This window comes from Phasianus colchicus, chromosome 3 (genome assembly GCF_987193195.1).
Source record: "Phasianus colchicus chromosome 3, bPhaCol1.hap1.1, whole genome shotgun sequence".
Taxonomy (NCBI): Eukaryota; Metazoa; Chordata; class Aves; order Galliformes; family Phasianidae; genus Phasianus; species Phasianus colchicus.
Window position 1 is genome coordinate 45,928,011 of NC_143438.1, and position 72,089 is coordinate 46,000,099.

A 72,089-nucleotide genomic window follows, 5' to 3' on the forward strand; every position below is an offset into this window, starting at 1 on the left:
ACTGTCTCCAAAAGCATCCTGTTGTGCATGGCAGCACTGCTTGCAAAACAGATGGCAATTCTGGTATCGGGAAGCCTGCATATAAACTCTGAGAAGCTGTTGCCACATCTGAAAATTCCACTATGGTTTAAAATTGCACCCTGTGAAGGATCTCATTGTGGAGCAGAGAAGAGCCAGTAATAACTTTTGTCTATGAAGCCTTGCTTTGATCTCAGCTGAAATAATTTTGCTCTTTTCAAGCCATCCCTATCCCAGAAAGATATTGATGTATTGGGAGGGCAGGAGAGCAGCAGGAATTGTTAGGAAGCTGGAAAGATGGGCTAAAAGAAATGTTGCAAATAAATAAATAAATAAATAAATAAATAAATAAATAAATAAATAAATAAATAAATAAATAACAGGAGCCTACTTATGTTTGAAGGAGTTTAAAAAGATGAAATAGTAGATTCCCACCAGGAGCATCATATTGGATTTCTTTCTCAGGACACCCAAATCTACTCTTCCATTTGGCTCCAACCCAAACTTTACTTGTGCTAATAAACATTGCAGTAATAGTTTGTGTTTGTAGCTTAGTAAGGACCAAAACTGCTTCCACAGCAAAAGACATATTACTCCTGGCTCTACCTCACCCTGATTCCCGTACAGCAAACAAACAGAAAAATACTAACACTAAATGATCCCTGGAGTCAGTCAGCCAAATTATGCTCTGCCAAATGGTGTGTCAGCCCTTGCACACAGCCAACAGCTGATTTCATCTGCTGTGCAAGATACAGGCAAAGCAATAGTATTTGAACTTTATACCTCTTAATGAGGTTGTGTTTAATACACTGTGAATGTTCCCAGTCATCTTATTGTGGTAAGGTTATTGCAGAAAGGAAGTTGCAGCAGTGGGGGAATCAGAATTGTACAATGCAGAGATTTAAACATTTCAGTTCTTTTGACCATTCAGAAAAGTAGGACTGTACTGAAAGGAAAAAGGAGATTTAGAGAAGGATTGAGGTATATGAAGTCTCCCACCAATCTAAGTTTCAGCTTTCAACAATGTGTGGAAATCTTTAAAACAATGAATTGTTTCTTTAGAGCATAGTTAATAAATACAGCTGCAATCTGTTTGAAGACACTCACTGATGATGAATCTAGGATACAATACAATAGGATATTAAAGCTGTTAAAAAAACAGTGTTTACCAAAAATATTTTTCTACCCATAAGGCAGCAGCTTTTCCTTAGGAATTCAATATGCCACTTCTCAATTTAATCAGAGGGAACTCGGAAGAACAAAGGGGCTGAAATCGCAGCTATTTGGAGCTCTGGATTCCCAGAAATGAATGTTTCTGATCTTGGCTCTGCTGCCTCCCACTCTCACTCACCTCCTGAGTGCAGAAAACCAGAAACACAACGGATTTGTCACAGTCTCCTTTCCCTTCGTCTGACTGAAGGCTGAATAAATAAGCTGAAACCGTAGCCTGAATTCTGCAGCCATACACTGCATATCTCTAAAGACACTGAGATTTTAAACTTTGGTAATTGCAGGAAAGCTGTGCAGAAAGTGTGTGCTTTTTTTTATTATTATTATTTTTTATGTCTGAGCAGATTCTTTTAAAATATTAATTAATTATTTTTTTTTTCCAGTTTGCTTTTAATGGCTCTGATGAGGATGACTCCGCTGTTGTTACTATGGATTGCTTCTCTTTGTCAAGGCAGAAATTCTGATTCCCTTCAAGCTGCTATTGATTTTGGCACAGAGAGATTTCACCTCCCCTGTTTGCAATGTACTGTGCTCTTTAAATTGTGGTGTCAACAGCTGCCCATTAACTGCTGCTCATCTGGCAGGTTGCTGCACCGAGAGGGTAGAAAACCTCTTGCTACCTGCAGTGTGTCACACCACCATTTGTGCCCTTGCATAGGTTGTGTTGCGAAATTAATCCTTTCTGAAACATGAAAGAAGTCTCAAATGTACAAATCATTCCTGATTTTGGAAAAGATTAACAATTATAATCTTCTTTTGAGAGTTAAGTTTGAGACTTTTTAGCAGTCAATTTACCATGCAGAAAATACGATTCACGCTACAATAGGTATCTGTTCATGCAGTAGGTATGTAGAAGTAGAAAAAAAATCTTTCTTTTTAAGCAGGTCAGACTGATGTTGTGGCTGACACCAAAAACGCTCTGTAACAAAAAAAGAAAGCAGATAAACACATACAATGGTATTGCCAGTTATCCCTAGCATACTATACTCTTAAGAACTGAAAGGGTATAAAATATTTAACAGTTAAAGTGAGGAAAAGAAGGTCAAGTGCGGCAGAGAGAGAAACATGAAGATCAACGCAACGATTCACAAAAATATACATTCTTATACTAAGATCACCGTGCTCATATACTATTCAGAACAGTTGATTGCAGTATTTCAACAACACTTAATAGTCAGTGATCTTTTTTTATGCAAGTTGAAAATTCTGTCAGTTTTTCTTTTAAAGTTCTAAACTGCAAGATCTGTTATCCATATGAAAATAATGTTCAGTGCAGTATACGTAACTTTCTTTTTTCTCATTGTCATCATCATTGTGTCTTTATTTCCAAGGATTTCAAAAATGAAAGTGAAGTTGTGTCATTTTTTGTGTGAAAAACAGACTGAAATGAAAGGTGTACCCTGAGAGGAGATACTTGAGAAATATGTTATTATGATGGCTAGATTAGAATATAAGTATATTTCAAAAAACAGTAGTCCTGTCTCTAGGAAAACAATGAAAAGTGTATTTCTTATGCTAATATATCTTATAGACATCTCAAAAAATGACTTGTTATTCTGATTACTATGTTTAATGCATAAAATACTTGCACAAAACAGTCTCACTTGCTTTACAAATATGCCTATATTCTTCAGATTCATTAGAAATCATATTTTTCTTGAACATAAGAGGTCTGCCAATAACTTGTCTTACAGATACTTCACATGAAATTGTGTACTTTTTATATTACACCAATTACGGAGTTTTCACAAAAACATATGGATAAAAGGCAGTACATATATCTAACTGCTCTTCTGAGAGCAATTAAACACTTGAAACTAGAGCAGCACGTGTTGAGACCATGCAGATGTCCCCACAGAGTTCCATTAAATTCTGAGGGAATGCAAGGAAGAGGGAAAACTGGCAAGGGAAATAAGATATGTAAAAAAAAAAATCTTCCTGCCAAGGCAATTATGAAACAATCTTAGTTTTCAGTTATGAAGATTCCTATCTAGCAGTTACTTTTGTCCTATGATTTTTGAGTTAATAAACATGAGCCATTTTTAGCTGAAAGAGGTTTTCTTATTTAAGGAAGTTACTTGGATTAAACAGTTGAAAGCACGGGAGATACTGGTGAATATTCAATTATACTTTGATTCATAAATAAGTTATTCTTATTAGTCTGGGAAGGCTTCAGATAATTCATTCCATTTTGTTGTGTTGTATGCTATCTACATTTGATTGCTAATCCCTAACGAATATTTTCTGTATTTAAAAATTCCGGTTGTTGTAAAGAATGCTGACGTGTGCATAATTACTCATTGTCTTTTTTTTATTATTATTATTTGTATCACTGAAGTCAAAGCTGTTCATACCTTGTGACTTAATACTATAATTGGACAAGTTGATGTTGGCGAGTCTACTCCTTCCGTAAGGTATTTAGTGTGGAAAATGAAGCCAGAGGAAGAGCAGAGCCAAAGTTGGGCTGTGTCTGATGTTACAGGAACAAGTTCTGTTTTCCTCCTCTTTATTGAATTCTGCCTCAGTTAAAGGTCTCATGTAAATTACTGTGTGTCGTGAGAGTGATTTATTTGACAATCATTCTTAACATAACTTCCCATTTTTTGTCTGGACAATGAAGTGGCGTTTTGCTTTTTAATGCTGCTTTCCTCATACAAGCCTTATGAATGAGGTACTGTTACCATCTGACTTTAGCTGGAGGTATTCAATTCATATATGAACATTTTGAATTTGAAATAAAGATCCAAAGATTGTAATTGATATTTTTATATAGTTCTTTGGGGGGAGCTAAATAAAAATCAAAACATATTAGAACATCCATGGGCTTCTCATTGGTGTACAGCAAAATTACTTTTGCTGCTCAGGTTATGAGGACAGAATTTATTACTTTGGACATGGTTTACCACCCAAATATAATAGGAATCTGACACATAGCTATCTAAAGCTGAATAGGTTCCTATTTATTGCCTGGGGAAAAAACAAACACTTTGGGTTTGATTAATTTTGTTCAGTAAAGGATATCTTTAACAGTTCAAGAATCCTTGGCACAAAGGTTTGCAGCAAGTGAATGGAAAGAAAGGAGGTTCTTGGGTGGAAGTAAGAAGGAGCCAACAGATGGAAGGAAGCATTGCTGAAGCTAGACCAGCATGGACACCCCTACATCAGGTTTTAATAGAACTGTTTGCAAGTGGTCACTGTTTAACTGCTTTAACTGGCACAAAATTGTCTCTTACAGAATCAGCAATTGTTGAAAGAAGGACAAACCAAGGAAGTGGAAAAGTCTAATCTTCATTTAGAAATGCACATAATTACAGAATGCAGTAACATATTTTCTGTTTGCTACTCACTGCCTCAAAACAATTTAAACAGCCAAAAGAAATGAGAGAACAGGGAAAAATTACAGTATATGTTGATATTTGTGCTGCAGGCAAAGAGATATAACTAATTGGCTTTAGACAGTTTTGAAGGGAATCCTTTTGTAGAAGCATAGACACATCATATTTTTCTCACAGTGGTGAGCATGTGAGAAAGAGAAGGAAACATTTCAAGCATAATTGCATATGATCTTAATTAAAAAATGATAATGATCTTTCCTTTCCATAACTTTCTTTCCACTGAGTTTGTTAGGGAGGAAAGAAGTGGTAGACAACAAATGTCTGGTGACTATCTGCTTTCAGTTTATTGACATGAGTAGAACTCCATTTTAAAATCTAAATATTAGGACACAACAACTACCTGTTTGTTGTTATTTCTGTAATTTAAAATGTGGGAATATTAAATTACAGGAATCCTAAAACCTCTTAAACCAAGGGAAATTAATGCAAAATAACTACTTGGGTTGATTAAGGTGTTAATATACAAGTGTTTCACAAATATGAAGTTATGCATTCCTTTAATAATTTTATATTTAATGCTTTATAAAAGATTTAACATTTTTAATGCTTTCATGGAGCCCAATGCATTTGAAATGACATGTTAAAAAAATCACAAACTAGAAAAAAAAAGATTGTGTCAAGACCAAGTTATGAATGCAGAATTCCCCAGAACCCTGCCAACATTAACACTTTGGAGAGGACTGAAGGCTAATTTTCTTCTTATTTCTAGGCAAGCAGCTATTCTGTATCTACTCTTTCTTTCACATCCCACTAAGCATTATATTTCTATTAGCCTACTTCAGACAGGTCTTTGTCAAGCATATCTTGAGCAAACTTTTGCAGCCACAATCTCAATTATTTTCTTGATCCAAATGTGGTTAATCCTGAAGTACATTCATGGGTCACTTTTCAACTGGCTTATTTGAAGTTCTTTCAGGAATCTTCCCTGTGGAGAGAATAGAGAGTGAAGTATAGATAGCTTCCAGATTTGACTGAGATCTTGGTCCGAAAAAAAAAAAAAAATCATTAAAAACATAGCAACTTTTTTTTGCAAAAATGAAGTCATTGAATATGCATTGGCCTTCAAAAAACTGAAGTAACACCAAGGACAATGTGATTAATGCATGTAAATGAAGAATGCACACTGGGAGCATTTTCAAGGAAGAAGTTGCTCTCATGGCCAACACCTCCTTGGGTGCCTCAGCTATGTAAATAGCCCCTCATTGAAAGGCTCTTGAAGTCGTAATTGTTCTAACACTCTGCTAATGATGGATTTCACAGCTGGACAGCTTCTTTAGTAGAATTGCCGACATCTCAATTAGTAAATCCTAAGCAGGAATAACAACAATTAACCAAGGAATTTAAGCTTCTTAAACAAAGCTTCTGCAGCTTTTTACAGTTTTCCTGTGTTTTACAGCTTCCAAGTGTCTGGACCATCCCTTCATCCTGTGTTACATACAAACATCAAAGCTAGTATTATCTGAATCTGAAAACGGAGCTGTGAAGAGAGAAAGGATCTGTTATAACCTCAGTTGGATTAATTTTACTGTCCCTTCAGTCATAACAACACATGTTCAGAGCTGAGGAGCCCAACATGGTTTCTAAATCTTTTAACAGATTAGGGAAGTTTAGTCCAGCATTTCTCCTTAATGTTGAAAACTGCTTAATCACTGCAGATACCTCTTGACATAAGACTTTTTGGCTTGGTCCTAATTATATCGTAAACATTAATCTCCCCAGAAGACCAGTGGAGGAGAGGAAAGGTATTGAAAACTGAAGGAAGACCTTTACTAACATAGAAAAGTGTCTGAAGATGTGCTGTTGCTGTTTACCTGGCAGACAAACTTTAAAAGTATATCCTTTCATCAGAGGAATATCTTCAAGCTAAGCACATAACTCATTCAGTACTCATTCATAGAGTCACCAGCTTTACCTCCGTCAGTCTTTAGCTGAAGGCTTAGAAATGTACGGTGCAGTAGTTCATTGTAAATGGGAATGATGATGACTGATAGCTATGATCATGAAATGTGCATTTGAACCAAGAGCATTGAGTGAAAATGTAAGTTGTTAAGGTCTAAATTTCATTCAAGCTATTACAAAAGTTTATCTAGATTTACCTGGACCTGTAAAGTGGGATAAAATTATAAAGAATAGATGACATTAAAGTGGAATCTCCTATGTCAGCATGAAGATTTAAATATTAAATTTTGATGAGTAAACTAAACTTTGCTGTTAAATAAGAAGCTAAAAGGAAGATATTACATATATTTTCTAACTGTATGTAGAAAACATTTTTTAGGCTTAACTTTCTGATTAGTTTCTTGCGGTTTTCAAAACATCTCATCTACTGATAATTACATTCTCTTACGTTGAAAGAGAATATATCTTACAAATGAAAGAGATGATCATTACAGTTTAAACTAAAATTTAAAGCAACATCAAGAAGTGCAGTAATGCTCAAAACTTAAGGATGATTGTCAAATGGAAAGTCTTAAAGTAGATCAAGTAACTTCTACAGGGAGTTGAATTCGAACTGAGTGTGCCCTCTGTTTACCTCAGTCAACTCCCACTCTTGTGTGACACTGATAGTGCAAAGAATATGCCTCCCTACCAGATCCCTCTGTCCCTTTCAAGCAGACATCCTCCTAGTCCCAGTTACTGCCAAAGGACTGCAGATACCTGAAGGGATGAACCCAGGCTCACACTAGGTTTTGGATCAGCCTCCTCTTCTCATTGAATCACTATGAAGTTTTGATTCTTCTGCTTTAAAATTTCCTAGAGATCTCCAATATCACTGATGTTGAATCAGTATTTAGAGTCAGCACCAGAGAGCATTTACTTGGGAAGTTTTGTTGATATGTTAGGAAAATTCCTCTCTGTGGATAATTTATTGTTGTGAGGATACCATTACTTATCCTTACTTCTAATTGCTAACTGAATGTAATTCAGGCTTAATGAGCTGTGAAACATTTTGTGTATTTTTTAATCATGGGGGAAGATTCTTTTTCTATTGAATATTTTGAACTGTAAAGAAATCCAGAGTTTCAAAATGCCCATTCTTGGAGATGTGAAACTGATTAAAGGAAGACACTTTCTTAAAATGGGCTTTTTTTGTCAATCTACTCTTTCATTTCTGGCTTAGAGTCACAGCCATTGCAGCAAATGACCTGCATGGCTGGGGAGCTGGGGAAGTTAAAATGATTATTCAAGAGCTAAATAACCTAAATAATTTCCAAGTTCCTACAGCCATTTATTTTTCTTTTATCTTGATGTTAATGTAGTTAGCATTAATTGTAATGCATTACTGCAATGATTCTACAATCACAATTAATTCCCCTTTTTTCAAATTTGAGAAATTGGAGTTAATTTAGTATTTTGTTGAAGATTCCCTTGTTAGTCTATATGCACCTTCAGAAGAGGATTGCCCACTTGTACTGTTAATTCTGCACCCAGTTGGCTAACATGAAATGACACAAATGTGAAAAAAATCATCTTCACATTTTCTAACTTCATATGATTTGACTCAGCCATAAAATGGTACCTATGTGAGCTACGTGAATAAATCATCATCTGCTCAGGTGATGAAGTGTTGTCCAGTAGGAAGGAGATAATTCACCAGCATTTTGTGCAGCACTGTCAAGAACTGCCAGGAGGATGCTGTTAATTTCATAAATCTGTAATCATTTTGGTTCAGATGACAGAATGTTGGTCTGCAGTTATTTTCTTCTGTTGAAGCTGAAATGTCCTTAATTAATATGCTGATTTTAGTTCAATTAATATTTATGACGTTTTGCCCCATAATTCAGTTTATGCTAATTGTTCTAACTCTCAAATCATTTTTTTTGCTTTAGTGACATCATGTTTGCTTTCTCAGATAAATGATTTTGTTGTGGTAGGTACCTTAGCAAAACAAGAGCTTTCTAATCATTATCTAAATCAGTGATTGGATCAGTCATTTTAGTACCTTGCTACTATTTGATTTTATGCAATGTTGTACAAATAAGTATATTTGGTGGGCTTAACACAAGTCAATATTTAATAAATGGCTGCCCTATAGGAACTTCATCTAAACTGTGAAATAAATAATAAATGTTTTCAAATAGATGCTTTTCAGCATACGGCATTTTGAATCATTTATAACTTGGGCCCCTTTGGTAACTCTTTTCATATTTAATGCATTAACTTGGAGTATTTATTGCATTTCTGAAAAGAACAGAGAATGAGATTCAAGAGGAAAATCACTCAGGGTTTGGATGAAAGGAAAAACAAATATTTTAGGTCAAAAATACAACTAATTAGGGATAGACTGCACCCTTAGGTACAACCTGAAGTAAAATCCTATTCATCCCATCCACAGGCAAAGGCTTAAGTTCTAAATTCATATCTGAAACATCATTTGTACAGCATTCCCTTGCTATGCAAAGCAAACATTTGAATCAGCCCTTAAAATGCTGGGGGGTCTCTTTTCCTTTGCACAGACAGCAAAATGTCATTCCTGCCTTCCTGCTGTCTGTGTCCTCTTCTCCTCCAGCTCTGAGGAGGATCCAAGGTCCCAGTACATCCCTGGGTTTCTCTGCTGGGGCTGTGCAAGTAGTTTGCAAAATATTTAGTTCATACATCTCTTTATAAAGTATATTAGGTTTATGGACTATCTGGCCACTTATGATAAGTCTATATGAATTACCACACTAGAAAAGCAATGTTTTCTTTAATTGTTGCCTAATGGGAGACCTTCAGGGAAGCTTGACACACATTCTCAAATGAGGCTGCCTAGTAGAGAGTACATCTTTTTGGATGCTTAGCATGAAGATGGAGATACTTTTCCAGACTACTGCAGATTCCTCCCTCACCTCTTCCCTCTGCCTGTGCCTTTCCTTATTCCTGGTTAGTGTGAGGCACAAGTAAAAATTGATGTGATGTTTGCTGAGCACTTCATGGGGACAGGGTCACCATGAGAAGAGGTGACGGCTGTGCTACACCTAACAGATTGGAGGTAGTTACACCAGTAATAGCATTTATATTATTGAAATTTAAATATTTTCAAGAGCACAAAGGCAGCGGGAACCCCTTTTCATGGGGCAGCAATACAGCTAGCAGTTTGCACTAATAATTATGAATTAGTTTGTTTTTAAAAGCTAGAACATGTATAAGCAGTCATAAAAATAAGATCAAGTCACTAAAACAGATGTTAAATATTGTTTTCATTTGAACAAAAGTTATGGATCATTATGTTTTGGACCCTGTTGACAAATACGTTCTTTAAAAGCCAGGAGTATTTTTATTGCGGGTATTCACGATGACTTGACAGTACTAAATTTATTGGGTTTTTTTGTTTTGTTTTGTTTTTTTGTAAAGATTAATGTTGGTAATATGTATAAGATATTCTACATCTGTAAAAGACAAAATAGCATTTATTATTAAAAACACTCTGCATATTTATTTTGCTGCATTATTTTTGTCTGAAAAGTATGTTTATGCTATGATTATCACCAAGATTACGGTCTGTTCAAGTGGCCCAACCCTAGCTACACAAGGGAAATGAACAGCATGAAGTATATCTTTCACAGATACCTTGCAGATCCCACTGTGATACCAAGCACTGATATAATTTCAGCTTCTATTAATATGAACCAGCAGGTCTTAGTTGTGGATTAACAAGCTCCCTGCCTGCTTAGCAACGAATTATGAAGGAACTATTGGAAAAGCTCTACTTCCCATCCTCAGTCCTGAACTTGAAGTATTTCTTTATTACAAAATGGAGGAGCTCAGGACCAGAGAAGAGTTGAATATTCTGGATCTAAACAGAAGGAGGTGCTTCCCAGAGGGGCAGAATAAAGAGTATGGATGCTAATGGTATCTGAGATTTCACATATATGCAGTGTTTGATATCATTAGCCTTGCAAATCACCCTAGTCAATGTACCAGCACATTCTTATAAAGTTCATGTTCTCATACATGGAAATTCAAGTGCTGATTTAGACATCACATGTTCTGCCAAGCAGTGAGACAGATGGATTTGACTAAGGTGGTATTGGTAAGAAGATAGAAATACATGATTCATTTTCAACAGCTGAAACACAGTGATCATTCAGTAAATGTCTAGAAGTATAGAATTCCTCACATCAATAGACAGTTTATTTGTGATTAATTCATAAATAACAGTTTCCAAGTATTAATAATATTTGTCTGCAACCAAGTCACATAGATTTGTTTGATCTTTTGATTCAAACTTCAATAAGGTTTCCAAACATTTACTAATTCGTGTCAGCTGCAGTACAGATACTGTAGGTTTCCCTGCCATTGTCTAATAAACAGTAGTGCAGAAGAAATGCCTCTGAGAAGAATCTATTTTTTGCATTCCTAATCAGAGAATACTTGACATAAGAAAAGAAACTGTTTTCATTTCTATTCTAAAGAAAGCAAATATTCTAAAGTCATGGTTTGATAAGAAACTGAATACAAGATTGTGTATTTTTCTCTCTGTAACAGTCTGATATAATTTTTATGGCTCCACAACAGTTGTCTTTAATAGGAAATATATGGAGAAGAAAAAAAGGGAAGGAATTCCTCACCTCAGTTTCCCCCTCCTCCACAAAATGTTTAAAATTCTCTCACGGAGAAAATGTAGAAATCAACTTTTCCCTCCTACTCTTCAGACATTAGACCCACAAAATGTTGGTTTGGGGTTTTCTTGCTGAGAACATTTTAGGTAAGACCTCAACCCAAGAAAAAGTGGAAACAATTTGTTAGCAATGTATCTGAAGAAAATGCTTGCTTAAGACATTGCTTAAATAAACACTTTACTTAAAACACATAACAGTTTTATTTTCTGGAGATTTTATTCAATCAGGTTCAGCTGTTTCCACAGATTTAGAAGAAAAATCCACACTCCCCCACCAACAGCGATCCATTCACTGTTGTCAAGCTCTAATACAAATATATTTCTTCAGAATAGAAAATGCAACTATTCTATCCCAGTGTTTGGAAGCTGGATAGGCAAGGTTCACCCTGTTATCTTCTCCAAGGAATGTGATATAGATTTACACAAAATTATTTGTGAAGAAGTGCTAATTTCAAAATCCTTGTGTTGTCCCTCAAGCTCAGGGAAGAATATAGTCTAAAAGTTGGAGATAACATTAGTGAAGTGCAGCAAAGCCGATTACATAGAAAGTGAGAAGCCAATACCATCTTAGTAGTCATATTCTGATATGAAGGAAACTATCTTGTGTAAAACTCTATTTGATTTTCCTCAGAGCTATGAGAAATGAACCATCAAGGATTTAGCCATGCTGGATTAAGATGCTGCTGCTCCTGAGTGCTGGACCTACCGGACTGGCCCTATGTTAGAGAACACTGTTTCTTGAGAAAGAGGGAAATTGCTGTATTTTAGGAGGAAAATTGTCCATATTTCAAGTGGCAGCATGATAATTTGGTTGAAACCCATCCCACTGGCAGTTTAAGGCAGCATAACTTGTCCATGAGAGAGTTAAGAGGAAAAGAAAATGTACTTCCAACAGATGTCAACATTACTGCAGGTGCAAGAGACTAATGGTTTGTTCAGGGTTAATATTTCAAACTATTTAGGCAGGCATTTTAACCACAGCATCCCATTTAACCAGACTGATGCCTATTTTTCCCATTTGGTGTAGCACAGCCAGGCTGCAACTTGTTTGTATAAAAGGATTTTTCATTATGATGCTATCAAGCAATATAATGAGAGACACAAGGTAGAGAATATTTCCTCACAAGAATCTATAGACATTTGGTGAATTTGCTGAAAGATGCAAAAAACAAAGGCAGAGGTTGGGAAAAGCTAAATAAGATAAAATGGTTGCCATTTAAGAGCTTGAAAGAGGGGAAATAAAAGAATATTGAGTCAGTAATGAAGGTAGCATCTACTGTTATATATTTTTAAGCTACAAAAATGCTGAGGAGAAGATGGGGAGGAATAATTCAAAGAAATCAATCAGTAAAGAATTTACATGGAAATAAACAAAAAGGAGACAGAGAAAACTGCCAAGGCAAGTTGTTAAATTGCTGTCCTGGGAGATGTTAGTCTATTTAATCCAGGCAGATGCAAAGGGATGAAAAAGACAAGTCTCTGCCAAATCAATGGTTGTCTGCAGTATCAGTCCCATTACATTCTCTCATTTTTATTCCCTGGAGTGCAAACTGAATTTTTTCTGATAGACTACAATCAGATTATTTCCCCCCAAAAAAGGACAACCCTATTAGATTCACATAAACATCATTTCTTTTTTACTGTCATTTAGGACTTTTATTATTATTGTTATTACAGTAAATACCTGTGTTTTGGAGGTTGAATCACTTGCTGAAAAGCAACAGTTGTTCCTGTATTTTTCAACAGTGATAGCATTTTTCTTTCCCTTTTTAATTTTCATATGAGCTTTGTATAAGTATTGTCACATTCAGGATGTTTGACCTGACAAATATTATCTGGATATTGAGAAAAAAATAATCTTCTACTATGGCTGAAACCTGAGAAGTACTTGGTAGCTAAAGTTCTCTTTCATTTATTTGAAGGTCAAATCCTACTCAGAATAAATGGAAGTTTTGCTAGTTTCCCCAGTAGGGCCAGAACCTCTCAAGTAATCACTTCCAAGTCATTATCTTAAATTCAATAGCGAATGGTCCAAATCAATCAATAGAAAATAGTGTGTGATGCTGCAACAGATTTACAAAGGAGTAAGAAAAATTAATCCTAATTTAGCTAAAAATTATGCTACCAAATCCCTAAGGAAGAATTTGGAATTCTTACAGTGAAAGTTGCAGCAGAGCTTCAACTGAAAGTAAATGCAATAGACAAGCTGGTGACACTAATTACACATGAAATTTCTGAGACTGTCACGAACCACATTTCCCAGTACCTCTTTCTTGCCACCCAGTGGTGCCAAGGCAAGTCTTGGAGGTTTCCTGGCAAATTATTTCCATCCAGGAAAGCATGAGAACTGCCACCATAAGAGCTTCAGCTCAGGAAGCCATCAATAGCCTGCCAACTCCCTGGTACATTCCACTGTCTCATGGCTATCACTGCAAATTAGTTGTTTGGTGTAGGTTGCAATAGTTTCCACTCAACTGAGACTCATTGATTTTTAAAGACTCTGGATGACTTGCAAGAGTTCTGCTGAAAGCAGGAGGACATCTGCCTGTTTAGAGCAGTGTTGGAGAGATGTGGGACAAAACATCAGGGTGAGAAGGGAAAGAGGAAAACTTAAGCTTTTAAATCCTTCTGATTTTGGTTAACTGGAAAGTCTAGTGTTTATTTAAAAGGATTTTAGAGTAAAATAAATCTATTTTCACATCACCTTTTACAGCTTTTCTTCAGATTCCTTACCTGAAGGAAAGCAGAGAATGAAGCATTGTTGACATACATAAGGGTACAAATGAATCCTATGACATTTTTCAGTGTATATTGTAACAAAAGGTTAAATTCCATTTCTTATAAAACACAATCTTTAACTGCATTTATTCTGTCACAGACTTCCAAAATACGTAGACTTTCTGGGAACACACTGAAGTATACTGATTGTATTTATGCACACCTTTTAGATGAACAAACAGTATAAGAAAATTGACATCACAGATGGCACAAATATTAATCCTGTTAAAAGTATTAAAAACAGTGAATTGCATCTTATCTTAGTTTATTATAATGAAAATGCAGAACTGTCTGACATCATCTCCTGATAATTTCTTATGCCAGCAGGGGAAACGTTCCAGATTAAATTGATGTTTTGCAAAGGACAAATCCAGTTGGAAACACAATTTCAGAGTAGCAGTGATCACTGTCACAAGGGATAGAGGATACATGAAACAAAAATACCATCTGTCCAAGGTTTATTACTACTCAATATTAACAATGTGGAATATAAAAGAAGATGTCAATTAAATAAAATGGCACCTGGCTGTGAAAGTCTAAGGAACTGAAATAAAAACAAGCTTAACACATGGAAAATAGTGCCTTGAAAAGGTAAAATGCTGTTTAATGAAGATCAGTGAAAAGGTAAGATGCCTGCACAAATACACTTTGGGAAACCAACTGCTTTGGTAAGTGTTATGTAAATATGATTATACCTGATCTTACTGCAGCAATTTTCGATGGGAATTAGCAAAGTTACTGTGAGGTTAAAAGTATTCCAGTGTGAGCACCTTATTCAGCATCACTGACTGACATAGATACCTCTGCTTTGACAAATAGCAGATGTAGTGGACAATGTCCGGTAGAAGGGAGTGAGAATGCTTCCAGAGCCTGAAGCATCTCCTGCATGAGGAAAGGCTGAGTAACCTGGGTCTGTTCAGACTGGGGAAGACTGAGAGGGGATGAATATATAAATTTATTTAAATATTTAAATTTATAAATATCTAAAGGGAGGTAGGAGGCAAATGGATGAGGCCAGGCTCTTCTTGGTGGTGTGTAGCAATAGCACAAGGTGCAGTGGCCTAAAACTTGAACATAGGAAGTTCCATACAAACATGTGGAAGAACTTTACGGTTAAGGTGATGGAGCACTAGAACAGTTGAGTCTGCTTCTATGGAGATATTCAAGACCTGTCTGGATGCCTATCCTTGCAACCTGTTGCAGGGTACCTGCTTTAGCAGGGGTATTGGACTTGATGATCTCTTGAGGTCTTTCCAACCATTCTTGTACAGTTTGGAGGAAATAGCTGCTGATCTCTGAGCTGCAGAGGGAAAAGAAGGATTGGGTGCAGGGCAATTGAATGCTTGGTGCAACAGCACTTGCTGCTATGTGTTACATAGCTCTGCTTTCAGCACAGCCAGAGAAATGGGAAATGGGTTTAATTCCTCCTTAGCATAATGATGGTCACAGCAAATATCTCGAGATCTCTAATAGGACAGGAAATACAATGCCATATGCAGCAGGCTGTATATTGCACAATAACGATATATATCAGATATATATGTACCAGAGGTGTTCTAGCTGACTTATGAAAAAAGATCTTCTAAAATGAGCTCTTTTACTCAGAGAGAGATCTATATTCATAACCAGATATTACTCACCTTTTGTGAGTTAATTCTGGACAGTAATCCCATCTGTAGTACTATAGCTTCCTTTTTGCTATTTCAAATTTTATATTTCTCCATTAATTATTAACTTTTAACACAAAATCACCACAATAGGAGTGTGACATTCTTAGCACTGAGAAGAAAACACCAAATCTTTCTTAAGGTGCTAGTTCTCTTACGTCATTTCAATGCTTTAGCTTCTATCTCAAGCACGTCCAGCTTCCAGCAGTTTGAATAAAGTTTACTGAAAATTAGAAGATCTAAGCACTTATGCCTACATAATCAAATCAGCTCAGCTGCAGTGGAATAAACAGAAATAAAGACTTGTATGTTTTTTTTCAGTGGTATATACTATTGGAAAAGTGGTATATGAAAATAGTTTTCAGTTTCTTTTTCTATGGGTTTGTGGATTTAGATTTTTTTTTTAATTGAAGCACGAGAGTGTGGAATGAATCTTCTCCTTTGAGTTTTCTAGATGTTTGATATTCAGCAGCCTTCTGAGCACAAAATCCTGGGTGGTTGGAGGGACGTCAGAACCTGGGATAATGGACTACACAGGGAAGCCAGAGTTTTTGACAGTGGCAGTCAGAATGGAAGGAAAAAGAGGAATGAAAACAGGAAAGAACTGCTGTAATTCCTGCCATTGTCGGTGTTCGGCATTTAAGGAATTGCATTTGAGGACTTCTCCTGCTGGAAATAGCCATATGCATGCAATTACAGAAACAAATCCACTATATACTACCTTGCTTTGGAAAGAGCAGTCATATTTCTCACAGGAAGTACAAATCACATACTGGTAATTCCACAGTGAATTCAAAGAATTTCACAAAAGCTGTTAATCATCCACATTTTAAATTTAGTTATTGCCTGTATTGACATATTCAATTTGATAATTTGTGTAATATTAAGGAAGGTATAACACACATTCTTTATTTATACCAAATTTGTCATAGCACATATCTTACAGTTTATCTGAGCAAAATTCTACTAAATACATGAAAAATGTTTGCAAAAACTGTTTGTTGATCAGCCTCTAGAGCCACTGCTCTTTCAGGAAAATAGAGGTCAGAGAACATATTACTGAACTTTAGTTCTGCAATAATAAGAGGTTACCTTGGCTACCTTCCTAGTATGAAGTACATATCCTAAATTAATTATCTTGTTTGTTACACCATCACTCTCTGGTCCATCTAGTAAAATACTTCTAGGTAAAAAGTTTAAACTAGGGGTGAGTTATAGAACTAAAAATAAACAGAAAAATGAACCCACAAATTTAAGTTCAGACTCTTAAGTAACGATTTTTCCTTATTCCATTTAGAGTTTTTGGTTTGATCTGTCAACAAAGTTATATATAACTCTTACAGAAAAGCAATTTAAAAAATGTACTCAAGAAGGCAGCTTCTACAGTGAATAGTTTTTCAGACTTGGGTATCTGGATAAGGGGGCAAGGTTATTGTCTCTGATGAAAGGGTGCACGGAGAAAGTCTACATGTGTTATGTTAAGAATAGATAAAACTGGAAAAGTACTTCTCTGTGGGCCTTGTTTTTGTCCTACAACCTCAATTAAAGCAAAAACTGCCAAATTCCACTGAATTATGTGATGCTGTGTGCTTACTTACTACAGAAACTGTTTGCTAGTTTTAAAGCAAATTTCATTTTATAACTGTCCCATTCACCCTATGTGAATTTTAGTGGGAATTTAAAATACTGAAGGAAGGCAAACTACAGCTAATTTTCCAAAGAAATACTCTAGGGTTCATACTTCATTACTATCATCTTTTATTTGCATTATAATAGCATCTAGCAGATCTGCTTATGGACCAAGACCTCACTTTATATGCTTTATATGTTAAGCCTGTACCACACTGGTAATTGGAAAGAGCCGAGAATTAGGAATATTTGCACTGATTTCAACAAGCACTGAATTGTGCATTCCTGTTATCAGTACAGTAGTTGTTTTATTTCTGTTTTATAATACTGCAGTTAAAATTTAATAACCAAACATGTTAGTCCTTCTCCATTCTTAGCCTACGGAATATACACTGACAGTTTTTATACTGTAGAAAATGTGTTTGCAAAGCTAAGAATCACCTCACTGTATTTCACAGGGAATTTTTGTCAAGTCCTATAAATCAAAAAATACGAGTAACAATTTGGCGCACTGTATTCAGCAACTGTTTACGTTACCTATTTGTTTACTTCTGTCATGGTGAATTTGCAGTCCAGCTTTTTAATTCATCTCATTCAACTCACAACATTTCTTCCTAATCTTTTTTCTCCCCAAAGCATTCATTAAAAGCAAGCATCAGAAATGCATAGGGAAATCCTGCGAATGCTCCAACTGTGACACTATCTAAAAAAACATTACCTTTCTCCTCGTAGTCATCAGTCTTTCATGTATTCACTCAGAAGCTGTGTTTAACATTCTCAATTTGAAACTAAACTGTTTTTCCTTTGGAGTCTTAGATAATTTTCAAGTCATTTCTTTCAAGTATGCCACCACTGCTTATGTCCCTGTAGGCATTCAAGCCAAGGCTGGATGTGGCTCTGGGCAGCCAGGGTAGTCGTTAATGACCCTGCCCATAGCAAGACGATCAACAAGATGATCTTTGAGGTCCTTTTTAATACAGGCCATTCCATGATTCTATGCTATGGTTCTTATGTAGGTACCTCCTTAGGTAGAAATTTTCCCATTTTTTTTAATGTTCCAAGCCTGAATTTCTGTTTGAATATCATCTAGCTTACCACGTAACATAGATCCTCCTACTCTACAAGTCTGCATATCATTTGCAGTCACATTTTGAGACATGTTTATCACTGAACTTTTCAATAGTGAAAATGCTAGTGTAGGCATACTCCTAATCCTTCCAGTACCAGTTATTTCCATACAACCACATACACACTGTAGCTCTCAGCTGGCCACTTCATTACCTGTTTAGCATGTGTTTTATTAGTGCTCTAGAGTGCTAATGTTTTATATTAATTTAAGGTTGGCAATACCAACCTTATAAAAGTATATTATGTTGCTACTACTGAGCAATTTTCTTAAATCAGAGTGGAAATAGGATCTCCTCTTCACAAAATTTGTTTAAGGTCTTATTTAATCCTCCTATACCCTTACATTTTGTTTTTGTTATCTTCTAAATCCCCTTAACCTTCTGCCTTTAATTTCACTCTGGACAGCCAACAGTTCTCTCTTTTCAAATGTAAGTAAATTATTCTACTTGTTTGAGCTTCTGCAATATATTTGAAGACCACAGATGATCTCAAGCAGATTGGATTCAATTTATCAAAACTGGCTGATGTTTAAGATATCTATCTCTCGCTAAATGTGATTCATGTCTCTCTTGGGTGCGAGTAAATTGGAAAGCATGTAGTCTTCTCCTGAAATCAAGTCACACCACTCTGCTTTTCTTCCCAACTGGAGACCAGAAACATTTATTAAGCACATATATCTTTTCATCATTTTTGAATAATTCTACCATTGTTCATTCCTAATAGACTTTCTTCTAATAAACTATTCTTCTCTTACTGTGGATTTTTGTCTCAGCACTTGGCTAAATGTCTCTCTGTATTGCATTTAATAAATTATAATTTATATCAGTTTCCTTCTCTTTACTCTTTTAATATCACCATTTGTAATCACTGTTTCTAGATTACCACTAAAATGTCTTCTTTTTTTGTGAAATGATAGCTTTCTGCCCTTCAACCTTTCCCTTTGCATTTCCTCTAGCCTATTTTTACTTAAAATGTTCATCTATAATTCTGCTTACAAGATATCTCGGTGAAAGGAAAACTGATCTATGATTAGTTATTTAATATGCCATTTTAAGTAAATTCTGAGGTAATCATTATCTCCCAAACAAGTTCAGCTATAGAGAATTCCACTCACCACCATTCCTCCACTCAGTTCTTCTAATAAAGTAATTGACAATGTTATTTTGACACATTTCATGGATCTGCATAACTTCAGACCATTTTCCCTCTACATCAGATTAAAAATGGGAATAAAATAATGATCAGCTAGGGTACTTCAGACAGCCTGGTGTATTTAAACAGCAATGTAACATCTTAAGAGAGACACTCAAAGGACTGAAGAATAGAAATGGTATTTTTGGTTTTTCAAGATTGTAAGTTGTTGATCATACTTGCATTTTCATTATTGTATGATATCAACATTGAAAAAGGTGTGAAAAATATACAAGAATTATAGACTGAATTTGGTTTAACCATGTTTGTACTTTTACAACTGCAAATGTTCAGATAATAAAAACCTGACTCCTGAAGAGTGCATTTTCAAAGAGTAACCACTCATTAATTCTTCCAAACCTGTCCCTGCAGAAGATGTTCGTGCTAGGTTAAGAGCTACTGTCACCGAATCAGAAGAGAGAAAATGATGTCTGATAACTACAGGTAACCATCAGATCTCTGGCACCCAGGGAAAAGTTGGGAAGCATACCTGAGTGCTAAAGGTTCACAGAGATTTGTTACAACATAGTCACCTTTAAGAATTTGTGCTGACATGCTAGATATGCTTTGCAGTTTAATGGAAGGAAAATGCACACTTGTGCTGCTGACTGTGCTGAAAGGCATTAAGTGGAAATAATAGCATCCTGTAGTGAAGTGGAAATTTAACCTATCACTGAGAAGTGTTGCTAAAGCTCCCAGCTGGAGAGCTGGTATGGAGACAAATGAGAAAGAACATGAGAACACACGTATGACTCTAAAACAGCTCCAACATCAACATCTAGCTTTAAAGGCAACGTAAATGATGCCTGTCAACAGCAGTCCTTCACCTGTCTGTAACTACAGAGAAACTTTAAATCTGACCTTGCCCAGCAACATTAAATTAATCCAGTTTTATAGTTATTAGAGAAATAAAATAGTATTATATAAATGAAAAATTTGGAAGTACTTTAAAATTTTATTATCTGCCTTTGCCATTTTTCTCCTTCGCAAGCTAAACTCATCAACTCCAAGAAAGTCTCAAGTCTTCCGTTGATTTAATGGAGTTCTCCTGATCATAAAATTTCAATCATTTTGTCTCTGAACAAAATCAAAACCTTATAAGTACTTATTCATTAAGTTGTAATGCTACAGTCTAACTAAGTACTGATTGTGAAAGCTAATATACTTTATGAGTTATGGACTAAAAAATGCCCATCCAAAACCTGCCAATTTATATTGAATAAGAAGTTAATAATGAAACTTGTGAGAAACTGGGGGCAAACCACAGGTGAAGAGGGTCGTAGAATCATAGAATCATAGAATCGCTCAGGTTGGAAAAGACCTCAAAGATCAAGTTCAACCACAGCCTAACCATACTATCCTAACAACAACCCTTCACTAAATTATGTCCCTGAGCACCAAATCCAAATGGTTTTTAAACACAACCAGGGATGGTGACTCAACCACCTCCCTGTTTTCTTTTTCTTCTCCTCCTGGTTCCCTGAGATATAGAGAAAGGCTGCAAAGGATCTTCCTGCCTTGGGAAGGGCCGCCTTACTCAGCAGATGCCATAACATCAACTATAACTTCTTCCCAGGCAGCAAAAGTGGCAGTCAGTTCAGCTTCCCAGGGCTCTCACTTGGCAAAGGAGCCATGATCACCTCATTTCTCCCTCCCAGCTATCCACTGTTTTTGGAAATCATTTAACCTTTTCTGTCTCTAAGGCATACCCTGGTTATGAGTTTGTTATCTTGAAATCTGTGTGATAATACTCATAATACTACCTGCAAATGATTCAATGCCTATTGGGTGATCTGATCCAAGCACTCATTTTGTACCTAGTGCATCTGAGATCATCCGTTAGTCTATCTCAGGCAAGCTGCTTAGTACAGGATGCAGCAGATGACAGCAGGATGGAAACTACCTACATTGTTCAAGTTATTTTGTGGCCATTTAGCATTTCTATTATTCTTAAAAGTAGAACTAATGTACAAAAAATCAATAGCAACATTTTAGAGCTTTGAAACATTACACACAGATACTATACTGTAGGACTGAAGAAACTCATTTTGGAATAGAAGGCAGAGAGAGAGATCAATTATAGGGTAAATACCTGTAAGATTTCACATTAATTATACATACAAATAAGCTTAACTGAGGAATACAAAATAGAATTTTGGCCTTTACACCAAGATATACTGTTTGCAATTCTTCTTATGAGGACAAATGGATTTTCATTTCTTAGAAGCCATTTATCATGCATGAGATCATTATTATTTAAAATAGTCAAACTATATTACTGATTGTTAAAGAATTTTTATTTTTTAACATTATCAAAAATTAACTACTTTTGACAGCTAAAACTTCAGAGAAATAATATTCTATCCTGTTTTATTTTATTGTACTTCTCTAATTTTCAACAAGTAAATAATCTTTGTTTTAATTTGAACTTCATGACTAGGTTTGCTATCCATTACAGTATTGCCAAAGAATGCATCAGAATAAAATCAAGATCTTCTAAGAGAAAACTAGTATAAAATATCATTCAGTAGCCCACTTCTCTCTCAGTCCTCAATCATGTCATGTGTATTACTGGATATATTACAAACGCATCTGTAAGTGGTCACATTTCATTTCTATTTGGCATTCTAATCCTCTTTTGGCATAATAATAGGAGCAATTGGAGTGAAAGATAAAATAAATTTGCAGAAATTTTGAATATTCCCTGTATAGAAGATTTGTTAGATAATAAAAGAAACAGCAACATAAAGGGGATTTGTTAACCTGGTCTACAAATACTATTGATATGCTAAAATGCATTCATAGAGCATTACAATCTGTCAGATTCTAGCTGTGCTAAGCAAATTCCTCAGAATATCATTTGTAGACTGTGAATAACCTCAAAACTTAAGATGTTGCTTTCAAAGAATTTCTCCTTTTAAAAACTTTCAGATCTCTGTAACCTTTAAGCTCTTTGTGCTACTGGATAATCACCTTGATTCATGGACAGAGTTGGGCAAAGCTACTATGCTGCAGCTAAGAAGTCAAATGACTGTTTCAGTGTGCTCAGCGTGGGTTCAGTGGATTAATATCTATCCTGCAGCTATGAAGAGATGGAGAGAACAGGCACTTTGCTTGTTGTCCTGGACCTTGGCTCTGCAGGTTTGTCCATCATCACCCAAAAGGATGCAGCCAATGACTTGCGGGCTTCATTCCCCAAAGCTGATACCAAGAGTACTCAAGAATTCATTGCAAGCTTGCACTAACCTTCAAAGCTTCTGCTGAGCCACAGGCAGTTTCAGGCCTAACTCTTTATTTTAGTTCCTTTGTCCATCTTACACTTCTTCAGAGTTTCCCAGTCTCGTGTAGTTTTAGTGTGTAGGTAAAAAAACATTAAGAACTGTGACATTCCTGACATTTGACATCTGCACATGCAATACCAGAGGAAAGTCTCTTTTTGGATAAAGTCTCTAAGATCAGTAGTTTCAGCAACAACAACAACAACAAAAAAAACAGTTCTGGAAGATGATCATGCATCGCAAGCTGTTCCATACAAGGTCTCCCTTTTTCTGATTATTCCTCTCCATCTAACCAACAGAACTCCATCCAGAGCAACAGGACAGATTTAATTTGTGTGAGCTGTATGAAAATAACTGTATTTCCTAATTAGTTGCCATTCTTTTTTTTTCCTTCTTGCTCATTTCATCTGAGAAAATAGTGTGGCTTTTAGCAAATATCAGAGGCAGTAGAATTGCTTATTAAATAGGACTCCCTGCTGATTTTAGTGCACTTTCAAACCGCTTCAAAAACCTGATGACACAACATGGCCTATAGGTGCTTTTTACTAATGTGCCGTCTGGCACACTGAGAGATAATAAGAAAAGAAACTCTGACTACTTTTTGAATATGGCTATCAGTGCTGGCATTACTATACAAGTAAAATAGCTCTTAGTACATTAAAATTTTGATCCTGGAATTTCCTTTTGTGGTACAAAGTAAAATTTCAGCCAGTTCCCATTCTTAAATAAATTGGACAATTTATCCATACTGGTCCAGGCAGTGCCTACCAGTGGGAATGGAGCTAAATATTAGATTACTTCATACTCTCTCAATAGCTGGACTGGATTTTATCCAGTTCAGTCTCCCACATCAGACCAAGATGCCTGAACATTTTCAGATGCAAACATGTGGCAACAAAGATAGGAAAATAAGGGAGAGCCATAATCATCTCCATGGGAAGAAGATGCTGCCTTCCTCAAGACTCCTTTTCTCAAGGCAGAAATGTTTTATCAAGACAGAACCATGTAAAGGAACAACAAAAAACAGTTTCTGACTTTCTGTGTTTCTCTTGGTCACTTCATCCTTACTGTTTGTATGTGACAAATTGTAGCCAGACAGAAAAGATAACAGTAAATCCTTTTATATCAGCAATCGGTCTGGCCAAGCACAACACCTGCTATCAGCTCTGGACTCAGAGAAATTTCGTATAAAATAATCACTCATTGCTGGACCTACAGAAAAAGGAGAGAGAGAAAAAGGACTTAACAATCAATTGGTTTCTTAGCTCTAATGCTTTACCACTTCCCTTGTAGGTTTTAAGGAATTGGAACCCCAGTGTTTAAGTCTTCAGACTCAGTTTATGTGACTTGATTACGGATTAGTTTTTCTAATATTTGTAAAAAAATTATTACCTATATTTCAAAAGTTATTGGTGATTTTCCTCTCCCATTACTTGCAATATACTATTTCATTTAAAAGCAGCTTTTTTACAAAAATTTCCCTATTCTTATCATCAAATAGCAAACTCCTTTCTTGAGATGTAGTACTGCTATTGCAACAAAGGCCAAAAATAATTGCTAATAAATGTAACTTTTATTTAACTGAGGTAAGTAGCATCCTGTCTAGATGAAGGTTTCAATATCATCCTGATGATTTTGAGCATATGACTTTAATGTGTACATACATGAGGCTATCATGTGATCTGCAGATTTAGGAATCTCTAGTTGCTCATTAACTCAGTAGAAAATGATGCTGTATTTGGTACACTAAAATAACAAAACTTTGTATATTTGTCTCATATTACTAAACTGCAGAAATCTTGCATTTGTATTTGCACTCAATCAACTGGATATATAGTACCATTTTATACAGGTTCATTTAGTGATGAACTTTTGTGGTAACCTTGAACTTCAGCAATATTCTATTTTTAAGGTTTTGAAAAGCTTTGTGTAAGTGTCTACTGTTTTGGAGATTAGCTTTAAATGTGTAGCAATTCACATTCTTAAAGTACTTTACTGTTATTCTTACTTCACACAAAATGGCAGTTGTGAAAATGTGGTATAAATAATTTAAGGTAGCGGCTATGTGCTTGAATCAAATCCTCTTGTCTGAACCGTGTAGAAATCAATGGGTAATGCTTTTGGTATCTGATACTCTATTCAAAATTTCATCTTTTTTTCTGGGGGAGGGGAGTGGGATGGGAAGAGGGGGTACAAAATGTTTGCCTTTTTTTTTTTTAATTATTAGATTTACATTTTAAATCATTGCTTTCTTCTAAAACAGTGAAGAAGGAATATTTCCCAATTGACTGATTTTTCTTTTCTGGATTTTCTCTTTGAAATGAAATGGAAAAAAAATCAACATGAAGACATATTCTTATATCCTTTCTTATTTTCTTTTTGTCAAAATCTTGTGTTTTGAAGATTTCTGCAATCTCTGTAACTTGAAGTGATTATTTGTTCACAGTTTTCAGAATAGTTTTGGGCCCCTTTAGACTTAAAGCTGCACCTTAGGAGAGAGTTGACAGTGATCCTTGTCCCCCTCCCCTTTGTTCAAATTCTTGCACATATGAAAATCAAAGCCATAAATTACCTGATGAAAATGGGCTGCACTCTCCTTATTAGTAATGTCTCTTCAAGGAGACTCAGACAGAGGGCTCCCAGTATTTCTACTGCTCAGCAGAAGCTATCAATATTTAATGTGACTAAGAGGGAAGGGTGCTGATGGCAGGAAGCAGTGGTCTATTTCTTACATCATAAAGATTTACCTTGACTCAACTTATGTTCCACAGTCTCTCTTAGCAGATTTTTCTGGTCTGACATGTTGTTTCCCTGACTTGGAATACCTGTGACAATTTTTCCCCTAATGAAGATATTTCTCTAGTTATTTTGCAAAAAGATTGATCAGTTTGTGTTGCTGTTATAATCAGTGAACTGTAACCATGCTTAAGGCTGCTATGCTGGTTGATGTATCAGTAGACAATGAATTATAATTCCCAAGCTGAGAATTTGTCTTAAAAACAAAGTGTTACTAGCAGAGGAAGCAAATGCTTTTCAACTATGGGCCCTATTTTCAAGTAGCAAGGTCTTTGAAGAGCAGAAATGCTTCTGATTCAAGTTTTTATGAAAGAAGTAGGGGGAAATGGTACCCAAATGCCTCTAGGAAGCCTCAGTTGTTTGTACTGATTAATAACGGCATCCAAAAAATTCAGCATGTTATGCCTGTATTCGAACAGTAACTGCAGTATTCATTCTTTCATATTTAGATCCCAAATATAAACATAGAAGATTGAGGAAACCTCAACTTAAATAATGTCCTGTTTTATAAATGTACCTTATAATGAATAGGTAATTTGGTGGTTCAAATGTGTTTTGATGTTTCTTCCTTCCTTCCTGGCTTTTACACCAGCAGTCATTCAAACAAATTGCTACTCAAGGCTGCATTGCCTCTAAGTAATCCTCAGTGATAGAGGAATATTTTGTAAAGTGTAGCTTTTTTTTTTTTTTTTTTTTACATTAAAGATGGAGTTTTAAGAAAATACTTTATATTCTCCCAGTTGCTCCAAAGAAAACCAATGAGTATTTCTCATGGCTTTTAGTGAAAGCAGGGTCGACAGCTTAATCCACAGTGTTTATTCAGAAGTAAGCTTCCTCTGTTTGATCACCTCTTACTTAATCCAACAACATACTTACTCTCCTTTGATCCTTTCCTTTGATGGGACTGCTGAGTCTCTTTCTCAGCAATCTTTCATGTTCTGGTGTGTGTTTAATTATCCATAATACAACTTCCATAAGCAGTAATACTATTTGGTGCCCACTGGGTGTATTTGGTTAGCATTTCCCATGGTTTCTCCTGACAATAGAAGATGCATACATAAAATGTCCTTCATTTAACTGAATGATCACATGTACCTGGGGGAAAATGAAAGCAGCATTTTGGCTGGCCTCAGAACTGAGCATTGCAGGCAACTGAGGCTATTGGCAATGTGGGGTTCCGACCCTGTCATAAAAGCAGCACAGCTCAGTCACTGTTTTGGTTTTGAAGACAGACTCACTGAAGTACGGTAAAAGGAGTATGTGAAAGATAAAGGAGAACCGAAAGTTGAAATGAGAGTTGTGGAAACCTAAAAAACAAACAAACAAACAAACAAACAAAACGAGGCAGAGAAATTTACAAGGGAAAGAAAAAATAAATAAATTTCAAGCATTTATGGATAGAATTTGGAAACAGTGCAATGAGAGTTACAAGGAAAATCATACTGACACCGTGTTGAAGTGAAGTGGGGTCTGGTATTTAAATTCCTATATATTCCAAAATATGTTAAGAAAAGAAGAAACTGAAGGAAAAGGAAGAATGGCTGAAATCTAAAGAATTATGAAGCACATAAAAATTAAGACTATAAAAACAGCAAGTCAAATGAGGCGTGTGGCTAGTTCAGAGACTCTAGTAGAATCTTTACTTAAATTGTGAAGTCAAGATATATATTGTCTTTTTTCTCTGCCTATTACATTCAGACAACACAATTATTTTCTAGAGGTCATAACTATGAAAGTGTATTGATAAAGATTTGTTCTCAAGAGAAATAACGTTTATGTCAGAAAGAGTGACAATCTCATTTTACTTTCATCAATATTCCTGGCTTGGTGCAGTCTCTTTTCACAGAACAATACATTCTATGAAAATAATTTATGTTTGGTATCTTGTCTATTGAATTAGGAATATTATCAGCTGAGGCAAAGCAATTTTGAAACCACAGGCTGGTTTCTGGAAATGCTTCTTCAAAATTCAACATATTTGGTAATTAATATAGAATATTTTTCATATAAAAATATTAAAGAAGGATAAAATGTAATTTAACATCAGTATAGTTTAATGTGTTTTTTCACTGAAATACTCTTCCCTCAAATGAAGAGACAAAGGAACATCTCAAAGAGCAGAAATATTAATGATAGTCAGGGCCTTCATCCATATGCTTTAGAGTTCCTTATAAATGGCACAGTGTCACTTCCACGTTTTGCAATGGGAAAGAAAAAGGCCATACACAACATCTTGCTGCAGGCAGTCCAGCCATCCCTGACAGCTAAAGGTAAAGGCTAGCCACTACTCCATTTCCATACCTGGTAATTTAGAATGCCCAGCAACAGAAAATCAGACTTCTTTTCCAGGGCTAGTTATTTCTTTGGAGGTAAGATCAGATTTCCTTCATCTCAAGATCTGTGTTTCACTTTATCAAGCAGAGTATAAAATAAGTCTACTCTAGGCAGATATTTAGAAGAAACATATTTCAAGTGAACTGATAGTGTCGATAAACTCTGTAGGCTTTGCTTACTTTGTTTTGTTTCAAATAGAGCAAGATTAAAGTACTCACTGCTGTAAATTGGCTCTGAAAATGCTTTTACATCTATTTTGACAGTCCCTTTTTCAAAGCTCAAATGTTCCCACTGGGAATTACACCCACGATTCCATTGAAAAGACAATACAAGGAAAGAGTCAGACTCTGCTTCAGGAAAATGAATACACCTATTATGAGGCAGCCACTTAACAGTAAAATCAAGGTCATATTTTTTTTTTTTCTCGGGAGTTCAAATTTTATAACATTTGAACTATTTGTTAAGAATTCTAAATGAATCTTGAAAATGCAGAGTTGAAATTCCTTGCTTTTACTCTTTAGTTTACATGTTCTGTATTAACATGTCAGTACAATCAGGAAAACATTGCTTCTGCTTTCCAATTCCAGTTTTATTTCAAATATATAATCTGACTAGTTCAAAACTAGAGATAATCCTTATACATAAGCTTGCTGTCAATGACATCTTATGGGATACTTTTTCCATTTTTGTTGTTAATTCTAATTATGTATAGCTTCTGTTTAAGCATTTTAAAATATAACTACTTGATATTTAAGGCATACATCAACTTTTTGGGAGATGTCTGGTATATAGATGCACAAGGAATGAAGATTTCTCCTTTTCTTTTAAGTGAATTATCCCAAAGTCTGTAAGGCAATAAGAAACCTATTTTTCACCTAAGATAGATGAGAATACATAAATAACACCTGGAAAATGTCAGCACCAACCTATTTCACGGAGACAAACTATAAAACAGAAATACTTCATTCTGATTTCATCTAACATCAGATGCAGTTCATCTACTGAAAACCAGAACACTGAAGGATTCAGTCAAGTATAAAATGTACTGCAAACACTGATAGGGCCAATTTCAAAAGTATTTCCAGATAAGGAAGACTTCTGGGAGAGTGCCATCAACACTTCCAAAAGTAATCAGAATGCCCTTTAAAAACCACTGTGATTTACTTCATCTACTTCTGCTCCTTTTTTCTGTTTCTTGAGGGCCAGATGTACAAGGTAATCTGACTTCTGAGAAAGTCAGCTAAGACTAATTTATCCAAACAATGAATTCCTAGAAATATAACTGAAAAAAAATATTTCAGTTCACAGTGAGGTGAATATGTATTTCTGTTTCCAATTGTGAAGATCCCATACTTCTAAAACAAATAAAAAATTTGTTAAAATGAACATGTTCTCCCATGTAACTGGAGTGATCTTTAATACATCCAGTTATTACCAAGCAAACAAAAAAAATAAAAATAACCTTGACTGCCAAAATCACAATGTTTTTCTGACTCTTTTTCTTGCATGTCATGTTCCCACTTGACTTTCATTCCAAAAACATTAAAAACAATCTTAACTAATAGTGAATCTGTGTAAGTATCTAAAATGAATTACATAGGTTCTTATCACTATAAAATTAAACATTTAGTACAAAATTAGCCACTATTTCCTGTTTTATATGAATATGTAGTCATCAAATAAGTGTTAGTTGTTTTTTTTTTACATGGATGCAAAACTGCGAGAGTTAATTCTGTTTCACAAGTAGAGGTAACACTAAAATTTTTTGTGTTATGCATGGGAAATACATGCCCTTTTCTAGGTCTAGAGGTCTTTGATTTTTAAGCTGTGGAATAAGAAACAACTGTACAGACTGCCCCTTTCCTCCCACAGCTTGGAGCTTGAAATGCTGCTACATAGAGAATCTTTCTCGTATTTCATATGGGCTGTAGTTCAACTGACTGGCATGGAGATCAGAAGGTAATACTTGGGATAAATACATATTCAGGGTAAAACCTGAGGAGCAACAGCTTGGCTATTTATGCCTTTTCAATACCTGTAAATGCCTTTAAGTTGTAAGGAAATATGCCCTTTTTAAGGCTGGTGAGTCATCCCTGAAATCTGACCTTGATTTTTTCATATTACTTGTCTACTATTTCTCTTGCATCTATCCAAGTAGGTTTAAGCAGGACTTACTCAATAGAGAACAAGTATTTCTTAGTTTTATTTTACCCCCTCAGAAAGATATGAAATCTGAGCCCAAAACAGAACACACGAAACAGCCATCCAACTTCCCACTGCCCAGGATATCACTGTTTCTTTGGTGTGTCACAAATACCACAAGTGGCCCAGAAGACAGAATCATTCAAAAGCAATGAGAAAAAAGTGAGAGAGCCATCATCCTGACAACAATGCACCAGGTCTTCAGGCACAGACCTGACAACATCAGAACTGGTAGGCTTCATATTCTTCTTATGTAGACATGCAGAAAGAAATAGGATGTGCTCAACATTTTACAGCATATGTGCCCAGGACCATGCATATGAACTCCATTTTCATCATTATTTTCACCTGCACATTTGGTCTGAGAACTGTGGCAAATGGGTCCTACTGCTTGCACAATGCCTGTTTTGTTTTCACTGTATTATAAGATCAAGGATGCAAATACTTTTCTTCATGCCATCTGGATCATATTTTGATAGTCATAATATATTTTCAGAGGCACACCCAATCATACCACAAACATCAGGGAGCTTTGGTGATGGCATGCCAGGCAACATCTTATCTCAGTTTCTGTGACTGTCCCTTGGATATCAAAGATTTAGCGGAAAGGGATACATCTGAACAAGCAGAATGAGAAAAGAGAGAATTTTACTTGCTCTGCAATCCCTCTGCACCAGCACTGGGGTTCCTTGTCCGTCCTGTCTGTCGGTAAGCTTAATTAAAGGCTGTTTTTTAACTTGCATTATAGTTCTCCGATGAGGATGGTGGTTTTGCCTGTATTTTTGATTGAATATCCTGGAAACAAACCCATGCAAGAGCTTCTGAACAGGCATAAATCTCAGAATTATGGCCTGAAATATTTTTTCTTCAGAAAATCAATCATTTTCCTCTACAAAGGTCAAAATGTACTTGAATGTGGCTGAAATAATATTTTTTATCCTACTATATCTTTACAGTGAAACTGAGTTATGCAGTGAAGTTCTTAAAAAAGGAGACATGGTTTGTTATCTATTTTTTCAGCTTTCAAGATGACATGATTAACTATGTAATTAGTAGAGTCATTAACAAAGTTAGAAGAGATCAGTCATAAGTGTTTAAAGCGCTTTGATCCATTACAGCAGAGATCATTGAAGGGTAATGAATGGGTATAGAGAAATACTCACACAAGATTCAAGTTTAACTCTGACTCTCTCTCATTTATGGACTATAATGAATTTTATGTATTTTTTTTAATTAGCCAAGATACATGTCACTGAGGCAAATCTCCAGGAAAGGAATCAGTGTGTAAATAATGTCATTTGACAATAATATGGGGTCAGTGAGATATCCTAATTTTCTTCAATAAATTCATTAATGATATTTCAATATCTGTACACTAGATGTTGGAACGCTTTTTACAACAAAACTCTGCTTAGGGCCAAAAAGGTACCATGCATTTAGAGCTCTTGCTTTTCAGAACCAGAGCACAATTCTTACACATTTTCTTTTCACAAACTTTGCAATTATGCTAACAATGCATTGTTCTGAGCAAAATTTCAATTATAAACAAAATCAATACATGCTTACTACATTGCTTTCCCTAGCCAACATCCATTATTTGTTGCATTTTAGAAACTTCCACCCTCCCATGTCCAAATTGTGTTCAACTGCTTGTTGCTGAAGAGTTGAGACAATGAGCTCTAGGTAAGCTTCAGCTTCTTAACAGTGTTCCAGTTTGTGCAGTTACTTCTTTTCACATTATTTGAGTTTAGAATGGAAAAGTCACTGTTTACCAGCAGTAGGAGAAGAGCAGTTAAGCATTCCTGAGTAAGTTATTAAACATCCAGAAATGCTCTTCAATATCCATAAAGCTTTACATTTACACTGCCTTTGTGAAACTGAAAATTAGAAATGGATGATTTTATTCTACTGGTGAACAAAAGAAAAAATGTACAAATCAATGAAAATCTTAAATAAATATAGCTTGAAAACTTTGAATGTCAAATATTATTATCAATATATGAATACTGTGGCTATATCAACATTTCTAATTACATGCTCCATTTAGGCAGAATTAACTGCAAACTGTTCATCTTTGCAGAGAATGATGCTGACAGCCATGACGGCCCTCTGTTTGGTGAAGAAACTCAAAAGCTGAAGTGAGGTGATAGGATGTAAAAATGGCTCTGCGTTTCTTGCTGCTGACACTTGGAAATGGTAATATCTCCTCTTATAATAACTTAAAGAATCGGGTCACTCTAAAGCAAATGAATATTCAAGCTGGAGTTACCAGCCTGCACAGTACAGATGAAGAGAAAAACAGATATAAAGCCACCTATAAAAATATTGATGGACTTTTGTTTATGTAAGTAATTATCTATATATCTCAGTGCCTACATTCCTGAACAAAATAAACAAACTAAAATAACCATAAAAAATATGAACAAATAAAAAACAACCACTCAACACGTTCATCTATTTTTTGAGTTATGTCTGGGAAGAGAGATATCAATCTCACAGGTAGAACATGCGCATGTCCTCGTGTGATATATAAGTAATAATTATTTATTCATCAATTACCAGTGGCAGACTATTCCCTGCCTTCCTACCATGAACATATTAGGAATCATAGAATCACAAATGTTGCAAGGAGATCATCCAGTCCAACCCTCTTGCTAAAGCAGGTTCCCCACTGTAGGTTACATGGAATCACAACCAGGTGGGTCTTGAATATCTCTAGAAAAAGGAGACTCCACAACATCCCTGGGCATTCTGTTCCAGTGCTCAAAAAGGAGTGCTCAAACCTTGCCCTGTTTGAGAAACGAAGTCACAGTGTTCAGATTATGAGGCTGAAGGAAACAAGAGTGCTTATAGCTGCAGGAATATGAAAATCTGAGGTGAGTGGTGGAGGGTTTTAGTCCAATTAATCACATACAATTCTGCTAATCTAATCTTATTTATAAATAGCAGTTTGCAGTTTTTCACCAAGAATTTTGGATTGTCCTTTGCTTGAGATATACCATAGAAAGGATTAATGTCTTTAGTTACACAGTATCTCCACTTTTATTCCACAACCTAATTTCAGCATACTGCATTATTTCAGTACAATTCTCTCTAATATTCAGTCTCTTCTCAGTTATTGGTAAAAGAAAAACACAAAATTATGACTCTTACTAAAAATATTTTCTTTCTCATTTGCTAGCAGCTAGCAAATTTAATAAGAAATGGATTTCTAACTTTTTTTTTTTTTTTTTTTTTTTTTTACTGTAAAAGATCTTTTTGTCTTCTTCTGTATAGCCATCTTTGTGGGCATTTTTCTCATTTAAGCAAATGTAGAAGCAAGTGCTAAAAAGAAGTTGGGAAAAAAAAAAGAAAAAAAAAAGGCATGAACATTAAATAAAGATGTAGCCAAAGAGAAGCAATTGAATTTTGTATAAGCTGTTCTTTGGACATACACAGTACCAATTCAAGTAAAGATTAGAAAAAAATGAGTTTGAGTTTTACATTCCACATATTATCTTGGGATTTGAAATATCTTCTTATTTTACACCTTAACTACCTTAATGAATCAGCAGAGGAACAACACTGTAAAACATGCATGAGTGAATGTATACCAAAGACTATTTTCCACTTGTTGTACACAGTACACTAAAATTAGTTTTACAACATACTCGACTACTGCCCATTTCTTCCACTATGTAACTTAAAAAAAGAACCACAGAAACTAATTGAAAACATACTTATAGGGAAATAATGATCTAACAAAATATTTGGCTAACTAAATCAATATCAACTGTATCATATTTAAGCTTTGAATCATTCAGATTTGTGTTCCCCTATGGCAGAGAACTATGGCAACATACTTCCTCCTAAGGGTTAGATATCATACTTATGCAGATTAGTGGTAATACCTTTTAACACACTAGTTAACATCTACTTCAAGTAACATTGTAACATTGATGACATTTTCTTAGGTACACTGTAGGAAGTATTTATCTGAGTCTCAAGATACAGCAAATAATATATCATTTATTGTTTTCATTTTTATTTGTTTTGTCTTGTTTTGCAAGATGCGAGTTTGAAGGGGGAATATCTGCTGGAAAAGAAACTGCTTGGAAGGTCACAGCCAGAGGGTTGTGGTCAATGGCTCTGTGTCCAGGTGGAGGCTGTTCACGAGCTGTGTCCCCAGGAGTCTCTCTTGGACTGCTATGCTTTAACATCTTTATTGGTGATATCGTTGATAGGATAACATACTGTAGTTAGCATTTTTAAGTGAAGTAGTTTAGATTTCCTTTGAGTAATGTCTAAATCATAAATGCTATATTATCAGGACCATTTTCACACTCACGGAAATGAAATAAGTTTTTGTTCTTAAAATAGGTTTTACAGATTAAGTAAGTGATTTTCTTCTAAATCTAAATTAGCACTCAGTGTTTAGACACCTTTGAAGAGTGCTCTAAACTTCTGTTTCACATTTACATTTCCATATAAAAACTTTGTATACATGATCACATATATGAAAAAATAAGTATTTTTCCATTTTTCCTTGGGTAAATTCCAACTAGTCCTGTTCTGAGCCTTTTTTTTTTTTTCTTTTTTTCTTTTTTTTCCTATTGATTAATCCTTGCTATGAATTCAGGAAAAGGTCACCAAGTTTGACAAGAATAAGGCTAGGTAAAGGATTTTTCTCACCAGTTGAAATGCTCCTTAAAACTTCAAGTAACAGAGTATTTCTTGGAAAGAAAGATGGTATATGCAGTAATTGGAAGAAAAAACATTTTTTAAAACCTTCACAAAACATTACAGTTTCATTATTTGAGCATAAAGGCCAAATTTCAGATAAATTCTAAGAAATGAAGCTAACTTGCTTGGTTGGAGTTAAATGTAAATCTCATTGCAAATGTGGTAACAACTACATACCAGAATGTTCTACCAGAAATGCGATTAGTGACTTAACATAAGACATCTGAGATAGGTTGACACTGCAAAATTATACAAGATCTGTATTTTCTTTGAGTTCTTTTTTACATGTCTTTCTAGAAAAATTGTGTGCAAATACTGTCATTTTTCCAGCCATATGCATGTACTACTTTTGTGTACACATTTAATCCTATGAAACAGAAGTATGCTAATTTCAGTGGTTTTGTCAATCTGTATATCCTTTTTATAATTACTGAAGCTAATCATTATATTTAGTGATTAATTTATAGTACATAAATTATTGTATAGAATAATAATAGTGATATAATTAGAAAAAGCGTTCTGAGTTGGAAAAATAAGGAATGGCAAAACAAAGAATGGAAAACAACCCTAAATCCCCTAAAATAATAGTGTGAAGATTGGTAAGACGTGTATTCCCTACTTTCTTCCAAAACTAGCAGATTATCAACTTCTTTTTAGGGTTACGTGGTTTTGGTGAGGGTTATTGAAATAGAAAATAAACAGAAGATACCATTCCACACATATCTGAGATGAGATCTGAGGAACAGTAGCTTCACTGTGTAGACCAGGATGAGAAAGGAGGAGGACAAAAGAGCCACTAAGAATCTGATATCTTTTTGTGACTGAGATTTAAACTGAAAACTGAGGCCAGCATTCACACATGTGACAATTTCCTGACCCCATACAGAATTGACAGAGTACAATTGCTCATCAGGAAAAAATGTCTGGTTAGGAAGTTTTTAATTTTCCCCCAGATCACTGAGTCAGGTAAATATATAATTACTGGCTTATTAAAATGCAAACAACTTGCCTGCTAAGCTGCATTTGAGAATGCTTTACTAAAAAATATTTTTTGTTTGCAACTTTCTATTAACAAAACATATTTATTTACTGACAGTTCTTAACTTTGTCAATTTTCACAAACATATGAATTTCAAAATTAATCTATTTTAATTAAAGGTAGCATTACTACTACTTTCAAGTGCCCATACGTTAAAAATGCAGTTTTAATGAAGTAAAAATCAAATCACATTTATAAGAAATGCATTTGAAAATACTACAATTATTTGTTTTGATTTTAAACCTTTTTCTTTGAGATGCTTTGATTTGTTTTGTTTATGTGATACTTCAGAAATGATTCTCACACAAGTTTATAGGGAGAAATCTGAGTCAGATTTAATAATGACAGACTATAGCCACTCTGGATTAGTTATGGAAATGTCCTTACACTTGTGTTACACCATGGGAGTTTTTAATGGAGCCTGAAATATTTTAATTAGCCCAAGCTTGTTTTTCTGTAACAACCTGTACTGTATGTATTGTTCTTTCAAAGTAAAGTCCTAATTATTTTTCTATTTAGTTTTATCAGATTTCAATCATTATTAAAAAAAAAAAAAAAAAAAAAAAAAGACAAAACCAAAAATAAGCAAACCTAAAACTTATTTTAAAGATCAATAATCATTTAATCATTTCTGTAGTTGCTTAACAAGTATACCATAAAATGCACACACATGAAAGCATCTCTCTATGATCATTTAAATAACACAGAGTGAGCACAGCATAACGTGCTTAGCTGTATGTACATGGAAGCTTCTGGACAGCCTTGATTTACTTTCTACATTTTGCAAATCTTTTCAGGATTCCCTTGTACAGTATTATTGAGACCAAAACTCTGAATACTGAATATTTCTTTATCATTTTATTCAAACATAAAAAGGAAGTATTTTTGATGTTCCACTCAACTGCTCATTAGAAGCAGATGCTTCACAAAAGGCATAATGCAAAAATTCATTTGAGTTCTACTCATATACTGCTCTTCTCTGTTCAGTTTGATGTGCATTTAGATTACATCTGTACACTATTATGCAGCATTACTTGATACCCAAGTATGCATTCAGTAGCATGGTATCTTAACAACTAGCAGCAAAGGTAATACAGAGTTCATTTGAGGACAAATAGTAAGATCATGTTTTGTGATGAAATTTGTGTATAGTTCCTAAAATGAGATAGTACTTGTTAAAAGGGTAGAATAGACTTCATAAACTCTGCTAAGTATGTGTATATCAAAATAAGCAGAGTCAGGTAGTAGATATTCCCTTCCTGTGGTATAGACTGGTGATTTTTTTTCTTTGTGGCTGGATTTGTTTGTTTTTAGAGCTCCTAGGCTAGATATTTGCATGTGGTTTTCCAAAATAAACTACTCTTACAGGAATGGTATTAGTAACAACAATCAGTACTAACAGTTATAACATAAATCTTCTAATTCCTAAGGAATTTAGATACAGTCATAGTTTTCAGCACTTACTGTCAAGTACTGATGCAATGATTTAAATCAATTGATGTATATTCCTAAAACCAAAATGATATTTGGTGTTAAGAAAGAGATGTAAAAACTCTCTCTCTTCTTTTTTTTTTTTCTTATTTTCCTGACTTTAATATAGCATCCATCTTGGCAAAAAGCATCCATTTTGGTAAAAAAGGCAAAGTTGTTTTCTGATCTGAAATCTTACATTTACACCTTTCATTTAAAAACAGAAAACATATTTTATGTCAGTTACATTCATTCTCTTTATGTAGCCTGTACTGCTTGTGCTGATGAAGATTATTTTCCTTAGATTTTTTTGTACTAAAACCCTCTTTATTTAGAAAATATTGCACATCCTGTGCAAAAATCCAGAAAACAAGAACACATTATTGGAAAAAGCAGCAGTCCACATTCAAACAGTAATATTGCTGATGTTTTATGGAAACCAAGCTGTGGGTGTGAGCACAGTGAGGAGGTGGATGGAGTGTTTCAGCAGTGGTGACAGCAATGTGAAAGACAAGCTGTGCTCCAGACAGTCATTCACAGCTGTCAAACCACAAAATGAAGAGATTCTCTATATGCTAATCCACAAAATTCAGATGCTCTTTAAAGAAGTAGTGGCCTTGCTGCTTGGAAGTGACTTGTAAGATCACTCCTTTTGAGACCAGGAAAGATGTTAGCATATCACTGAACTGCTATGCTAAAGAAGGTGCTAATTGAATGGCATCTTACTATCTTTCCATTTCCACTGCAAAGTTGTAACTCTGCTATCCTCATTTAAATTACCTAGTCTTTTTCACTGTCAATTTTATTTTCAAAATTCAGTTGGCATATGTAAAGACAATGTAGCTATTCCATGTAGAAGACAGTCTTTGTTAGCATTCTCATCATCATACATCTAGAGTAATTCTGGAGTTGTGACACATTTGAAGATACCTTTTGTTTCTATTTTTAAATTGTGAAAACACTGCTATTGTTTTTCTTCATGTTACCTATCAGGAAAATGCATTTGGGTAATCCACACAGTAATTGTAGCTTCTAGTCACAATACTTGTCTGTATTCAGAAAGCTATCTGCATTATCAAGGAAGCATTTGAGAAAAAATTAGCTGGTTAGTTTTCTTTCGATTAGATTTTAATTTGCCAACTCCTAATTTTCAGAATTTTAAATTCTTCTTTAAAGCTGTCTGTGTTTTTAAGAGTTCTGTAGCATTCCTTCCATAATTAGGTAATCCTCACTGTATGGGAATTACTAAGTTACAGCCTGAACCTAGTGAAGAGACACAGCCAGCCCTGGGAGCCTAGATGAATAGAAATTCACCTGTTCGACCGAAAGGGTGGAACCTTTCTTTCTTTAACTGAGTTGTGATCGTTACCCTTTTTGGGTAACTTAGAACTGGTTATCTCCCATCACCTTTATCTACACTCCCATAGACCTGAAAGTAAATATGAAATTAAGAGAAGCCAATGCAAAATTCTGTTTACCAGCTGGTTCCCTAGATAATGTAAGATGGTTTCATATGTAGTAGTGATATGCTTATCTTTCTTCCATTGTTGTATCCACAAAACAAATATTAACAGAAGCAACTTTGTGAGTAGTACTGACTGTGTCACTGAACAAAGATCTTTTTCCCATTGAACAATTGCATCATTTACAAGAATCCCTTGTCCAGATGCATCAGAAAATGGACCTACTTCAGAAGATTTTCTATTGTTTACATCTTATCAACATAATGTCAGCTGTCATAAACTGAAATCTGAAAATAATTTAGTGAATACTACAACAACATCAATAAAAGTAGAAGTCAAGTGCCATTGGAGCAGCTAGATTGTCTTGAAATTTTTACTATACAAATTAATTTAAAACTTCTTGATTTTTTTTTTATCTTAAAATGAAGCTGACATTATATTTCTAGGTCAGTTTCTGGAAGAAAGCAATATCCTCTGTCTGTCCTGCAGGGTATATGTAGCTAGTGGTTTTTATATGTCTGTTCCTGTGCTTGGTCCAAGATTCTCTGGGTCCATTCCATGGTTCATTACAGAGCACTTAGCCCAGGCTTGTTCTGTCAGCTCTTGAGGGTCTGATTCTGTCCCAGCACAGATGGCAGCCTTTACCCTTCTGTGCAATACCTGAGACCTTGACACCACAAAAATCAAGCTATTTTCATAAATCATGAAATGTATTTTCATAAATCATGAAACTGTCTCTAAGAAGAGACAGTTTTTATTCCTGAGCTTTCAAACAAGCAGATGAATAACACTGACGTGAAATTTTGGACAGCAAGCAGCACATAGAGTCATCATAGTGCAGAGTTTTGCCTGCAATTATAGAAGTGATCACAACTTTAAAAAAAGAAAAAAAAAAGTTAAGCTTCTTTATCATTATAATCACTGCAATCAACATGATAGCCTTTGTTGTGATTTCCCAGTTTGACTCTCCCCAAACTCCCTAATCAAATCTTGCCATCTGAGAGAAGCAGAATTGCATTCCTTCCATTCTCATCAGCCTCATTTATTAAGTGGTTATATAATTTCAAACACATCGTGGCACTGTCCCATCTGCAGAATAGCTGAGCTCGTAGTCCCAGTCACAGAATTGTAGGGGTTGGAAGGGCCCACTAGAAATCATCCAGTTCAACCTGCCTGCAAAGCATACTCCTTAGGCCAGGTTGCACAGGTAGTTCAGCCAGGTCTTGAACGTCTCCAGAGAAGGAGACTCCAAAACCCCCATGGGCAGACTGTTCCAGTGCTCTGTCAACCTCACTGTGAAAAAGTTCTTATGCAGAACTTCCTATTCTTCAATTTGTGGCTGTTTCCTCTTGTCCTATCACTACACACTGCTGAAAAGTGTCTGGTGTCGTCCCTTTGCCTCCTGCACCTTAGATGTTTATAGACATTGAGCAGCTCCCCTCTCAGTCTTTCCTCAAGGCTGAACAGACCCAGGTTGCTCAGCCTTTTGGGTGCTCCAGGCCCTTTATCATCTTTGTGGCCATTCTCTGGACTCTTTCCAGGAGTTCCATTAACCCAGAACTGGACACAGTTCTCCAGGTGAGGCTTAACAAGGGCACAGTAGAGGGGGAGGATCACCTCCTTTGACCTGCTGGCCACACTCTTTACTGTAACCCAGGATACCATTAGTATTGTTCGCCACCAGGGCACACTGCTGGCTCATTGCCAAGCTGTCATCCACGAGGGCACTCAGGTCCCTCTCTGCGGAACTCCTCTCCAGCAGGTCATTCCCCAACCTGCACTGGTGCATGTGGTTATTCTTCCTTAAGTGGAAGACTCTACACTTGCCCTTGTTAAACCTCATCTGGTTACTCCCTGCCTGGGTCTCACTGAATGGCAGCACAGCCTCCAGATGTGTCAGCCATTCCTCCCAGCTTTGTATCATCTTAGTGTGGACACTCTCCCCTCATCAAGGACATTGATGAAGATGTTGAATAAGAGCAGATCCAGCACCGACTGACCCCTGGGGAATACCACTAGTTACAGGCCTCCAACTGGACTCTGCACTGCTAATGACAACCCTTTGAGCTCTGCCAGTCAGCCAGTTCTCAACCCACCTCACTGTCCACTCATCTATCCCACACTTCCTCAGTTTCATTATAATGATGTTGTAGGAGACAGTGTCAAATGCCTTGTTGAAGTCAAGGTGGGTTACATTCATCCTACAGAGATGCTAGGGATAGTCCCTAGACCTTGAAAATAAGCAGTATGCTGTCTCTGGCAAGACTAAGGATATTCTCAGCCTTTCTGGTATCCATCCGCAATACTGCTGTTAATGCAGTTTCTCTGCCCTACCTACATAAGCCTGCAAACTCTTTCCACAATATTTTGGTGGCCCTTCTTTCCCTTGCATTCTTTGTGTGGAAGCTGTAGCTGGATATCATCACAGGTCTCCCCACAGTGCCTTTGGGTACACTTCCTTCCTGTAACTCACATTTTGAGGCTGCTTCTCAAAATGAAACCACATGAGAGGATGTGTATTCATTCTCAAATCTGGCTCTATTATTTTGCTATTTTAGAAGTGCACTAAGTGTTCCTCGGATCCCCTTCAGAATTTTACAATCACATTAAGGGATGGAGATTTTTCTTCTCTCCTAAAATGTATTGTGTCTATATTTCTTTTACTTTGTGCTTTAAAAATATAATTTTCAAGTTTGTTTCAGACCAAAGAGAAGTATAAAAGCAAACCCTGAGTTCTTATGACACATCACTGGAAACAACCTTTTAAAAAATTACACTTCACACTTATATCACTTCTACTTCACAGCCATTGTCACATTTTGTCAGAGAAAAGGTCTGTTAGCATTGTTAATATTGCACAGTCAATAAAGTTGAGGGAGAATGAATTCTGCTTTTTGTATTATCAGCAAAAGCAATGGATATACTTCAGGTACTGAAACTTTGTTTTTTAAACCAGAGCAAAGAAAAAAGGTTGCTTATACTGGAAGTTGAAGTAAATTTCCAGTATTGGTTAAGACAAATACATTTTAAAAATTGTACTGAAATTTACAATCTAGACATGCTTATTTCCTAGATTTTTTTAATTCCCATGTATTCTATCTCGTTTTATTAGAAATGTAGGGCTGGCTCAGCAACCTACATTGCTATATAAAATGTATTTTATCTTTAATGACTGTGATGTTATGGTTACTTATATTCACTCTAAACTTTTCCTGAAAAAAGTTCTGTTTGATAAGAAATTTAAAAACCTAAGTAATTAATATAAATAAATTTCTACTCCAAAATACTACTGAAGATTTAAAAGAGCCTCTAATTCCTTAACATTCAAACTGTCTATCTGACATTCCATATCAGGCTAATACATTCCTTTAACAGAACTGAAATATACTCTGTTATAACATTTTGGAAAGGTTACCTGGCTGCTGATCAAGGCTTGCAGTTGGGTGGAGTTACATAGCTGGATGAGTCTCCTCCAGTGGTCTATGCTGGTGCTGCATAGATACAAATCCATCCAAATTAGGTGGTCTTCCACCTGGTCTGGAGTACCAGCAAAGGTGCCTGAGTGCCATTGTACTGAACACTTTTCTCCTAATTTTGCTTCCTGGGGACACACTTAGTTCCACTGTAGAAGCTGATGTTCTCTAAAGCCATGTGCATAGACAAATTATCCTGCACTCCTCTGGAGTGTGGTGTTTCTCTTTTCTTGCCACCATCTAGGGAAGCAAAACAACTACAAATCAATTCTGGAAAAACTAAATAACTGCTTTGTACAGTTTCATTTTCAGAGTCTCGGGAAGAACATTTTATATGACAATGCAGTCTGCTTCAAAGACAACATATCTTCATTCAAAGTTGTCTAAGCTCTAGAAAAAGGGAGGAAAACCTGGCTATTTAAATTATTTTATTATTATTATTATCATATTTCATATACATTACTATATAATATTAGGTGAACCAAATCCACTAAAAACAAAAACAAACAAAAAAAAACCAACAACACAACAAAGGAGCTTGTTCCTTGGTCATTTTCAGTGCTGCTCTTAATTCTCTAGAATTATGATTATGTCTTTGTTCCATCCCAAGTAGTTCATTGTTCATTTGCAAAATCAATAGAAAATCACATTTATCTTGATGTCTCTTCTTGACATTCATTCATTGATTGGTTCTAGCTGTTAAACATCATTTAAAGCCAAGATGCATTTTGCTTTCTGCTAATCATTTCCAATTGTGCAACACATGGCTAAATTTTTATGTTTCTTTCAAATCATAGCACAGTAACTTTGGGAATTAATGTGCTAACCCTTCAAAGTGCACAAGAAACCATTTTCACTCATTTAATTTCTGAGTGATATAACTATATTTTAGAACAAACAGATATAAAACCTAGAAACTTTCAGCCACTTGAGTCACCTTCATGCTATCTTGGGAATCTCACTTGGGACTCCTCATTCATAGGGAAGAGGGAGAGGTGGCATATTTTTATTTTAATTCTATAAGGAAGATTGCTCTACTAGGGGTGTCCTAAGTGCTTACTTTGACATAATGAGAGGCTATATTTTTCTGTATTCCAGTATCACTTGTCAAATAGATGAACTTACCTACTCTGTACAGATAGCATTGTACTGATACTGAATCCTATATACATGAAAAGAGTCATTCTACCAATAGAGAGAGATACAAATGCTTTCTAATTCAATTTTCAAATATCTCATACTGAGTATGCTTTTCAGAAGTTAAAAATGATATTCTGCATCAAAGATTACAAGAAAAGCAGAAAAAACATGACTTTCAGCTTTTTAGACTGAATTACCAATAGGCTATTAGAAATGAAAACAGTCCAGCATTGATAAAATATCTCAGCCTTTACTGATAAATAGAATTTAAATTCAGAGAAAAGCCTACTTGGTCAAATTACCTCTATGCTGCCACATTTGTGAGCATAAGATAGGGAGAGAGATCATTAGAAATGTGATTTGTCAGCATTAAATGGTCATGAGAAAGAACACTTTGTGTGTAATATATCATTCAGGATACTACTTTATTTATATTCTGATAAATCAGCTGGATGACAAAAAACTTTTAAAACTTTAACATTGATCTCTATTAAAAGTATTACTAGAGATTCCACACAACTTCTTGTCACCCACAGCTCATCTTAGTTTTTACTAGTCAGAAGCGTGGAAATAAGAAATCTGGGTCTGTAAATCTGAGTTGCCTAGGAATCTAAATTGGTGATAGTTTATTCTCCCCTTTTATCCTTATGGTATATATTGTAATCACTATCTATAAAACCCTAGTCAGAAAAAAAAAAAAAGGTATCACTCAAGTTTTGTAACACTGATTCCATTATCTTTCATCTGTTCCTGAACATCTTCAAAGCACAAATGATTATTATATATGTTCTTGGCATCTGCAAGAGAAACCGCTACATGTTATTATACCTTACATGGCCCATATTGCTAGGATCTATTAGATGTCAGATGCTGTGATTTGGTGATTTCTTTGTTGTATCATCTTTACTGGATATTTCTAAGCCTTTCTGACTGTGTACTTTTCTGTCACCCAGCCCATCTGTCATCAAAAATTGGAACATCTGCTCCTGCAATAAAAATTTCCTTTTGCCTAAGAATCCTCATTCTTCACAAAAGCACGAATAATCCCTCCCAAATACCAATGAACCAATTTTGCCAACAGTACATTTCTGGTGTCTTCACCTTCTACCTTCATTCATGTAAGGGACAGGTGTTCCCATCAATACTTTCATCTCCCTCTCCTAAAATTCAAACGTCCCATGATCTGTGGAAAATTCCCTTGATTTGTTTCCTGCAAAAGCTTTATCCCTTCTAAGAACTGAAAAAAAAATCTCATGCAGCCTTTGATGCTTAATGCTTTGCCATTTTGATGCTGCTGCTGTTTCCTTCTGCGTAAGTAAAAGGATAACCCACTGTCCTCATTTTTCTTAGAAGAACAGCTATTCCAAACAGCAAAACACTGTGAAGGCTTCAAGATGTACAGAAGGAGATGGCTTTCTTTTTTTTTATATGAATAAAAAAGAAACTATGAATGAGTTAAAAAAAAAAATCATCTAAGCATTTCTGCTCTTCTGATAGCTTGTTTTATAAACATATATTTTTGCTTAAACAGGATTTGGAAGTGTACTTAAAATATCCTGTGGTTCCACTGTGAGGGTTTTTCAAGGCTCATCAGTGGCTTTTGCATGGATCTTAACTCTGAGGCTAAAATGGCATTAAAAAAAATCTACTTAGACTCTCTTACCATCAAATACATCTATTTGCAATTATTTTAATTAGTCCTTCAAAAAAGAAAAAAAAAGTGTGCATTAATTTTAATACCATATTATATTTTCAGGTAAACGTATGTTCACTTATTTGAATGTGCAATTAGTCATAATTCTGCTTCCCCTTTTTCAGCTTTAAAAAAAGATATCAAATCCCAAACATTATTAGCGTAATGTTATGACTGAGGAATTACACTTACTAGAGTAAAGAGACTCAAAGGATGGTTTCCAGAGCAACCGCAATTCAGCCAGCTTGCACTTTGTGCATCTCCTGAAGGGAAATTCTGCCTCCTGCTCACAGCTGGACTGAATCCTGACAGTTACGTCCGGCTGCTGAATGGCTCTGCAGCTGTTTTGTCCTTTTGCAAACTGCTGCAGCCAGCTAGCAGCTGTTTTCCCTCTGCCACAGATCCAGCCACCAGCTGCTAGCTGGCTGGGGGTGGTCCAGATCAGATGTCTCTTAACAACCCTCTTCTTTCTCTAGAATCTTTCTCAGGAGCTCAGGATGTCAAACAGCACAGTTCTGTGCCACTTACTGGGATAGTATAATTTGTCCTGAAAGCCTTTAACCTAATATCCTCATCTGTAAGGAGCCAAGCTGTCCCCAGTTCTGCTGATGCCCTGATTATCCTATTCACAATAGTCATCACAAAATATCCCACTCCCAGCTTCATACATCCAGCTCCTACTGAAAAAAAAAAAAAAAAAAGTGAGATTGCATATCTGGAGGCTGAATTTTGTCATGTTTATATAAACACTGACTATTTGATTTGGTCTTGGTGCCAAGAGTTTTAAATCAGTTAACTATTATAAACAGTAAATCTTCTGTACCCTTGAAATTGTATATAGCCATTTAAAACTGACTAATACATTGCCAAGTGTAAAAAATATAAATAAATTATAATATTAATAGAGGAATACTCTGCCAGTAGGAATTAATACCATTATAAAATAATCTTAAAAACATATTATAGTTGTGGAAATTGCAACATTTCCATTCAATCTACTGAAGCACAAGGCCCAAGTCTCCAAGATCAGTAGCCAGGATACCATCATCCCTTGTTTTTCTAATACTCTCAAAACTTATTTTGAAGTCTTGGATTTTAAAGTAAATTTTAGAAAACTCAGGATTGCTGACAAAACAATAGGATTGATTCTTTTTCAAATGAATCAGCAGCAAAGCTCTTGATGTGGGTATTCGGTAAGAATCAGATAATCACAGAACCACAGAATCAAAGGGGCTGGAAGGAACCTCTAGAGAGTACCCGGTTCAACCCCTTGCTAAAGCAGGTTTCCTACAGTAGGTCACACAGGAAAATTTCTAGATAGGTCTTAAATATGTTTCCTTGTTCTTTGTTCTGTCACTGGAAATCACTGTAAAGAGCCTGGCTCCATTCATTTTACTCCCACCCTTCAGATCTTTATATGCATTGTTAAGATGCCCCCTCATTCTTCTCCAGGCTGAAAAGCCCCAGGTTTCTCAGCCTTTCTTCATAAGGAGATGCTCCAGGCCCCCAGACATTTTTGTAGCATTTCACAAGACTCCATGTAGAAGTTCCCTGTCTTGTTTGAACTGAGGAGCCCAGAAATGGACACAGTTCTCCAGATGTGGCCTCACAGAGGCAGAGTAGAGAATACCTGATGCTTTCCACAAAACAATGCAATGGGCTTTAACAAAGAAATTGAACATACAAATAAACTGAAGCAATTTAAATTCCTTTCTAAGAATGTCACCATAGAGTTTCAGGTAGAGAAACAAAGAACAAATATAATATGAAATATAAAAAATAAAAATGGGGAGAACATCACTTCTTGTTTTAATGAGGTAAGGAAAATATGATACAAATAACTTCCTAAAGAAATGCTTTAGATTTCAGAATAAAATGTGCAGAAAAAAACATTTAGAACAAAAACAGCTGAACATATTAAACCATCAGAAACATATTAGCTTAGCTATTGCATATTATTCACAGCTCTAGAACACTCATACAGTATCTCTTACATTAATCTGATTTTAGTAGTTTAACAAGACTAAAACAGAAAAATTTATGGTCATTATTTGAAACCTTGATTTTTATTTTTTTTTTTTTAATATTGGTGTCCTAAATCAGCATTTTGAATGTTCCTGGCTGAATTCCACACAATTAAACAGTGATGAAGTGTTTACTTACAGTAGAGAGATTAATGCTATCTCTATCCTGTGTTTAACAGCCATCCAATCTCTATTCTCAGCTGTACAGAATCACAGAGTGGCCGAGGCTGAAAAAGCCCTCTGGGTCCCTGTGGCTCACTCTCTGCTTCAGTAGGGCAACCCAAAGTGGTGGCCCAGGACCATGTCCAGGTGGCTTCAGAAGAAAAGAAAATATCCCTCAGGCTCTGAGCAACCTGTGCCAGTGTTGGTATGGCACACAAGTGCTGCCTGGTGTTCAGAGTGAGCTGTGCTCTATAGTCTGTGCCCATTGTCTCTTGTCCTGATACGGGGCACCACTGAAAAGAGCATGGCTCTTTCCTCTCTTTACCTTCCCTTTAGGTATTTATACATATAGATCCCCTCAAGTCTCCTCCAGACTCAGTGGTCACAGCTCTCTCAGCCTCTCCTCGAAAAAGAGATGTTCCAGTCCCTATATCATCACACTGACCTTCTCTTGGACTTTCTCCAGTATGTCAGTGTCTCTCATACTTGAGGTCCCAGAACTAAACCTGGTACTTCAGATGTGGAACAATCAGAGCTGAGCAAAGTTTATACAACTGAAAGAGAGCATAATGTCATAATGTGAAAAAGTTTATTTGATTCAGTGCCTTCTTTCTCATTGCTACAAACCTTTTTGATATTTCATCATTTGTCTCCTTTTTTCTTTCATTTTGCCAATAAGTCTGCAGGCTCCTGAAATCAAGAACAAGCTCTTTATTGACTATGTAAACTTTCATGCTCAATACTGTCATTAGATGTTAAATAACAAAGTTCAGAGAGGAAGGAAAAAGCAATGAAGATCATGAGAAATATTTTGTTCCTGTCTTTGAGATCAAAATTTTGCTTGAAATTTTGATTGTGAAAGTAGCTAAGCTATCTCACTGTCAGTAGAACTCAAAAAACTGTCTTTAGTCAGAATGGACTACAGTCATTGAATGCAGTTACATTATAGTTTATAATGCATTGTCTAAACATAGTATTTTCCTACAAAGAGCAGGCCCAGGAGATAGACTTGTTTGACTTCTCCACTAAATCAAAGAAGAATGTTCCCTCTCTTATAAACAGAGCCCTAACATCTCAGTCCTTTTGTGCTAAGAAATGTAAGGATGAAAAATTTACATACATACATGGATATAATGAAAGCATATTTATTTTATGTGATATTAGCGAAAAGCATTATTCTTAATTGTGATACATTAATTTCATGTGCCGCATGTCAGAATTTGTGTAAACATTTGCTGAATGAAGTGGTTTTAATCTTTAAAATATTAGGCATGCTCCTAAAAGAGTTTTCATCAATACAGTTTTGTGATTTCATTGGGTCTATGCTAATCTAGATCTAGCTTTTCCAAGGTGTAATGTTGTACTGAAAAAAAAGCAAATAACCTCAATTTTTTTCCATTACAGTTGGAAATATAGCCATGGGAGGATGGAGATCAGAACTTGCTACCATGACAAAATAGATGTATGACCAGAGGGAAGGCATATATCTACTTGAATCTATGTCTCCTCCACGATTTCAGTGAATTTTGGTGTCGTGATATCAACATTATTTAAATTACCCATGTAATTTATATCCAACATAGATGGCATCAGTAAGTGTTAAATTCAACAAATTAGCTTCATGCAGACTTGCCACTGTTGTGGGTATTCCAAATGCAGAACCATCTGGGGAAGATTTATGTATACATGTACCTGTTTAGCATTTTCTAATATGTATTTGAGGATTTAAATGCCTGAACAAATTCCTACACACTCTTCCAAAAAAAAAATTAAAAAAAAAAATAAAAAACAACAACAAAAAAAAAACACCACAGTATTACAAAATTTAAAAAATGCTGAAGCAAAAGATCTGCTTAATTCACTTCTGCTCACCCCATGGTGTTCATTTAGATTAGTGCTGCTACAGTGATTTAATTCCACCTCATACATAAGATGAGTATAAATTTTATTTCTGTTAGTTGTACCGCAGACTAAATATCTTAAATGCAAAAGTGAGAGAACAGAAGAACTTATTCATCTGGTAAAAATCATTTTAAAGTAATTATAATTCTTTCCCCTCCAAACCAACCAACCAAACAAACAAAACTTCTGGCAAGAAACACTGTAAAACAAATAATTAATAAATTTTCCACTCCTTCCAGGTGAGAAGACCAGATTTATTTATTTATTTATGTTTAAGCAAGTGATATGAACACCACTCTGAAACCCAGTTCTAACTGCAACTCTACTAAGTACTTTCTCTACAGCAGTAGAAAGGACTCCTGTAAGAAATCCTCATGTAGTTTGCTAGCTACTACACAGTGAATTCTGTAGTCTCCTTCCAGTGATTTTCTATCCTTCCAGTCAGGACTGATACATTTCAGTATTTTGTCTTACCAGGGTCATAAGTGACCTGTGCATTTAGGTTCAACTTTTGAAGAAACTCCAAAAAAAGAATTATTAATGAATACAAAATTTCATGTAGGAGAAAGTTAGCTGCACCTCTATGTGCCTCTCTGAAGCCTGTGCAGGTACAGTGCCTGCAGCAATATCCTCCATCCATCTGAGTCTGTCTCAGTCTGTCCTGATCACAATCAGTAAAGGACAACCAATGTCATTCATGTCACTAGTACAGCAGGATGTGATTAGTTCCTTACAAAGAGATTCAAGAAGTGAGTTCATTATGCCAATCCACTGAACATACAAAATGTCAGAAGATATGACTTCCTTTCCTTTTTATGTATTTTCTCCATTATGTTTGACAGCATGTTATTTTTTCAGACTTCAAAACAAGTATGAGGGGCACATGTGTGGAAGTCTTCCATAGACTCAGGAAAGAATATGGAGGAATAGCTCACCTGTAGATTTCTCATCCATATATCCAAATTCATACCTAGTTTGATGAATCTCGCCAGAAAACAATCAAGTGAAAATTTGAAATCATAAATAGAAAGGAATATGACGAACACCACTCCTCCAAAAAAAAAACAACAAAAAAGAAACAACCATCAAGATGCACAGAAGCATTAAGAGCTAGGAAAGAGGAGGCAGGAGGCATTAACACTGTGCCAGCTGGCTCTGTAGAAAGTATATTTCTAAGTCCTACCAGTTAAAGTGATCTTGTTGCCTTTAGGTTAATGTGACGTGATGAAGATATCTTCTTTCAGTATGCCAGAAGTAATTATATTTCTTCTACGATCTTGGCTTAGTCCTATTTCTGTTCTCCATAGCTATGCTGCTCTGTAGGAGGCTTCTTCCTCTGCAGTATTGGTTTACATGTGTTGGCAAATGAAATGCCATTCAGATTAACACTAGCTTTTTTTGCATAAACATCATGCTTCAAATATAAATATTTCACTGCAACAATGATGGATTCAAATGCAGTAAAGAGTGATCTGAGATCTTCGTGTTCTTTAAAGTCAAATATTCCTAAGAAAGGAAACTAATTTATGAGCTCATTAAACACTCTAAGGAACTACTCATTTGAGCATACAGCTGTCTGCCTGAGACTTGTGCTCACAAAGCTAGCGAGCTGAGGTCACCTCTTTTCTCCTCAGTTTCTAATCAATGTACATTTCATAATGTTTTGTCTGTTAATATAAAATGATTATGCTTTTTCATATTTCTCACTTTCATCAGGAAAAATTATAAAGTAATATTTTATAATCCTTACTACCATTTCACTGAACTAGTAAAGCTATTCAATTGCAATTTTTTTTTTTTTTAATGTTCTTTATGTCTTCGAGACAGATTGGTTTTACCTATAATAATAATTATTAAATATTTATATAAAATAAAAGTAATTCTAATTTTAACATTTCAACTGATGTGGAAATCCTTGCCACTGCAGGATGCTTTTACCATTGTATTACCCCTTAAAAGTGCAATATTGGGAGTTAATGAGAGCAAATAGAATGGCAACGTGTCCATATAGTATATAAACACTTTATATACAAACTATACCCATAACAAGCCTGCTAGCAGGGTGATAAATATGGTATAAATGTTTGTGCTTGTAAATGTTTTCATAACAGTGTTTAAATATACAAAGGCTTGAGATGTGTTCTTAACACTGCCTCCCTGAGAGTTTAGCCATATGTAAACACATCAAACAACATAATATTTGCCTTTACATTGCACAGCATCCACAGTGTTTTCACTTATTGCAATCACAAGTGTTAAAAAGAATGCTGAGTTCTTTTTCGTATCTTTCAATCAGGATTTCACATTATGGAAGGCATTCTGAACCTACCATTTGTTTTAGTGTATATTAGGTTTTCATAGAGAAGGTTTGAGCAGAAGTGAAGCTGTGCCAGCTCAACTTCAATCCTCTTGTCATATCTCCAGAGTGGTTTTCTAAGCAGAATGTGATTTACTGACTTCTGTGAGCATCTATAATTGTCTGCTGCTGGAGGTATATAGCAATTCAGTCTGCCTCCATGTAGCAGGTCTTCCTACGCAGGGTGTTCTTTCCTCCTCATGGAGATAAAAGATGGAGAAAAGAAACCACAGTTAAAAAAATAAAATAAAAAATACTGATGCAAAAAAAACAAACAAACAAACAACCCAGCAGAGAACATTTTCTCAGACTACCAGTTTTTATGTCGAAACAATCTTTGTATAGATGCCTGTGGCAGATTTAGTTTTGTATCCTGTCATTCCACAGAATCCTACTTTGTATTTTGCATTGATACTTTGTGTTATGCAATGCAGATAATGTCACTGCTAAAATGCAATATTTTCCATAATGACTATTACAGTCATGTATTTCACTATCATTTATCTTTATATAAAGTTATTGAGAAACATGAGGCAGCTGTTTATAAGTACTGATATTTGTAGCAGTTGCCCTTTCAACAATTCTAGGTCTTCATTCTTCTCTAGGTCTTCATTTTAATTTATCCAGGTCTATGATATAGCTATACAACAATCAATTTTTTGTTGATTTTGCTGATCAATAAAAAAATCCCACCAGAAAATTTGTGAGGAATGCTTATCTCATGCAGGATGTAGCAAACCAGTGAGCATTCAATGAATGTAGAGAGGAAGTTAAATAAAAAATACTAATAATTAAAAAATCATCATCACCAGTTTTACCTTTACAATGCCTATTATTTGGGTAAGGCTTATAACGTAAAATCCTGCTCTTTACAGACAACCTGAGAAATGATACTTCAGAGTTGTTCTAATTATGCAGTGTGTAGAAGAGACACTAGATGAATTTGCCAGCCCAGAAAGAAGCAGTGGAAAATGTGGGTAGTTGCTAGGCTGCTTTGTGACATCAGCACAGGAAATTGTGCTGATCAATCATGGGAGAAAACTTCTTATCTCAAAATTCTCCCACACAGAGATCCACTTCAGTACCTGGGGCTTTGAAAAAGAAAAAAAAAAGGAAAGTACAGAACAGCAAATGCTAGAGGAAACAAAGCCAATTAAATGCTAATATTCTGTTCTGGGTCATGGGTTTGTTTTATGCAATCTAGCAATAAGGGGTTTGTAAAATTTCAAGTGCTGAAAAGGTACTTTTTAATGTTTCAGGTTATACCATGCTTGTTAAATTAAATTCAGATTTTATGGAAGTTGAAGTTTGAGATCTTCTCAGTCATGGGAGGGATTTTACTGGATGTGAAAACACTGTAGTGATCTCAATGCAGCTACAACATCAGTTCCTGCAGACAGAGGCATTTTTAACACTTGCATAGGTTCCTCTGATACACTCTAGCCTCTTCCTCTTCCCTCTGATAAATGAGTTCTTGTTACAGTAGCTACTACTAAGAACATTAACAGACCTGCTAAATTCAGCTCTATAATTTGTTTGAACGTTTTATGACTAAACAAAGTCATCAACGCAGGATATCATTACCAACCAGTGTAAAATATCCAATAGGAGATCCAATGATACTGGTGATTATATAAACCTAAAACCTGATTACTACATCTGTTCAACTCAGCGCTACCTGTGGATCCTTTCACCTGCTAAACAAAGGCACTTTACTGTCAAGTAATGGCAGTGGGGGGAGTTAAGAGACCATCTGCTGCTAAGAAACCATGTCACAAAGGTAGAATCAGCTGAGTCAGAAAGTGCAGTAGCAATTCCGAGGACACAAGTGATCAATAAGTCCTTCCATGGCAGCAGATTCTTATCTAGGATTTCATTTGGGAAAGGACTTTAATGAAATTTGCCATAATCCAGTTCTCCTTCATTCTTTTTAGAATCATGGAACGGCTTAGGTTGGAGGGGACCTTAAAGATCATCCAGTTTCATCCCCCTGGCCTGAGCAGGGCTGCCCCCCAGCAGCTCGGCTGCCCAGGGCCCCATCCAACCTGGCCTTGAGTGCCTGCAGGGATGGGGCACCACAGCTTCTCTGGACAAGAGGCTCTCTTCTCCAGTTTTCCCAAACTCACAGGGACTGGGTGACCTTGAACAATTCCTGATGATTTCAGGTTTAGTAATCACAGGTATTCTCAAACACAAACCCTACAGATCCACATTAGTTGTACAGGTATACCAAAGAGGAAGAAGAAATAATTCCCTATAATGTGAAAGACTGTCTGACAGTGTCACAGGATGATGAACGGTACCACTTGGAAATTCATCCCTGTAATTAAGTCAAGCAATTCTGAATATGAACTGACCTTTAAAAATCATCAGCTATTTATCAATTTTCAAAGAAAAGGCTGAAATTACTGGTATTTATAAAGTTATCACAATTTGCATTTAGGCAGCAACAGTTTTAACAGCAGGATGGAAATACACAAACTATTAAACAGGCAAAACAGGCAAGTATGATAATAAACCAAGAGAAAAGAATAGATCCAGAACATAGGAGTTTTGATTAGGAGATGCAGAGACTTGAAGCTTGGTATGAATTCTTCTAATCTTATGCCCCTGTGGTTCTTGGAATAAGCACTGGAGGTGTGAAGAGCTATATCCATCTGTGGCGTAGGTAGGTCAGGATGTTCTGAGGCAGCTGGAAATTGCATATCCTGAGAAATCTCATAGCAATCTCCCCAATAACAGCCAAAGCTAATACAGGGCAGTTAGAAAACCTATAAAACAATCCTATTTTTTCTTATTGTAATGAAAGGAAGTGATTTCTGACACAAATATCAAGCTAGAATATTGCCTAAATATTTCTGTCTGAAAGAGATGAGTCTTAAAAAATGCGAATATTAAAAGTTGTGGGATTAAAGGGTAGAGGGCCTGATGACTATTGTCCAGTGTCCATATGCAAATGCACACATCTTGTTCTTCTGTCATAGAAAATAGTCTTGACTTCCTAAGCAAGAAGAAATGGCAGCTAGATACATTATGTCACCTACCCCTGGAGGGATTGTAAAAATTCTAAAAACGTTTTCAAGAAGACCACTTCTAGCAATAGAGACAGCTAGAGTGTGACTGCATGACACATATCTAGTATGTTCCATCAGTTGGATATTTATGTGACCAATCTGCAATGAAGACATTACAAGTATTGTTGTTGCTATAGTTACAATAGCCTCGTTGGCCATATATTGTGTCACTTTTGAATTGCACTTATTTACTAGAGAAAGCAGCAATTTCATCAATTATTTATACAATTCCTGTTTCTTTCACCCTTCATTTCCATTCTGAACTTTCACATAGTCACTTCACTTTTCCATGGTTCTTTGAAGGTGACTTGTGTAGTTCCAGATTTGACAAACATGAAAACAGCATGCAATAATTTCCTACTGGAAAATACAAAGCTTCATATGATATGTGAATAAGAATTCCAGACTCTGGGTTTTTTATTTGATAAATACAGAATCAATGTAAACAATTTTCTTATCATTATATTCTCTAAGAATGGAAGCATTATATTTACGAATGAACACATTGGCAAGAGCATGTGGTATAAATTAGAGGAAGTTTTTATTATATTCATTATTTTAGTATTTAGTAATTCAGTCATCTTTTGGTGTAAAGCTCATTATATTCCTCAGTAATCATACCGATTTAATGCTGGCTTACTGACAATAGCTAAGATATACTTGTCCTGTATGTGGTATCCTAGGAAAGTAATGAAGATAAAGGAAAATAAGAAATTGCCTCTTAGTTGGATTTATTATTACAGTCTTAAAATGTTTTTAAATACATTACAATTAAGTTGTCTACAATACTGGCAAAAACAATATGTCTAGAAAATAACATCAAAATTATTGATTACAAAAAGTGCTCCACATATTTCAACACAGCATTGCAAGAATTCTGCCTTTTATAGAGTGAATAAAGAAAAATAAAAGTACCATGCACTTCACTTGACTGAGCTTTTTGTGCTGTGCTGTGCTGTGCTGTGTTGAGGCATGTGACAAGGAGAGCTGAGGAGTGACACGGTATGCAGGCTCTGTAGGAACAGAAAAAGGGCACATCTGGATTCAGCTCAAAAGCCAGAAGTTTGATTGGTGCATGCCTTCAGAGAGACATAAAAATCCCCCTCCCCTCCTTTTTTATTTTTTAATCACAGTGGCAGGAACATACAGTCAAGAATCACTTCAACAGATAAGAATGGCATGCAGAGGACCATTCTCATAGTTTCACTGTAGCCTCTCTGGGCAAAGAGATTGTTTTTTATTGGAAGCATGTTATTGATTTATAAATCTATCTGCCATGATCTCTCCAATGTTATGGGAAAGTACATAAAAAATGTATCAACAAACAAACAAATGAAAAGGACCACAAAGTAACAATAACCAAACCCAACAATGGTGCTATTTGATTCTGAGGAAAACCAGTAACTTGTTACAGATTCTTGATGACCAGAAGAGCATAGGCTTCAAAGGACAAGACTTTACAAGAAAACAAGTTCCAAGTTTGTTGTTTCCAACAACAAACCAAGGTATGTTGCTGTGTTCCACAGAAACAAAAATAACATAGTGGGTGACCATCCCCTCACACTCAGCAAAATTTCAAGGACCTGCAGAGGCTGCCCACCCATATTGTGTAGGCTACTTTCCTCCTACAAAATGAAAAAGTACTTTCAATGTGGATGGGAATACTTAGCCTTAATTCTGGTATGAATAAGTAATACAAGCAGTGATGGTGAGGCAGCATGACCTTCATAAGGGCCTAGCAGGTCTACTTAGGGTTTTTGGGACCTCTAGACATCACTGTGCTTCAGCAGGACTGAAGCTTATGCTTCCCTTCGCTCCCCTAAATTATTAGTTAAATTATTTCTGTCATCTTGGTGCAGCATCCCAAGAGATGGAACTTCTTTATTACCATCAGATGACAGCCTAACTCAGTTCAATTTTAATCCTTCTGTAAAAAGAGACTAATCTCTGCTATGAAGTTGTATTCAAGGGTCTCCTCCAAACAGTCCACGGCTCCTCTATGTTGACTCTGCAAAACAGAAGGAGGCTGTTTGGATATGATACCCACCCTGTTACATCTAATGTTCCATCCTAGATTCAGGCTGTTTGAGGAGTTCCCTTTCACACAGATGTTTGTGCTTATTTATGGACTGTATTACCCCAACCTGTCAGATTTTCTGACATTTAGAGCCATTATAAATGGAGCAACATTTGCAGCTTGGGAACAGGAGGCTGACACCCAGGACAGTTGCCACTGTAGCTGCACAGCCCTCTTCAAGCATAATCTTATTCTAAGCTGCAAATGTATATTGGTGTCTCTTACTCATCTTGACACTAAGCTGGAAAGAGCTATGAGGGCTGCTAACCTCAGCATCATCTTATTTCATGTGTGAGTAATAATTCCATATTCCCTAGAGGGAGATGAATGCTAATGGCCTGGAACCGAGAGGTGCTGAGCACTTAAAAGCATCTGCTGTAGTCATCTTCTAGTGCAGAAGGCACCCTAACAATTACGGATGCTCCTTCTCTTCCTAGGATTATGACATAAATATGGTTCTGTTTTCCTGTAGTTAACAAAGGACTTTCACTGTCTTTTACATAAAGGGAAAGTAATAATATGGTGCCATTTAGATGACTGCTCTGTGCTGTTCAGATGGGCTTGTCTGTTACACTTGGCTTTTTTTTCAGTGAGGCTGAATCAAAGGGATATGAGCAGTTCACCTAATACCATGAACACACACAGTGACTTTCCAAATATTTGTCAAGTTATGCCAGAGTTCAGCCAAATGTAATCTTGTGTGTCTTGCTAGTTCATGGCAACTCTTAAAAGCGCTGATTAAGAAATAGTTGCATTTCTCTGAGACAACAATTATTAAGATTCGTGAGTTCCAAGAGTGATAGCTAATAGTTTTCTGTATAGATTTTCTCATATTCTACACCAAATCAGCAAAATCTAAATTTTTTAAGACACTGATAATTGATTTCCCATTGAAGCAAAAATTATTTCAAAAAGGATAAAACTTTTTTTGAGGGAAGTTTCTCCTTTCAGTTCAAGACAATCCAGCACTTAACATTTTAGATTACTCATAAATGTTAAAAAAAAAAAAAATAATTTGTTATAACATATTCAATTCATAGAATTTTTATACTTTGTTATTCTTGCAAGAGAGATAAGTGGGAACAGAAACCAAATTGCTGTATTATAGCTGCCTAGGAAAAAAAAGGAAAAAATCATTAGGATGAGGCTGAACATTTTTCAGGATGACTTAAAAGAATTTGGGATTTCTCATACATCAATCATCTGATTGGAAATGTCAATATATAAAAATTGGATGACCCAAATTTCTGGATTTGAGGCTCTTGCCTTCTGAAAGGTGTTCTCTTTCCTACCTCTTATGTTATTGCTTATTTTTTAGGTATCACTCAAGTGATACCAAACTCTTTTACTCTTGAGAGAGAAAGATTCTTTTCCAACTAAGTTGTCTTAGATTCATAGCCTTCAGTTTTATCAGGTGAACAGATGATCAAGTAACATTGCAATGTTCTAACGTATAGTAGTACCTCAGAGGAATAGAGCCAAAAAGATCAAGGGAGGACTATTTCATTCCATTTTTTTTCAGAATTCTTACACTCAGTTTATGCTAGACATATTCACTAAGCTTAATGCAATATTGTACTTTTGAACCTTAAATAGTGAAAAGCCTTCTTAGTGAAGAATTTTGTTCAGCTCAAGGTACTTAAAACCTCTGCTTTGCCCAAATAAATCCAATAAATGGGCTAGTGAGATTTGTGCAGAATAGTATGTATTTATGGATGAAGACCTTGCCACCAGCCTCAACAAATGCCGTGCGGGCCCATATATATAATGCTTTTAGTGGAATTCCTTGTAAGGAAGGCCTCTGGGCTTGCCACCAGAAATCAGGAGCCATTACTGTTGGAAATACTAGCATTGTAAAGACATACCAGCCTAAGCTAAAAGTAAACGATAACATTTTATTTGATTTTCAACAGAGATAAGTACTTGAAGCTGCCACAGCCAGATTTATGGGTACTCAGCACTTCTGAAAGTCAATTCATTTAGCTCAGAATTTTATTTTCCATTATGTCCTCAATAGTAGCATCACTTTGTATGACTTTGATAGCACAACAGAGCTAGATTTAGCTTTTGGCCATATGACCTACTTTGGAAATATTTTCACAGTCAATTACTCTTTTGGCTTCTCTATCATTTAAGACTGTAAAGTTTTTTTTTTTTTTTAATTAAAATCTATCATAGGAAAGATTTTACTTTCTCCCTGGCCCCAAAACTGCCAAGGAACTGTGACTATATGAGATGAAAAAGAACTGAACCAACATTATGAAGACTTCAAGTTACAAATAAGGTATCTCTATTTTTATTTAATCTGAAAAAATAATCTTCTAAACCATTCAGTAATGAGAGGCTTCCACAGAGGTCAGTGGGACTTTCTAAGCACAGAGTATTTTGAAATTGAAGTTATATATTTCCATGCTTAAAATACTGATCTAGGATCCTTACAGATTTTTTATGTGAACAGTTCTGATATGATATGTGAGATCTTGCAGGGGGCAAATGAGAAACTGTTCATTGTTGCAATATAACTCAAAGAGAAACTTTTTGGGTAGAGTGAGTTCTTAGTTTCAACACTGCCATCAGAAATCAATCTGATTGGCCTTTTAAAGTGATCATTAAATGTGTAACTCGGCGGCAAAGGCTAGAAAGTTATAAAATGTAATCCTCAGACATCTTTAATTTTTCTTTCTCTTGAGTATTGTATTTTTCATCAGTAAAACCAGTAACTAGTATACAAATAAATATAAATTATATGAGCACATGTGAAGAGGGCAGTAGGTAAGTTATTCAGCCAGAAAACATTGACGCAATCACCATGTCTGGCACTCTTTGCAGTCTAATGATCTAAACCTTTCTGGTACTTATCCATCAGTGGGCTCTTAACAGATTCAGACATCTCCTTCTCCATTCATTTCCCATTTTGTTTCCATGTGTTTGACAGAGAATCAACCATTTCTATCCTCTAAGATGTTTCCAGACTCCAGCCTGAAAAATGCAGTTTGTGACATGTAGCTGATGTCAGACTTCTTAAATCCATTCTTGTTTCATCTAAAGCTTCCCTTTGAGGGGGAAAAAGTCAGCATGGAGGAAAAATAGTCAAGGGACAGAGATTTAACTACAGTGTTTTGAAAAATGCTTCCTATGGATAACTGAATTAAGAACCTGCACTCATGTCCAGCACTCCAGCTGCTGGATCTAGTTATGTGCATGTCTTCTAGGCTCAGGTGCACATCTAAGTTTCCCTTCTCCCTGTCAATATTCAACAGTTTTGGTCAAGCTGAGAAACAGCTATTTTGTGTTTTAGTTTTAAAGAATGAATGACCTATTTTTCGGAAATGCTTGTCAATCTGTGTTGATTAGAATGATGAATGTAAATGATTAAACAGTCCTCAGACCATGACTTCAGCTGCAAACAGGTAAACTTCAGGCACAGGAGGAGCTTTGTGGGAAAAAAACTTAGCTTCTCAAGGAGCTAATTGGGATAGACAGAAGTTTTCTCATTGTATCATATTAATCTAGATGTCTGTATTTTCTCCACATGTTACTCTGTTGATACCAAAGTGATTTTTATTCAGCATTTGTTCAGATTCTCTATGTAATGCAACAAAAACAGGACAATTTCTTTGTCCCTTGGAGCACTAAATTAAGATAAGACATCATGATAAAATAATGTTCTTTTCTAGCAGAGCGTCATCCTTAAGCATCTTCATTATCTTATTTCTCTATTGTACTATACAATGGTCTCCTATTTCCTGAGCTGAATCTACCATGCAGACTAAAATGTACACCAATTTAAGTGAGTTTAAGGATATATTTTGACAATTACTGATGTAGCCCTCTGTATGACCCAACTGTTACATGACAGAGGATTAGTCTTCTTATAATTCTTATTTAAAAAGTTAAAATTGATAAAATGGACCAGGTCCTGCATTATTTGTGTTGATCTTTGCTCTTTCATGCCTCATATTATTTTGTCCACTTGACATTATCACAGGCTGCCTAAAAAGAAATGCAGTTCTAAGGGGAGAACACAGCTTGGCTGATTTGTTGAGATGTCTAGGTTAGTTCTTAGCTTTCATTCTAAGGAAAATAATAATAATAATAATAATAATAATAATAATAATAATAATAATAATAATAATAATAAATTACATATTTTTTTGTTACTTGACCAAAGTCAGAGAATTGGAAAACTCTTATCTCCTGCTTTAACTAAAAAGAAAATAATGAGGATAAATTTTTGTTCTCTATAGATGAGATGCTGATATCTTACTTTTGTAGGATCACATCAATGTAAATTTACAATGACTGAAATAACTGATTCATATGAATTGTGTTAGAGTAATACCTGACTTTGATTGCCAGTCTCCACAACAAAAATTAGCAGATAGTTTTCATGTTTTTCACCATTGTTTTTTCTCTGAGAATATTGCACAAGCAATAAGTATCTTAGTCAATTTCAAAAAAAAAAAAAACATAAAAATTGTCTGAACTGATTATAGCTTTAAGAAAAATTGCAAAATAACATTGTTTGTCATTGTTACACCACATGAAGCTTGAGTTTGTCTCCAAGATTAAATATATTCTTTAACTGGGACTGTTTGTTCCCATCATTCTAGCAACATATTTACTATGCAGAAGAGGGAGCGTATATATTAAATATACACATAGATTCAATTTTACTGGTGTTTCTTCAAAGAATATCTTCTCTCATCTGTAGACTTATAGAACTTGGGATTACAGTTTTTGCTATACAAAGGTCATTGTTCTAAAACTGAAATCAGATGGAATGCATGGATTTTTAGAATTGAAGGTTCTCTATTTAGAATGTTTGCTAGTGATTCTCTTGATTTTTCAATAACATCTACAAGGAATTGATCTTATATGAGACTTTTCATCTGTAATCATTTCAGCCATTAGAACGGCATCATCTTACATTTTTACATCCAGAAATTCCACGCTGTTTTTTAATGGATACGTTTTGTATATAATGAACTGACATACCTGCTTAATCAGTATAAAGTTAGTATTGCCAAATTTCTCCTGCTCTGAATTACAGGGATATCATTATTCTATATTTTCAGTTTGTTTATCTCACTTTAGATCAAGCTTTCTATCCAGTTGGGGCTAGTTAAAGCTTTTGCTATAGGTCCTGTATAAATACTGTGCTTTGGTACACAAAATCCCAACTCTAAATGGGTTGGGTCACCCTGAGAAGAAGGTATATCAGCGGGTACATGTTCCTGTTGTTCTCAAAACCTAAGTTCTTTTATCCATCTGGCAAACAATACAAGCTCTGTCCACTTTCTTTTTGCACAAATGGAATTATGTTCTTAGATTAAGATAGCTGGTAGAAGAAAAAGCTTGTGGCAAATTGTAACTTCCTGGAAGAGACAGTTAAAAAATGAGTAGATAAAAGTCATATACAGTACAGTCCTTTGCTTACAAAGCAGACATTGACAAAACTACTAGAAATTAGTACTAAAACTGTGGAAAGAAACAGGAGTAGGAAAAGATGCTTATGAAGCAACCATTCTTGAGAATTATACATTAACATAAATTCACATTAGCATAATCTCACATTTTCTAAGTTGGAAAGGGCAAGACAGTGTTAGAATAGAACTCAATTTATTTAGAAACCAAATCAAGCACAAAATTCTTCTATAAAAACTACTTACACTCTGAAGAGAGTTATTGCTTGAGTCATAATATTGTAATTTTATATAGAAAGAAAAAAAGAGAAAACTTTATTTCCTTTTCCTCTGATATGTATGGAGCCCATAGATAAGCTACAGAAAAAAAAAAAAGGTAATATAAAAATCTCATACTATAGTATACGACCACAATTCCTTTGCCAAAGCACAGCTGATCCAGTGCATAGAAGAGGAATACCAAAGAAAAATGGTTGGAATTACTTGACTCCAGAAGTTAACAGCTCAGGAAAATTTTAAGAAACTATTTCAGCTGACTTTCAGCTCTTAGAAAAGAGTAAAATGAGAGAGTGAGGGAATCATATATCCAACCAAAATTCAAAATTTGGCAGAATTAAATGTTTTTTATCTAGTTTATTCTACAGCAATTCTGATCTTGAATTTACAAAATAAATTCTTCATAGATGAATAAACACTATAAATTCAATTTCTCAGCATCACAGATCATATTGTTCTACTATTTCTATCTATATTATATGACAACTGTAATCTTATTGCATAAAAGAACATGATCTTTGCATTAGCACACACCTAAAAAGCAAGATCAGTCTACTAATGCAGGACACATTTCAGTAAAAGTTATGAAAGATAAAAGTTTCAAGATGAACATTCTTAAAGATGTGGACTCCTCAGTGAAGTGAATAAAAAGAAAAAATCAAACATCTTCTTGCCAGTGTTACATCAATAACTCCGTCTGTATCTGAAACAATAACTGATTTTTGAAGTGTTTGGTGTCCAGAAGAATGGAGCACTACACCGGTGACTTACAGTTGATTCTGTGCAATATGTGCCCAGACATCGGGTGACCTGTAGTGAATATTCTGTTACAGCCCAGCCCAGACATACCCAGGCATAGCCTGCAATGTGCTAGCAGGCCCTGACCATGACCATTCCAGTGAGCATGCTGGCTGACCCCACCACGCATACAACCACATACAAACCAGTACTGCTGTGCATGACTCTGTCTGAATTAACGTACTAGTGCAGGCTCAGAGAAAATTGTCATCTTAACTAATGACAGCTTTTGGGATTAACTCCATCATCAAATAGTGCATCCAGTATTGGAGCTTTGTCAGTGGCATGCTATCTTAGACAAGAAAAAAGTAAGTGACAAATTATGCTGCCTTTGGTTTTCTCTGGCAATCTTATAAAAACTTTTATCTTGAAATAATGGAAAGGGTGAAAAAATATACAGTCCTGGAATTCTGACTTTTTTAGATTCAATATCAAATAATTTGAAGGCTGAAAAAAACCACACGAGCCCCAAGTGAAATATACACAGGCTGAAAATCTCCCTATGATCTAAATGCTGTTTATCTCCATGAATAAATACAATACAGAGGATGAAACAGAAATCTTTAAATGGATTCTGAATATGTTATTTTCATAATCATTTCCATGCTCTCTGGAAATGACTTTGAAAGTAACTTCATAAACTACTCTCTGTTCTAAATAGATAGCACAATAATTCACAAATACTCCCTTCACCTTTCCAGCATGGAACAGAGTAATAATCAGCCTTGTTTTTCTGATCAGACTGTTTTCTTTACACGTGGAAGTGGGAATAGCACAGCTTAAATTTCCAAGCACCTATAATTTTCCTGTGAATATTAATGCATCTCCAGTGCCTCAAGAGCCCTTGAGCAAGAAGGCTAACAATGAGAAACAGACAAATTGTGTCGTCACTAATTTTCAAGGAAGTCTTAGCCAGCAAACTATAAAACACATAGTGGCTCTGTTGTTAAGTAAAGCTATATGAATGCATGTTTTTGCTACACACAACTCAATCTAATACTGTATGATGTTAGACTACTTTATTGCACAGTTAATAGCTTCCAAGGAAACAATGAGTTAAGCAAATATTTTCCTCTGAATGTATATGTAACATGACACATGAAATTTCTTCTTGACAAACACCTCCTTCATTCACTAGCTTCTTGGTTTTGAAAAGTCACTCAGAAAACTGCCTCTCCTGTACAATCAATGAATAAAAGGATTTTGTAAGAGGGAATCCATAGAAAAGAGAAAAGGTTTTCTGTTGATAATAAATAATTCAGCACAGTAAAAATGAAATCTAACCAAGAAGAAATACAAGGATTGTCAGGTTTTTTGGGTAGCTGAGCAATGTAATGAGGATGCTATACATTTAGGATAAATATAAAGCACTGAACATGGAGAAAATAATTGTAACCATACATAATTAATAGTCTCTGGATTAGCTGCTGACCCTCAAAGAAAAAAAAATATGATATTAACTATAGTAGTTGAAAGGGTTAGATAATAACTTAATAATGGAAAAAATCAATCAAAATGGAAAAAAGCAGAGAAGAGTGAATAACAGAAAACATGACTGTGACACGGTGAGCCTGTAATATATCATCCTGAATGCTTTATGTAATCCCTTCTCCCAGTCTCATCTCAGGAAAGGATATTATACGACTTGAAAAGTTGAGAGGAGAGTTACAAGGCAAGACAACTACTTGGAGAGGGATTACATCAAGTAGGATTCTTCAGCTTTGAAGTATACAACTGTGGAGTCTACAATAGATGCAGAAGATATCACCTGTAGGTTGGAGAACACAAACAGAGAATGGCATTACTTCTTGTAATATAAAGCTAAGAGTCATCACAAGAAATTAGCAGGCAGAAGGGTCAAAGTAAAGAAAGAGCACATGGTTCAAGTACAGCATTTATTGCCATGGAAAATAGGAAAGACCAAAAGTTCAGAAAGGCCCAAAAAAGCAGTTTGGTAAATCCATCATTGGGTATGCTCTGGGTTGTGCAAATTCTAAGCCACAGTGCTAGGAAAGCATGCTACTTCTAGTGGATCTAGGTCTTACATTCCAGGTCTTGGTAGATCACTCTTAGAGGAAACAGATGGACCTCCATAATAACCAGCTGTAGCCATACACGTTCTTCTCTCATGACAAAATCTTTGTGTGCACTGAATGAGGTGTTTCAGGTGTTCTGGATAACAACTTTATCCCCATAGCCTGAAGGTATCACTGTGTGAAGATATCTGCAAAGTAGAGCCTAAGATATGGGTTATGAGGCGATGAGGCAGTTTGTGTGAGCTATCAGCACTAGGAGATGTGAAGCTGGTGTGATCTAGGACAGGATAACCGAAGCGAATTTGGCTGTTTGACTCCAGCAAATTCACACAGATCTGTAAGTTTTCAAAAAGTCAGTTTGCTGAGTAATACAGCCACATCGTGTTGTGCAGTAAAGGGTGCAGTTAAAGGACAACTGTGCAGATTGAATTAAAATTTTTCAGGAACACTTTCAAACAATTTGTATACTTCTCCTGACTCATTTTTCAGAAAACTAGAACTATTTTTACTAAAAAGCTTTCCATGAAAATTCAGCCTGAATTTTACAGTAAGCATTTCTAAGTGTAGCAAAGCCATAAAGCAGTGAAATACATTTTAAAAAGAGGGTACTGCAAGCAATTTGAGAACTCATTAGACCTTACATTTCAGACTAGGACAAAGATATATGAGATGCTTCTTTGATAATAAAAGTGGTTTAATTCTGATTCTGCTAGAACTAACATTTTAAAATACTCATAAATCACAGAACTAGATTTTGAGACACCTTTACTCTGAAATTGGCATGTCTGTATCAGAAAAGTTCTTGTGTGGAGAAGGCTGTAAGGCTGTACCAACTTTCACTTCTGACCCCTTGGAAAGGAATCCAGTCTTCTAGCCTAATTTTCCTCTGAAACTGAGTTTGAACAAAATGCCACGCAACAAATTAGAAGAACTGATTCTCTACAAATGGCAAATGCTATTACGGAGGTGGTAACCTCCAGCAGAATAGCCATGTTGACAGCTGGTGATGAGTATGTCTTAAACTACTGCAACAAGATTTGCTGATCTTTCAAAGACCTTGGAGGAATTAAATAACAGGCTGAATGGGGATAAGTTACCCTTCACAACAATGCAGCATTTAGCTTCACCAGCTGAGGACGAATCTGCAATCTATTCCCACTGTAAAATACCATTCCCTGGAGCTATCAATTCTGAATGTCACATAAGCAATGACAGTGTTAGATCAGGGATATTTACTGCAGTCTGGTTGAGGCTTGGTTTAGTGGTGGAGAAATTGTCCAGGAGCAGGATGGCGTACAGTGAAATGAGGGGAGGCATTTGTTTCCCTTCGCTGACCAGTTCTTGGAATCAGGAGAGAGCTGCAGAGAGCAGGGAACACACCTATATACGTTTAATGGTGACAATTAAGATGCTTTATGAAAAAGCAAGGAGGACTACTTGTGAAAGCGGTACTGCTGTTATATACAAAAGGAACTGTTTTTTGTCAAGCAAGCACACAAGCTTGTTCAGTGAACTTGAAGTTTAGGAATATTAGCCCTGCACAGCAACTCAGAAAATCCAAACGCAACAGATGTGGTTTGCCTCTCCCACATATCCATCTCCCCCTCCAGCTAGCTGTGCATGGTTAAAAGTTGTGGTCATTAAAGTGTCAAGTGTTAATGCCATAACATCATGTGGTTTTGTTACATGTCAGTTCTCTAAGAAGAAAAAAAGTGACCTAATCTCATCTAAAACAGAGTAGCATTTTTAAAATAAATGTCACAGATGGCAACAACTTGGATTCATGATGTTGTCAACTGTCATCTGTCATACACTGTTAATACTAACACTGTCAAAGCCAAATTGCAAAATTAGACCCCTGAATTCACACACACACAGAAATATGTATATGGATATTTATAAATGTAATTAGTATATGCATATGCATATTCTAATACTAATTTTTAAATAGACTCTTTGCTTCCAGTACTCAGTATATCGATAAATAGAAATTCCTTAGACGTAAAATCATATTCCAATTTATGTATTCTAGATCTTAATTCCAAAACCTTTAAATAGCTTTCCATGAATTGTTTCACATTCTTGTGGTAGCAAGAAGCATGTGAAAAGAGAGACTGACCCACTAAATATTTAATCAAGTAGCAATCAACCATAAGGAGAATTTTACTGAGAAATGATGGTTTCTTTGTCAGTCTTTTTTTATAATTATTTTTTCAAAGATCAATTAAAGGCCCGAATAACTGTCAAAAGAATACTTTTTACAGATATCTCAAGCAGCAGAAAGGAACTGTCAGGTTTGAGTCAATATATTCAGAGTTCTGAAACAGCCAAACTAAAATGATTTATCTTAACTAAAATTTGAAGTATGTAATAAAAGACAATTGCTGCTCCAAAGTACAGAAGGGTAGCAATTTTTATAATATATGTTTAAAATTCCTCTTACTCATTCAAATGGAAGAGAGAAGAGATGTTTACATCTGTACCTGGCTGAAACTGTCATTATTAACAATAAAGTAGAATGCCTGTGTGAGACGATGGGCTATAACTGCTATATTCTCTGATGCTTTGAACATCTACCTACAGATAAAGCATATATAAGAAGAGAGATTCGATTACCAGTTTCTTTTGATCTCCAACGTACTTCCAGGGGAACTAGTCATGGGGCACTATATAATTAGAGAAAGATTTAAGGATGTTACAGCAACAGAAAATGAGGTGTTGTACCAGTCAGTAAAAGTAAGGTGTATGAAGGATGAGGAGGAGAATAATTAAATGCACAAACACTTGGTAGGAATTTATAATAATTCCAGTGATCTGATGTCAATGCAGCCAATTAAATGAAGTCCTTTGTTCACAATGTAATTCCAAATGCAAAGAAAATACTATGCCAAGTAAGCACACAGAACAGGACAATCAGCAGTAGGAAGAACACGATAACGATTTTGTATGCAAAAAAGATGCAGTCTTTCTATTATTCTTGCCTGGAATAACATGTAAAGTATGCATAATAAAAAAGCACATAGGGTCAGAGAAGAGCGATAAGTGTAACTGGGTAAGAAAAAGCTCTCGCAGAGTTTGAAAAGACTAAGAAAGCCTTCAGAGTATTTTAAAAGCAAATTTTCCTAATTCAAGAGTTCTGGAACATTCAAAATTAAAAAAAAAAAAAAAAAAAAAAAAGAGAAAATATTTTATCACCCAGTATGGGTGTGCAGCCAAACTGAGGAACCCATTACGTACAGTCATTTTTACTAGAAGTAACAAAGATTCAAAAAGCAATTAAGGTTTTATGTGTGTACAAACAGTATAATATGCTGCAAGAAGGAGGTCAAACCATTGCATCAGGATCTAATCCTTTCTAATCATCTCCAGCTCAGACAAGGCCAGAACTGGGTTGAACCTGCATGAGGTATGCAGTTCCGCATCTATTTGCAAGAGGGCTTGCATATCTCTCTGAGCTAATATGGCCCAAAGTCAGAAGAAATATATTACTTTCTGTCATATCACATGTAATAGGACCTACCCACATTTTTTTCAGGACTCTCTGAAAGCTGTTTTAAGCTTTTCACATTTGAAAAGGTTGCTAAGAGGAAAAAAACAAACAGCACAAAACAACAAACAAAAAAACACCAAAATATCTCAACCATATTGGTAAATGTATCTGTATCAGAAAAGAATTTCCGCTGAGAAATATGTAAGATTTATGCATTACAATAAGCAACAACCAGTGCAAACTGGTTTTCAATACATCAATAGTCTAAATGAGATTTAAGAACAATTAAGTATTGTTCAAAATAAATCAAAAGTACTAAACGACATCAAGATGAAATTAAAAAAGGGGTGTCTCTTTGAGTGTAAGTAGCAAGCTGCTAGACAGACTGCTGGCACTCCTTTCCTGAACACACATATGATCATAAAAATGAATGTGTTGGCTGCCTACATTCATGTCTATGTTTTCAGATGGCACTCAGCCTGTTCACAGATTAGTTGGGAGGTTTGGTATAGGAATGGGTGCCAAGGTATTTTGAGTTTAGATGGGCAGCTTGCGTAAATAACATTGCCGATGCCATATCGTTCACAGAAAATCCTGTGAACGTGCCAACAATTCATAACACCAGTTGGCATTATATTTTGTGGAAAGAATAGTCTGCGTTAGACAGGAAACAGAAGGTGAGATGTATCATGCTGCATAGTAGCAATTACATGAAAAGCCTACTTCATCACTGGGTTTAGTCCTGGAGCCAAACATGCCTAGGGATGTGTAAGCTTCCATTCCATGACGAATGTTTGCACGGGAAAACTGAATCACCCTCTCCAAACAGAGTTATTTTCTTCAGATCCTCAGCACTATCTAGTATCTCAGCAATATTTTTAAAGTGCTTGTGCCTCTCTCAGTTCTGCATGACTAAGGCCAACTACCATGCAACTACAAGGAATTATTTATCTATTGCCTGTTTGGATGCATTCTGTCGAGGAATGATGTGGGAATGGACCTTGAGTAAATAATATTGGTCATAGAATCATAGAATTGTTTGAACTGGAAAGGAACCTTAAAGGCCATGTAGTACAACTCCCCTGCAATGATCAGGGCCACCCACAGACCAGGTTGCTCAGAACCCGATCCAGCCAGTCCTGAGTGTCTCCAGGGATGGGGCATCCACCACATAGCGGTGACCCCTCCTCTGTCAGACAGAGGTACATGCTATCCCATAACTACATTACATGAAAACTCCTTTAGCAGTAGAAACATGATTTAGTAGGGACTGACTCAGTTAATAGGTAATCTGCTATGCCCTATTAGAGCAGTTCACAATTCTACTAGGAAGGCAAATAAAAAAAACCTTAATCAAGAGAAGGTGATTTTTCTGGCATAGACTATGGAAAGGAAGGTTTAGGAGCAGGAGGAACCAGACTGCAGGGTTTGACCTGCTGATTATAGAAGGAAGACTGCTGAGTGGAGCACAGGCAGAAGGAGGGCAAAAGCCATTTAGTTCTTCTAACTAAATCACACACTACTTGTAGGTTAGATGTTGACATTTCACAGTTTGCAGTTTATACTTTATTTCATTTTATTAGAGGATTCAATTATATTTTCCTATAAAATTAGGTATCTGTGAATTGCAGTGAGTTAACATGAACTTGTATAGTTGCAGTAGGCAGTGATGGAACTCATTTTCCTTTTTCTATTATTTTTTTCTCTGATATTTCATATTCACTCTGATATTTTGGTTTCCATTTTCTCATGTCCCTCACTTTTTCTGAGATCAGATGAACTGAGGCAGAAATTTCCTCTGTTAGGCTGAGGCAAGAGAGGAATGAATTTAAGTATTTGAAAACATCCAACTTCTTTTCTTTCACTCTGGATATTATTCACTCTGATTGTTATCCTCCCTCACTATTGCTATGCTTAATTTTTATTTTGTCATCTTCACCACATAAAATCTCAATCTTTGTGTTATTTCTTATGTGTGGAGGGGCGGGGGAGAGAGAGGGGGATGAGGGAGTTGATTGTTTGTTTGCTTGTTTTTCTTCCCAGACAACAAGTAATTTTTAATGAACTCTTCTCTGAACAAGTGTTCATGACAATTCTTAAAACAGTGCTGGTTCTCACAGCTTGTCTCTGTGATCAAGTACCATGCACTTGGTACAAAGAGCAAGACTTAATGTTAGACCTTGAAATCAGTGGAATAACCATTTTTAATTTAGTGGAAGTAGGATCACATATGCAGCTTGCTGTAGTACTCCAAAGATCACTGGTACAGAATTGTGAGAGCCATTTTTGCATGCAGGAATTTAAGTTGTCGAAAATCAGGATTTTAGAAATAAATCAGTTCAATACTGGTAATGAAGTCCTCAGAACAGTGCCTTTTACAACTATTTCTTTGTATGAAATCCTACTTTTCTAATGATTGTTATTTTCTTTGCTGCAGCACAAGGAGGATAAATGGAAGTTTTGGATGAAGATAGATATGAAGAAGGTCTTATTTTATTAGACAGGGTTGTTCTACCCCATTCTTTTCATTTTTTCACTGGAGAATAGACAACCAGCAGTGTTCAATGCACTTATTTTTAAAAAACTACACAATCCATGCTCAGTATTGTTTGAGGAAGAAGCATTTACTGATTTAGGAAAGAACAAAAAAATCTTCTGGTCTTATGGCCTTCTTAGCAGTTAGAGATATGAAGTAGGACAGAGCTCGAATTCTTACTGGGGTGAGTGCAAAATGAATTACAGTGGCTTGCCTATAAACTTATAATTATGCTATTTATTTAGGTACAGGTTACACTGTCCTATTTTCAGTGGTGTAGGCAGTCATTTTTCAGAGCTCACTGCAATTAGCATGGTTGACAACTGATTTGTCTGTCTCCAAATCTTTGTACTGACATGTGATGTCTATCTTAGAGACGTGATCATTGTAGCATATGATTTATGTACCCTTACTTTGCATTTAATTGCTATGACACATCACAATCAAAATCAGAAACCAAAACTTTAATCAGTCTCAACAATATATTCCCCCACAAAATTTATCATTTTTCTAACACTCGTGCATGGAAAATGATGCAGAATCTCAGAAGTACAATTTAAATGAATGTGACTGCTAGATTTTTTAACTTATTGTCTGAATTTTGTGTACTAGCTGATGTATAAAATCCCTAGCACTCCCAGAAGTGAACATGCTGTTAGCGTGAAGGTAGGAGGCTCCTGAAAGC

General features: G+C 35.6%; 1 long non-coding RNA gene across 4 annotated transcripts; it reads right to left on the reverse strand.

The window, feature by feature from the left end:
• Nucleotides 1-32,817: 32,817 nt before the first annotated feature.
• LOC149918550 (uncharacterized) lies at nucleotides 32,818-53,446 on the reverse strand. 4 transcript variants are annotated; one of them, XR_016465563.1, is made up of 7 exons: nucleotides 53,370-53,446; nucleotides 51,665-51,888; nucleotides 48,061-48,123; nucleotides 47,879-47,987; nucleotides 45,440-45,924; nucleotides 42,357-42,654; nucleotides 39,704-39,790 (listed from the first exon to the last, which is right to left on the reverse strand). It is a non-coding gene; the product is annotated as an uncharacterized LOC149918550 (long non-coding RNA). The 4 variants fall into 4 exon arrangements; XR_016465561.1 differs by lacking the exons at nucleotides 39,704-39,790; nucleotides 45,440-45,924 and adding an exon at nucleotides 32,818-33,036; XR_016465560.1 differs by lacking the exon at nucleotides 45,440-45,924.
• Between the last annotated feature and the right edge of the window lie 18,643 nt (nucleotides 53,447-72,089).